Source organism: Alligator mississippiensis, chromosome 5 (assembly GCF_030867095.1).
Source record: "Alligator mississippiensis isolate rAllMis1 chromosome 5, rAllMis1, whole genome shotgun sequence".
Taxonomy (NCBI): domain Eukaryota; kingdom Metazoa; phylum Chordata; order Crocodylia; family Alligatoridae; genus Alligator; species Alligator mississippiensis.
The window spans coordinates 38,839,321-38,910,557 of record NC_081828.1 but is presented as its reverse complement, the minus strand read 5'-3'; the positions used below and the strand labels follow the sequence as shown (position 1 = coordinate 38,910,557).

The window sequence follows — 71,237 nt, the reverse complement described above, 5'->3', positions numbered from 1 at the left end:
CTCCACCAGTGGCACAGCCGGAGCAGAGCTGTGCAGTGCCCCCAGCCCCCTACTCCCTCCTAGATCTGCCCCTGCCATGCCCCATCTATGCTGTCCCACCTTAGACTTACCTTCAGGGAGCTGCTCTCCACACTGCCTGGCTATATCTCTAGCCATGTGTGTGTGTGCAGGCAGGCACACATGCATATGGCTCCCCCTGCGTTATGTTCCCAGCAGCCCTTTGTAGGCTGGATTGCTGCCAGCCTGCAAGGGGAGACCTGCAGTTTCCCAATCCCTGCACAGTGCTGTGTATCTTGGATAAATACTGTCCCAGAGTCCTGCAGCCCTGGACCAAGACTTGATGTTCTCATTCCGGGACTGTCCCACCCAATTAGGGATGGGTGATCACCCTAGCTGTGTGATTGGGTGTGAGAAGGTTGTTATGGCTGTGACTGTTTGTGGGTCATGCTTGTAGGTTGTAGGGTGTGAAGCACAAGTGTGTGAGTAAACCTGCATGTGCTTTTTACACTGGGAATATTTGTGCCTCTATCAACATGGGTGCCTGTGTAAGCAGGCATAGTAATATGAGAGTGTGTGTGTGTGTGTGTGTGCACGCATGCACACGTGGGTGTAGGGTTGTATACGTACCCATGCAACATACCCCAATGACTGTCTTCCTACCTGCTCTTCCCTTCCCCTCTCAGCTCCAGGACAGGCTCTGTGCTTATGCTGATGGCATCACCTATGCTGAACTGAACCATGAAGGTCTGAACAGGAAGGGGTGGAACCCTGCCCCCACTCCTACTGAACCCATCTTGTACACCATGGTCAAGCTGACCCAGGGGTCCTTCAGTGGCAGCCCCACCCCACCCCCACACTCCTAGCATGAACCCAGATGGATTATCCCAAGAGTGGAGGGGCAGGGATGTATCTGCCCAGCGAGGGGGTGACAGCCATTAACTTGCAATGGCAGCACCCTAGTGTGGACTCTGCTTCCAGGGAAGATTTACTGGGAACCACCCATCTGCCCTTCCCTCACTGTATCCCCCATGTCCTTGCCCCAGCACAGGCTGGTGTTGGGGAGCCAAACAGGGGATTCAGTGCAGGGGGAGAGGGGATGCCCCCAGGCAGCTCTTTACATTAACTGACATCCTGCTTCATCTCTAGATTTGTTGTCAGTGCTCAACCCCAAGCTCTGACTGGTCCCTACCCCCAAGACAGGAATGTGTGTTCACCAGGGCAATGCAGGATCACTCTGGGGTGGGGCATAGGGGGCTGCCTATACTGGGACACCTTACTCAGTGCTGAACTTCTGCTGTTGCAGTAAATAGCTTCCCAGCAGAGTGGGATGCACAGTAATTATATGAAGAACCGGTGATAGTAGAAGTCATTTGATGACAAGGAAAGTAATAAAGCCACAGTGCTGCCCTATCTGGACCCCAATGCTTTGTTCTCATCCATGGGATGTGGTGTCAGGAGGGAGGGGACTTCAACTGGGGTGTCAATGAAAAGCAAGACCATTTCTGAAGGAGAAGGAAAAAACTCCAGAAACAAAGAGGAAACAGTAATCCCGGTGCTGTGGCCCCTCTCTGAGTAGATGGGCATTGGAGGGGAGGGGGTCTATCTCTTCACCTGCCTCAGATTATATTGGGAAAACTAGGACTTTGCACTGGGAAGCAGAACAAGAGCAGCTGCACTGCTGGATGTAGCTAGCAAAGGTTTGCCATATGCTCCAGCAACCTCTGGACAAACCAGCAGCCCCTTGGAGGACCCGGGTGACCTCCTAAAAGTTTCTGGAAGCATTTTCATCCAACTCAAAATGTGTCCGTGGCAAGAGATGTCTTTTTACTGAAGTCACCTCCAAATATTACATCTATTGTGCAATTGCCTGGTTAACTGCATAATTAATTTAGACTGGCTACATGTGCAGATCAACTATGGAGCCTTTCAAAGGGCCAACCAGCACTAAGGGTGTTGCTCAAAAATGTGTAATGACTTCATAGCTGGTTTCTATCCAGCTTTAACCTGCACTTGTAGCCTATTCCCCTTATGCCTGGGAGATCCCAGTTGCTGCAATCTCCCAGCCATAAGGGTGCCTCATGGCTGCCAGGGCCAAGAGTCCCATCAGATGACAGACTCACCCCAGCTGCGCCCAACAAACAGCTGAGACTGAGATTCTGGTATCTGATGGACTCTAAGCCCTGCAAACTGTAGGGTAGTTCTGCCGCTGGGAAATCTCAACACTGTAGTGAAGCATCCTTGTAGATGGGAGCCCTATCAGCAGAGCGGGGTCCCAGCCACAAGTGCCTGCTTCTTCCTAGGATCAGTCTCCCCCTGCACAGGCAGTAAGACACAATGACATCTAATGTTCAATCCCACAGTCACAGCTCCTAATTTGCCCATGTGGCCTAGCAGTAGGCATGACTGTGTGGATCACGCATTAGATCCCATCGCACCTTTACCTGCCCATTGCCTCCGCAGATTCCCTGAGTGTAATAGGGAATCTGGGGAAGCAACAGCTGCATGCAATGCCCAGCTGTGCAAAATGGCTAACTCAAGCCATCATCCTGTCCTAACAGGCAAGTGGAGTCAGGACAGTGATAGGAATGAATGGGGAAGAAGCCTGGAGGAGAAAGCATGAAGAACCCACACGGTCTGCACCAAGCTACAGGCTTGGTCAAAGTTAGTGATCAAGCTCGCATGCAAACACACAGCATAAGAGGAGCAGCCACAGAGGGGTTCTACCAGCAGCACAGAGAAGACATGAATATATGAGAGAAAAATTACAAACAGATTTGTGCAAAAGCAACTGAGGTGCCTGCTGTGCAAAACAGCAAAAGAAAATGGTTTCTCCAGGCTCTTGTACATGTCACGATTTTTCCCTTTCTTGCATTCCAGCAGCATTACTGTTTGCACATATGGGTCTTCCTGACACTCTAAGTCTTTTTGGTGCACTAAAGTAAAACTCATCAGGACATAGCTTACTTTAGTTTACCACAAATTAAAGCATCGCGTCCATGGATTCATTACATGCAAACACAAATGCACTCAAAGCCCCTTTGTCCACCAGATGGCGTTGCAACTTTTTTGTAGTTCACCCCTTTGTCCAGCAGATATCATTCGAATTGCACTTACAAATGGATGAGGTCAGCTGCCCTGTTTTGATAACTGGGTGTAATGTGTCTTTTTGAAGGCCAGGTGTTTTGCATGACAAATGCTGCAGTCCACCCAACCCAAAATATGTTTATTGTACCTATGTTCATCTATGTACCTGTACAGACACCCACCCCTCCTCCCCACCCACCACGCACTCCCCCAGCCATGTCCTGGCCAAAGTGACAACAGCATGAGCACCCCATATCCTGCCCCTGCCCCTGTCCCTGAAAGAATGCCATTCTTTTTCCTTGGCTGTGGATGCTGCACCACTAGCAGTCAGACCCATGGCAGCAGGTAAGATGCCCTTAGATGAACTGGTGCCGCCTGCAGATAACCTATAGCCAGTCATGACTGCACTGTCTCCCCCCACAGTCAGACTCATCACCCCATTTGCTGCCCCTACCCCTGAAAGAATGCCCCTTTTTTTCCTTCCTCACTGTAGGACTCAGGACCCTGAGCCCTTCTGCTGGCCCTAACTCACAACCAGAGCACCCCCTGGACATGGTAGTGTGCCCCCTCCCCATCCCCAACCCACAGTACCCTTCCACCCCTGTGCCTCTTGTATATGTACTGCTTTTCCCAGTTTGGCAAGTTAGGGAACCCTTCCTCATGTTGTAAAAAAGGGTTCATTTGGCACAAAGGCTGGCACCCTAGCCTGATTATCTTCTGCTGGAGGTTGCCACATTGAAAGAAAAGAAGGCAGAAACATTTATTTACATAATTTATTAGCCATAATTTAAAGAAATAACTAACCATTACCGTTACTGATTCTCCAAGGTAAGCATTAGCAAGAAGCAGGCAATATGCAATGAGTTTCATTATATTAGTAATCTTTTCTACAAGCACAGGGGATGATCAATAATTATAAGCAATTATGACCACATAAGCAATACTGCCCTTCTATGTTTCCAAGCTGGAAAGCCCTTCTCTCTCCCTTTCTCACGAATACTTTCTGCCGGGTTGCCCTGGGGACAGTTGGTCACACACTCAGCGTGCCTGTCTTGCTATTTCCTGTAACCACACCGTGCAGGTACTGATGGCACTGGCAATCCTATCTGTCCAGGCATCGTTCTCAGGCTTCCTATGCAGTCTTCATTTTTCTGGCAGCCTGGCGGGGTACCTAGTGCTATTTGTCAAGGTTACTACGTTTCATTCACAGTCTTAGATCCTTTTCTTGTTAATGTGGGATATTACCCAGCCACTTCACATTTCAAGGAGAGCAATTATCACCAAGTTAGGGCAAGCTCCCTCTCTTTGTTCTCCCACTGCAGCAACAGGAGCAGCTGAGAGGGGCTTGTTTGCACTTTATCCCCTGTCTTCCCCGCTCCAACCCCACACACTGTATCTGAGGCTATCTTAGGAATGCTTGGCTTTTCTTTCTTACCACCCTCCCTCCCTCCAATCCATCTATATGCAGGCATTTTCACTCCTTCCTAATAAAGGAGACAGACAGGGGGAAATGCAGCTTTTGTCAAGTTCATCGTCAGGTTTCTGTCTTCTCCCTTGTGATATACAAAGCCATGTGGGTTTGTGCAGGGTAAATGTTAACTTTGTAATCCATGCTGGTTTTGCTTCTACTCTAGTGCAATGGGCTGTAACACCAAGCATCTTTCCATTAGCAATACTGAGTTACCTTAGCTTAGCATATGCTGCCAGTTCTCAGCCTGCCCATCCTTCAGTTTCCTGGAATATGGAAAATATCCTCACATTAGCGCCTTTTCCACTAACCTTCCACTCGGATTTCTGTAACCCTACTCTTTTTTCAACATTTTTTTTCTTGTAATAGATATTCTTTTTTGAAATATGATTGTTTGAATTAAAAGAGAAAGACTGCATATAAAAGTCTTTCTACAAAGACAGACAGTGACTGCCTGCTGTTTTCTTTTCTTTCCTGCCATGATCCCATTATCCTACTGTAACACACTTATATTAAGAGAGAACTGGGGGCAGAAGGGGAATAAAGTGAAAGGAGAGAAAAAAAGATTTTTAAAAAGTTAAAGGACTAAAATCTTGCATGCATCCGAGTGAATCGGGATTGGGTCGTAGAGGAGCGTGGGGTTAGAGGCAGCACCTGGCTGGAAGCAGGGAGCCATCCCAGCCTGGGTGGTGAGACTCTGGGACCAGAGGTCGTTTCTACATGCCACGCCATTTCCCGTTTACGCCAGCACAACTGCTTTTTTGTTTGCACAAGCAGGATTTCCCACTGCTTTAAAAGTCTTTTCACCACCGGTACTTTATATGCTTCCCCCGTGCCCATGTACTCCCCACCCATGCCCCTCACCAGCTGCGCCCACCACGGTGTTCATAACTGCAGAGCACAGCAGCATCACCCGAATGGTAAGTTTGCAACTATTTATGTGTGTTACCCCTAAGACTTCATTGAATTTTTCAAACCTTCCTATTCCTTATAATTGACATTCCCATTACAGAAACATGAAGAATAATCCAGTTAGATGTTGCCTGCCAAACCTGCCCCCCAGGATATGCAGCATCCTGGGTGACATATAGGTAATATCAGAAATGTCCCACCAACCTTGTGCGGGGTGGGGTTGGGGGGTCAAGAGAGTGATTTTTGGACTGTGGTCGAAAACCCCATCCTCTTCGTTTTTCCCCCTCCCTGCAGAAAACTTTTGCAGTTGCAAAAGAACCAAGGAGAAAAAGCATGAAAAAGAAGCCAGTTATTTAGAGTATACCATAGGCAATACATGGGAGGGGTGAGAGGGGTGCCATTGGGGGACATCCCCCTCCCCAGCTCAGCGGTCAGCCGCCAGGGGATGCTTGGCAATCAGTCACAAAATGGGAGGAGGGGGGTGGGGACAAGGGAAACGTTGGCTCCCAGGTGCTGGAAACCCATGGTATACCACTGACCACTGCCAATGCAGGTGCCCCCCCAGACTCAGGAGGCACCAGTCACCCATGGAGTATACTGTTTAGCTAAAGAGTGTGTAGATTTATAGATAGTGTATAGTGTATAGCTCGATAGATATTGTAAATAAAGGGGAGGCTGAGAAGGCCAAAGCCCAACACCTGAACAACAGTAGGCTCTCCCTAAGACCCAGGGCCGGCTCACAAGTTTTGGGGGGCCCCTGCAAGATATAGTTTTGGGGGCCCTTGATCCATCAAAAAATCAAAATTATGGTTAATTGCAGTATAAACTCACTGAAATAAAATAGTCGGGGCCAGGCTGCGCACATGTGGGCTGCGCTGTGGTGGGGAGCAGGGGATGGCACATGCTGGGGATGCCTGGGTTACCTCCCCAGGACCAAGGCTGGGGCTGGGGCTGGGGCTGGGGCTGGGGCCAGGGCGGGAGCGGAGCCAGGAACTCCTCCCCAACTCAGCCAGAAAGGAGCTCCCTGCCTGCATCAAGCCCTTTAAACATGGCACAGGTGGCAGGGGGTGAGCAGGTCACAGCTCCTTGGCTGCAGGGACCCCTGCAGCCACAGATTCTGTGGGATAGGACAGTTAGGAGCAGTTATACAGGAGCCTCCATCTGCCCTGTGTTGGCAGCAGCTACTCTACCATGGCCTTCACTTGTTATGCCCAGATTCGTTAAGTTTCTGGGATATGACCAGGAGAGAGGTAGCCTGAAGTCAGTCACAGAGCAGGTAGGTGTACACCTTTACAGACTAACAAAATAAGATATCTACAGAGAGCAGAAGCTGTTGTGAACCCAAGTTCATTTAATCAGATGCTGTGAAAGTACATCACAGAGCAGAATATGAAGTGGAGTGAGTGATTAGAATATAATAGATGGGGAGGCAGGAAGGACAGGAAGGGGGAAACAGACAGATCCATGGGTTGAATGAACCTGTTACAATGGCTTATTGGATGTGGATTGTCCATCCCACTCCCAGGCCCTGTCCCTGTGCTCCCTGGGCCAGGTGGGGCTGGCACTGTTTGAGGCTTCATTAGGCTGAGGTAGGGGATTTTCATTGTAGGCATTTTGAATGCCCCCTGCTTAGCTGGGCTGCTAGTAATGAGTCCTGCAGTCTGCATATCCACAGAGTCTACCCCTTCTTTATTTTCCCTGTCCCAGCGCTCCCCACATCTGTCAAAGCCAGTATTGATCTAGGCTTAGTCTGTTCAGTTTCTCCTGTGTAGATAGAAAGACACTGTCAGGGGTGGCTGCAAGTGGCTTGAAACAGAAACTTACTGTTTGTGTGTTTTCCCTGCAGCTCAGTGCTTCTCTCTGCTGCCATATTGGTTGGTTGGGTGCTTAGTGCCTGGGAAAGGTGTCCCTCTATATCATGTATAACACAAGAGCAGGGGCAGCCCCAGGGAACACCTTTATGATGAAGCAGGAGGGACAGGAAGCATGGAAGGATCCATGAGTGGAAGAAGACGGTTATGATGGCTGATTGGATGTGGATTGTCCATCCCACTCCCCGCACCTGTCCCTGTGCTCCCTGGGTCAGGTGGAGCTGGCACTGTTTGAGGCTGAGTCAGCTCAGTTCCCACTGTGGGGGAAAAGAGGCATCTGTTAGGCACTGGGCAGGGGATGGGGCTCCTTGCGGGAGGGAGGATGCTGGGCTGGTGTCTGCAGTTGAGGGCAGTTACACAAGAGCCCCCCATCTGCCCTGCATTGTCAGTAGCTTCTCTATCATGGCCTTGCTCTGTGCTGTGGGCAGAAAATCAGGCTGAGTCTTGTCTGGTTGTCCCTTGACAGCTACAGAGGAGCAGAAATGAGTGCCAGAGTCAGAGGGAAGGAGCTAAAATGATAATTTAGCACCTGCCAACTCAGAACTTGGCATTTATTATCCTGCCAAATCTAGGGACCTAGTGAAGCAGGTGCTTGCTCAGATCCCTGGATGCCCATTTCTCTGTGAATCAGCTCATGGGGGGCAGCCCCAGGGAGCATACTGCTGGGAAAGGCCTCTCTGTCCTGTGACCACCCCTGGGGGCAAGTATCTTCCAGGTGCCTTCTCCAGAGCTCCTGCTTGATCTGGGTAGAGAACACCCCACTCCAGCTGTGCCTCAGACACTGACATCCCCTCTGCTGGGCTCCAGAGCCTAGCTCTGAGCCTCTGCACATCAGCATGCAGCTCCTGTGAGGGCTAATCTATGGTTGAGGCATGGAGTGGGGACACTGAGCTCCTCACCTCTCACCAACAGCTCCATGGGGTCGCTGGGATATGACCGGATGCCTGGTTCCAATATCCTGTGGTAGACACAGATGTAGTTCCCTCCATCATCTTGTCTCACACAGTGAATCAAAAACACGGCCACCACCCCTGCAGGCTGTATGGGCTGCCACAGGGTTGGATATCCATCTTTGTACAGAAAGAATCTCACATTCCTGTGGTGGGTCTGACACTGGATGGTCATGTCTGCACCAAGGGTGATCTCTCTGATGGGAATCACCACCATGTTGGGTTTGGGGCACCTGGGCTCTGAAGTGGGAGGAGATAGGAAGTTAGACAAAGAACCCAGCTCCATCATGGCTGTATCTCAGTGTGTCTGTAATGGGTGGAAAGAGGGGATAAGAGGTAAAAATTCCTCTGCAGTATTTTTCCCAAAAGCAGAGAGAATCCCAAGAGCTTGGACCTAAACAGACCCAGCCCTAAGACCCAGAGTATCCAGTGGCCTCCATGCATCAAGGGGACTGCCAGATGCTACATGGAGAGCTTGGGGAGACAGCTTATCTCCCAATGAGCCTTCAAATTGCACAGAGCTGAAGTGGAGAAGGAAGGATTATCTTTCCCATTGTGCTGATGGGAAATCTGAAACACAGGGCAGTTAGTAATTTGTCCATGCTCATAATAGAGTTTGTGCTGGAGTCAGGAAGTGAATCAGGATACTCTGAGTCCTGGTTAAGTCTGTAACTGCTATGATAGATTGCACTTGGACAGGCCCCTATGCACTTGGCAGCCAAATTCACAAGGGCTGCAGCTCCCGCTGGCTATGGAACCCCCTGGGGACCAGGTCCTGTGGCTCAGAAAAGAGCTTGGATATGAATATCTAGCCCATCAGCCAAAAGCCTCCCTGACAGTTGCACTCAGGGGATGCTGGGTGCAGGGCTAGGAGCCAGACCCCTCACCTGCACAGATCTCCATGGTATCGCTGGTGTCTGACCACTAGGGCTGTGTGAAGCTTTGGTCCATGATTTGATTCGGAGAAGATTCAGCCTGATTTGGAGGCCGAATCTCCAAATCTGAATCGGGAGAAGCTTAAAACTTTCTGAATCAATTCGGAAAAGATTTGGAGATTCAGAGGTTCAGAGGTCATCTTTCAGGTAAACAGAAACTGAGATGAGGGAGAGAGAGCAGGGGGGGAAGGACTGACATCTCTAGCTGGCCAGTGATTGTGATCTCTCTCTGAGTCCCTTCCAATCACAGTTTCTGGGGGAGGGACATAGAAACAGCATATAAGCCTCTGTCTGCAGGCTTTCTGTGCCTTTTATGAGCTGTTTCTTTCTGAGTGAGCAACAGTGTCTGAAAGATAATGGACTGGCTTGGCTTCCTAATCAATCACCTGGTACTTTTTGTTCTTAGAAAGGATTGGATAAGGTATAGTTTAGTTTAGCTTACTAACTAGAATCCCTCTACTTTACTTATCCCTATCCAAATAATTTCTTAAATTTATATTTGTTATTTGTTTTTTTTCCAAAACTTTTGAAAAAGAAAGCTGTGTTTTCCCCGGCAGTGTGATCCATCACTGTGCAGGGAAGCACACATTACACACACTCACACACGTACATCATAGAAGAAGAAGTCAAACATTCATAGCGGAAGAAGAAGAGATTACATATATAGTTATTAATATTATTAGTTATAATTAGTTACATACAGACTAAAAACCACACAGAAGAAGAAATTAGATTAACACAACACAGAAGTCAGATAGTCATAGAAGAAGAAGAGAATAGATTTTTAGGTACACTACACAACACAAAACAGTAAACAAAACACAACACAGAAGAAGTCAGACACAGTCAGTCATATATCAGAGAAGAAGACGACATATATTCTCTTACTAGTTATACACACAGACACATTTTCCAGTACAGGAAAGATTAATATGAAGCATGTTGGAAAGGCAGGTGCCAAGTCATCTGGCAGGGGAGGGAGAGGGGCTAGAGGGAGTAGGGAGAGAGCTAGAGCTGAAAGTTCTGCCCCCCATCTCCCAAACATACACACATCCTCTTTCCTGTCAGCCATGAGGCTTCTCCTGCCAGTGGAAGCAAGGAGATGGGAGCAGTACCTGTACCTGCACTACCTCCCCTAACTCCAGAAATAGGCACCACCAGCAGAATAACAGTCTCCTCCACCCCAATTTCATCTCCCAGCATGAGCCTCCCACTGCCAGAGGAGGAGCTAGATCTAGAACCAGGGGACCTGAGCACCCTAGCAAGAGAAATTCTGGGGAACGAGGGGGAATCTGAGATTGTGCTCCACACGCCTCAAAGTTCCCCTTGACCCAGGTCTCCTTCTCTGGAAAGCACCTTGGAGGAAGTTGAGGTTGAGGTTGTGAAGGCTCAGGCAAGTGGCTCAGCTGAGTCAGCTCTTCCTGCTGCTGTGCGCCTGATGAGGAGGGGGATAAGGCAGGACCCCCACCCTCAACCCAGAAGTGGGGGAGTAGTGTAGTGTGGGATCATTTTGAGGTGGCAGATGATCCCAGGTTTGCTATCTGCCAGCACTGCTGAAGGCAGATCAGCTGGGGCAAGGAGGTGAAACACTTTACCACCATGGCGATGCTGCTGCATCTCAGGAGGCAGCACCCCTTTGCTTTTTTTCCTCCTCAGCCTGGCACCAGTATAACTGTGCCCAAAGGGAAGTCCCCCACTTGCTCCAAAGCCCCTGTCCCTCCAAAGCAGAGGCAGGCCACCCTAGAGTGGTGGAGGAAAGCTGCAGACAGAGGGGGTGCATTGCAAAGGTGAGCAAGATCATCCAGAGCATTGGGGAGATGCTTGCTCTAGATGGACAGCCCTTCTCATTAGTTGAGTGGCCAGAGTTCAGGCGGCTCATAGTGCTTGTGGTCCCATCTTACCAAGTGCCCACATGCACCACCTTTAGCAGGATGGTGATGCCCTCCCTGAATGAGGCATGCAGGGAGTACTTGAGGGAAGAGCTGCGCAAGGCAGGGCCACAGGTAGCCTTACACTTCACCTCTGACATCTGGAGCAGCTGGGGTGGCGATCATGCCTACCTCTCCCACACAGGGCATAGGTGCGATCAGTCAGGCCAAAGTGCTGGATGAGTTCCACATGGCAAGAGAGATCATGGTAGCTGTAGGAGGTCACTGGCACACAGCCTAAAGTCGAGCCATCTCCTTAGGGAGATGACAGTATTTCCTCCTCTGGAATAGTCGTCTGCAATGCCTTTGGTGTAATGAGAAATGAAGGTCCAAAACACCCTTAGGAGACAAAGAGTTAGGTATGGGCTCATGACATCAGCCAGTCTTTGCAGGGCTCCACCATCCCCATCCCCTGCTCACCCAGAACCAGCTCACAAAAGGCACAGCAAGCCTGCAGACAAAGCCTTTTATACTGTTTCTATGTCCCTCCCCCAGACACAGTGATTGGAAGGGCAGACAGAGACAAATCACACTCGCTGGCCCGCTAGAGATGTCAGTCCTCACCCACCCCCCACCCCCGCACTCCACCTTCCCCCCTGTGCTCCCCCTCTCTCTTCTAAGTTTCTGTTTCCTCATGAAGACTGCCCTCCAAATTGCTGAATCTTTTCTGAATCTTTTCCAAATCAATTCGGAGGCTCCAAATCAATTCAGAAAGTTTTAAGCTTCTAGCGATTCGATTGAGATTCAGAGATTCAGCCTCCAAATTGGGCTGAATCTTCTCCAAATCAAATCGTGAACTGAAGCTTCGCAGAGCCCTAATTGACAGTATCAACAATCAGCTTTTTTTGGCTGATGTGGCCGATAATGTCACCGATAGATGCCCCTGTGTATGCACGCAACCACAGCACAACACACAGGCGGCCAGGAGCTCAGCCTGGCAGCATCCAGCTGCTAAGTTGGGAAGAGGAAGGGGTGGGGGGAGGGAAGGGGCATGGGAAGGTCAGATCAAGGTCCCCTCAGTGAGGGAGTGGGGCTAGGGCTCAGGCACTGCCCAGCCAGGGTGGGGCATGGGACAGAGCCACAAGCAGCTCATCCAAGGGGCACAGGGAGGGGGGATAGCTTCCACCTCTGCACACACCCCAGGAGGGCATGGGGGGCATGTGCCCCCAGATCTGTGCATGGGGCTGGGGCAGGCTGACACTGCAGGCTGGGACCAGGGGCAGCACTGGGCTCTTCCTGGTAGGGGGCTGCACCAGAGCAGGTGGCAGCAATGCTGGGAGGGGAGGCTATGGGGAGGTTACAGCCAATTTTGGGGTGGCTGCAGCCCCTCCCATAATCCCCCCTCTCAGCACTACTGTCACCTGTCCTGAGTGCAGCCTGGCCCAGCCCCCAGCTGAGAAGAGCCTGGCACCACCCCAGCCCCAGCCCACAGTGGCAGCCCACCCTCACCCCACGCACAGATCTGGGGGCACACGCCCCCCCTCCCATGCTCTCCCGGGGTTCATGCAGTGGTGGGAGTTCCCTTCCCTCCCTGTGCCCCCTGGACGAGCGGCTCATGGCTCTGTCCCATGCCCTGCCCCAGCTGGGCAGTGCCTGCCCCAGCTCCACTCCTTCCCTCACTGCTGAGGCCTCGATCTACCACTCCCACATCCTGTCTCTCCCCCCGCCCCTTCCCCGACAACAGACTTACCAGCCAGAGACTGCTCTCCAAGCTGCCAAGCTGCATATTAGCAATCAGATCTGTATTGGCTGATTTAGCTCATTAAAATTCAGCCATCAGTATCAGCCCAAAAAATCTCTATCACAGCACCCCTAGTTTTATAGCTTATGGTAGTTCCAAAGAGGGTGGAGCTGAACTGTTCTCAGCAGTGACAGATGACAGGACAAGGAGCAATGGTCTCAAGTTGCAGCAAGGGAAGTTTAGTTTTGATATTAAGAAACAATTTCTCACGAGGAGGGTAGTAAAGCACTGGTACAGGCTACCCAGAGAGGTTGTGAAATCTCCATCCCTGGAGGTTTTTAAGACCCAGTTAGACAAAACCTTGGCACGGATGAGATAGCTGAGGCTGGGGCTGGTCCTGCTTTGAGCAGGGGGCTGGATTTTAGATGACCTCCTGAGGTCCCTTCCAACCCTAATTTTGTATGATCCTATGATACTATAAGGAGGTTAGTAGAGGGAACAGATAAGTTATAATTAGGGATCCTGGTTTTCCCTGAAAAAAACACAAATTCTCTGATTTAAAAAAATTGCAAATTCTCTCATAAAAACCCAAAAATCCACAATTAAAATGAAATGCCACTATATATAGATAGGTATCAATTGAACATAATGTTTTATTGACATACAGGTTTCCCTCACTTTATGTGGGTTCTGTATGTGTAAATTTGCTCTTATGCAATGACTCTTTATATACCAAAAATTCGTTATATGCGAGGTAAATTTACTCTTATATGATTGGTGTGGTGGAAGCCCAAAGTCAGCTGCTTTGTGCAGTGCATTGTGGGAGTGACTCACACCAAAATATAGTCTCCTGTGTGGATCTGTGCTCCTCGCTCATTGTCTGTGGCATGTGGCTCTGTAGTTTCTATCCCCGTTGTGATAGTGCCCTTTGCTTGTGTGTACTGTCTGCTGTTGGTGAGTACCAAAATTGTCTTGTAAAAGTGGTAGAAATGGGTCTGGGAGTTAGTACAGTCGAGGTCTTGGAACGTATCCCTATTTGTTACATTGTAAAGTGGGTTCCCTTTATGCAAATTCGAGTTATGCATTGTTTTCCAGGAACTCATGTACAGCATAAAGCAAGGAAAACCTGTATTTACAGTTTTAAAGCAATTTGGAAGCCTACCAGTACCTCCATCACTATCGTAAAATAAATTCTAACACCTCTGGTATTTGATTTTGGGTTTTTTATCATGGAATGTCAGAGCTCCCCCTGTCCCCTTAGCTCATCAGGACGCAGGTCCAGGTCCCTCCATTCCAAGCCACAGCCCCCCAGCTCTGCTGGTGCTCGTCGCCCCACCACCCACAGCCCCCTGCCCACCCCAGCTCTGCCAGAGGGAGCCCCAGCTGCCAGGGCTACAGGGCTAGGGACCCAGGTCTGCACCTCCCTGCAGCACGTCCCAAGCCCCAGCTGCCGCCCATGGGAGGCTGGTATGGCCCAAGCGAGGAGCCCAGTTCCCCCTCCCTCATGGGCCACACAGCTGGAGTGGAGCCCACGGTGGGGCAGGTGCAGGATGGCTGCTGTGGGCTTGGACAGGAGTGGGGCCAGCTCCCCGCCACTATGTGCGCTTCCAAGGGGTAGGGTGGGCATATGCCCCACCGATGTCTGCAGGGGCAGGCTGCCCACTACAGGCTTGCTGCTCCAAGGCAGGCAGGGGACACATCGCCAGACCAGAGCGGAGCTTGCAGCTGCAAGAAGCTTCCCTGCCCAGCCCTGCTCTGCCCTGCCACACCAGATCCCACTCACTGGGCTGCAGAGGCCCCAGGGGAGGGCAGCAGAGCAGGGAGCCCAAGTCCACAGCAAGCAGCCCGCCCCTACCCCATGCACAGATCTGGAGGCATGTGCCTGCCCTGCACCCCCAGGAGTGTGCACAGTGGTGGGGAACTGGTCTTACCCCACCCCCCGGGTGAGCCACCTGTGGCCCCACCCTTCTCTCCACTGGGGCACTGCAGCTACACATTGCGGCCCCAAGTCCCACACATCCCCCAGCTGGAGAGCAGCCCCAGCCCCAGCCCTGCTTGGCCAAACTCTCTCCCTCCATATGAGGGCTTCAACACTGCCTCCCCCCACTTGCCTCAAGACTTACCTGTGGGAGCTGCTCTCCAGGCTGCCTGGTGTCTATGTACATATACATGGACATGGTGCCCCCTGCCTGACTGTTCTCCTCTTGCTCCCCTCAGCCCCTTCCAGGCTGGAACTCTGCCAGCCTGCAGAAAGCTCTTTTCAAAAGAGAAAAATCCATGTGTTTCTCTCTTAAAATGAAAAGGCACATTTTTATCAGGTAGCAGTGATCACAAATTCAGGCTCCTGAGGGAAGGAAGGATGGAGAGCAGCAGAGTAAGGACCCTTGACTTCAGAAAAGCAGACTTCCATTCTCTCAAGGAACTCATGGACAGGATCCCCTGAGAAGCCAAACTGAGGTGGAGAGGAGTCCAGGAGAGCTGGCTGTACTTTAAATAAGACTTACTGAGAGTGCAGGAACAAATGATCCCAATGTGCAAGAAGACTAGCAAGTATGGCAGAAAACTTGACTTGGCTTAGCAGGGAATCTTCAGTAAACTATATCACAAAAAGAAAGCTTATAAGAAGTGGAAACTTGGACAAAAACTAGGGAAGAATATGAGAGCATTGTTCAGGCATGCAGGGATGAAGTCAGGAAAGCCAACGCACAGTTGGAGTTACAGCTAGCAAAGCATGTGAAGGGTAACAGGAAGGGCTTCTATAAGTATGTCAGTAGCAAGAGGAGGATCCAGGAAAGTGTGGGTCCCTTAGGCAACCTTGTGATAGAAGATGCAGAAAAGCCTAAAGGGCTCAATGCCTTCTTTGCCTCAATATTCACAGGCAAGGGCAGCTCGCAAACCATTGCACCATGCAGAACAGTTTGGGGAGAGCAGCCCTCACAGGAGAAAGAATAGGTTAAGGGCTACCTAGAAAAGCTGCATGTGTACAAATCTATGGGTCCAAATGGGATGCACCCAAGGGTGCTGAGGCAGTTGGCTAACATGATTACAGAGCCATTGGCCATCATCTTTGAAAACTCATGGTGACCAGGAGAGGTCCCAGATGACTGGAAAAGGGCAAACATAGTGCCCATGTTTAAGAAAGGGAAGGAGGAGGATCCAGGGAACTACAGACCAGTCAAGCCTTGCCTCAGTCCCTGGAAAAGTCATGGACAAGATCCTCAAGGAATTCATTTCTAAGCACTTGGAGGAGAAGAAGGTGATTAGGAATAGTGAGCATGGATTCACCAAAGGTAAGTCATGCCTGACCAACCTGATTGCCTTCTATGATGAGATGACTGCATCTGTGGATGTAGGGAGACCAGTGGATGTGGTGTACCTTGATTTTAGCAAGGCTTTTGATACGGTCTCCCACAACATTCTCACAGGCAAGCTAAGGAAGTCTGGGCTGAATGAATGGACTGTAAGGTGGATAGAAAACAGTCTGGAGCATCAGGCTCAGAGGGTAATAATCAATGTCTATTTGGCAGCCACTATCAAGCGGAGTGCCCCAGGGGTCAGTCCTGGGGCTGGTTTTGTTCAATGTCTTCATCAATGACCTGGAAGATGGCATAGAGCACACCTTCAGCAAGTTTGCAGATGACACCAAGCTGGGGGGAGTAGTAGATATGCTGGAGGGTAGGGCTAGGATTCAGAGTGACCTAGATAAATTGGAGGATTGGGCCAAAAGGAATCCCATGATGTTCAATAAGAACGAGTGCAAAGTCCTGCACCTAGGACAGAACAATCCAATGCACAAGTACAGGCTGGGAGCTGACTGGCTGGACAGCAGCTCTTCAGAAAAGGAAGTGGGGGTTACAGTGGACAATAAGCTGAATATGAACCAACAGTGTGCCGTTGTTGCCAAGAAGGCTAACAGCATTGGTAGGTGTGTTGCCAGTAGGTCAAGGGAAGTGATTATTCCCCTCTATTCAGCACTGGTGAGGCAACATCTGGAGTACTGTGTTCAGTTTTGATCCCCCCACTACAGAAAGGATGTGGACAATTGGAGAGAGCCTAGTGGAGGGCGACAAAAATGGTGAGGGAGCTGTGGCACAGGCACATGTGGCAAGTTTCATGCAAAAGCTATGAAAGCATTATGAACAGTATATTGTTACACATATTTCATAATACTAAATATTTAAAGACACACATGCTATGTATTATGCATACTAAACATAGGATGGTATACCAAAACTACCTAATACAAATGCTATAATATCCACTATAAAGTTAATAAAATTCAACTGTAAAGGAGCAATATTAAAACTTTCTTCCACAGCAATAAAATAGTCCAAATTTGCTGTAGGTAACATTAAAGTTATCATCCATGGTGTAAGTCAAGCTACATAAAATATTTTCCTAAACAATAACTGGTGTATTTTTCCACTTTTTGCCATAAGGCTGGCCAAAACTGCTTTAATTTGACAACAGTATTATTAATGCAATGAATGCAGAATGCTGTTGAATATTTTCCAAAAGGTAGAAATCCTGCATCAATTAGAATTAGTTTGCCCCATGGTAATGCCAAGCATACATTACCTTCTTCAGGTCTGGTTTTCCTTAAAGAACATGACCTTTATAGTATGGAATACTGAAACAGAAAACAGCTACCACAGCAAGATACTGGATAGCAGATATATGAACTACACAGCTGGTTTGAAAACTTTTAAAAATATATTAGGGGCATGTCCACACATGCAAGTACATGCTCTTGCAGCAGCTTGAATAGAAGAGGTGCAAATTTAAGCCAGGTCTTTTTGACTTATGCTCGGACGTGCACTTTGATGTGGGGCAGATTATGCCATTTAGGTCAAAATAATCCTGCCTCGCTCCTCCCAGATCTGCAGCCAGGGGGAGCTAGAACCCAGGGCCAGCACCTGTGCTGTCCCCAACAGTATAAAAAACGACACTGTCCTGGCCCCATCAGTACAAAAAGCTGCCCTGTCAAGTAGCTTAGAGCTACTTGCTCTCAGGAGCTTCTGGGGTCCAGCCAATTGGTACCTGGGGACACTACCTCTTGTGCCAGCTGGACTGCTGAAGCAGCCCTGAGAGTTCCCTGCACCCTTTACCCACTGCAGCAGTATGGCTGTGGGGACTGCTGCCTGGCTCTGACCTGCTGTGCACCTGCCAGACCCAGATGAGGACTGCACAGCCAGTAGAGGGATCCTACCCTCTGGGCCAGCTGCCAGTGGGCTGTGGCTGCAGAGCTGGCCTTTGTGTGGCACTACTGCCATGGGTGCCCCCTGCCCAGCCATCTGTGCAGCTATCACCCAGAAGATGTTCCCAGTGGCGTGGCGTGGCCTGCTTTGAACTGTCAAAGCATGTCTGCCTGGCCCCAGTTGGCCAGGAGGTCAGCCACCTCCAGCTGGGTCCAAGGTGCAAGCTCTGAGCAGGCTCCTCTGCCTGGGCCCTGCTACTTGCCCCCCTAGCTGGAATTCTGGTGTTTCCTATTTAAAAACTGAAAAATCCCTGCTAAAAAAATCCCAAAGTCACTCCGTAAAATACCCCAAAATCCGTGTTCCTCCACAATTCTGGCACAGCTTTACAAGCGCTCGTGGTGCTCGGAACAGGTGCCAGATGATTGGAAGATAGCCAGCGTGGTCCCCATCTTTAAAAAAAGGGAGGGGGGAGGACCTGGGCAACTATAGGCCCATCACTCTTACCTCAATCCTGGGGAAACTCTTTGAGAAGATCATCAAGGAGCACATCTGTGATGGATCAGCATCAGGGATGATGCTCAAGGGCAACCAGCACGGTTTCATTAGGGGCAGGTCATGTCAGACCAACCTGATTGCCTTTTACGATCAGGTCACAAAAACATTGGATGCAGGTGTCGCCGTGGATGTAGTCTTTCTGGATTTCAGCAAGGCCTTTGACACTGTCTCCTACCCCATCCTCATTAAAAAACTAGGTGACTGTGGCATCGATGCCTACACGGTCAGATGGATTGTGAATTGGCTGAAGGGTCGTACTCAGAGGGTGGTGGTGGATGGGTCATATTCGACCTGGGAGGAAGTGGGCAGCGGAGTCCTCCAGGGCTCGGTCCTTGGGCCTGCACTGTTCAATTTCTTTATCAGCGATTTGGACGACGGGATGAAAAGCAACCTGTTCAAATTTGCTGATGATACCAAAATTTGGGGTGAGGTGGGCACATTAGCAGGGAGGGAAAGACTGCAGCAAGACCTGGACAGGTTGCAGGGGTGGGCTAACAAAAACAGGATGTGTTTCAATACGGACAAGTGCAGGGTGCTGCACTTGGGCAGTAGTAACCAGCAGCACACTTATAAGATGGGAAACTCCCTTCTTGAGAGCACTGAGGCGGAAAGGGATCTTGGAGTCATCACTGATTCCAAGATGAACATGGGCCGACAATGTAAGGTCATGGTCGGCAGGGCTAACCGGACCTTATCGTGTATCCACAGGTGTATCTCAAGTAGGTCCAAGGAGGTGATCCTCCCCCTCTACGTGACACTGGTCAGGCCACAGCTGGAGTACTGTGTCCAGTTCTGGGCACCCCACTTCAAGAGGGATGTGGACAACATTGAGAGGGTCCAAAGGAGGGCCACCCGCATGATCCGGGGACAGCAGGGCAGACCCTACAATGAGAGGCTATGGGACCTGAACCTGTTCAGCCTTCACAAGAGAAGGCTGAGGAGGGACCTGGTGACCGTCTATAAACTCACTAGGGGGACCAGAAGAGTTTGGGGGAGACCTTGTTTCCCCTAGTGTCCCCCAGGATAACAAGGAATAACGGCCACAAGTTGTTGGAGAGTAGGTTTACATTAGACATCTGTAGGAACTACTTTACAGTTAGGGCGGCTAGGATCTGGAACTGACTTCCAAGGGAAGTGGTGCTGGCTCCTACCCTGGGGGTCTTTAAGAAGCGGCTTGATGCCTACCTGGCTGGGGTCATTTGAGCCCAGTTTTCTTCCTGCCCAGGCAGGGGGTCGGACCTGAAGATCTATAAGGTCCCTTCTGACTCTACTTCTATGATTCTATGATTCCCCCCCACACACAGATCCCAGCTACCCCAAACCCAGCATCTCTCTCAGCTCCAGTTGGCCAATTGCTCTGCGGCAAGATGTCACCATCCGCTGTGCCTGTCAGTGTCGGTGCCGGGACCTGAAGTTCTTCCTGCACAAGGCTGGAGCTCAGCAGATGCTGCAGCCTATGAAAACTATGGAGGAAGTGGCTGAGTTCTTCTTCTCCAGCGTGACCTGGGAGCACAGAGGGAGCTACATCTGCAGCTACCACCTCCCAGGGAAATCTCTATGGCTTGTTATATCCCAGCAACCCTGGGAAGATTGTGGTGACTGTTGAGAGTCCTGCCTGTTTGAGCCAGAATGTTTGAGTCAGGCTCTGCCCTGGCCCAGAGACACTGCAGAGTTGACATCTCTCCAGGGAAGAGTAACTGAGTCACAGGGAGGTCCACATCTAGAGGAAGGAGCCACAGTCCCTGCAGATTCTGGGTGGAGGGGTCAAAGGGACCCTTGTCCCAGGGAGAGCTGCAGGGTAGATATCCTTTCTCAGTGGGCTGTTCCCTGGGGCCTTCTTCTGCTCTTTGGGTATATGATATGGAGAGACACCTTCCCTAGACACTAAGCATCCATCCAGCCCTCGAAATGGCAGCAAACATAAATGCTGAGTTGCAGGGAAGGGGCACAAACACTGAGTTGCTGTTTCAAGCCACTTGCCCCCATCCCTGACAGTGTCCTTTTATCTGCACAGGAGGAACTGACCAGACTGGGCCTACAGGGATCATGGCCCTAACAGATGCAAGGAGCACTGGGACAAGTACAGTGCTGGAGGGGTGGATTCTGTGGCTCCTTACTAGCAGCCCAGCTGAGCAAGGGCCGTTCAAGGTGCCTCAATTTACAATGCCCTACCACAGCCCCACTCAGCCTCAAACAGTCCCAGCTCCACCTGGCCCAGGGAACAAAGGGACAGGGCCTAGGATTGGGATGGAAAAACTACATCCAATCTGCCATCATCAAGCTGGTTCTGCCCATGGATCTGTCTCTTCCCCATTTCCTGTCCCTCCTGCTTCTGCATCTCTTGTATTCTAATCCTTGCTTCACTTTATACTCTGCTCTGTGCTGTCCTTTCAGAGCATCTGATGTAGTGAATTTGGGTTCATGGAAGCTTCTGCACTCTGTAGATAATTTATTTTGTTAGTCTGTATAGGTGCACATCTACTAGGCCTGTGCGAATAGGGAACTATTGGATTCAGATTCGGACGATTCAGATGCCAGAGATTTGATTCGGGGATCCGAATTGTTTTTCCAATTTGATTCAGCCGAACTGCTTCAGAAGATTCGGAGCCAATTCGGAGATTTGGCCATAGAGTATAATGGGGAATCAATGAAATATCTATAACTTTGTTGTCTTTTGGCTGATTCAGATGAAACTTGCAGGGATAGTAGCCTCTGCTGAGAGCATAACACATGCCAAGTTTCAAGGAGATAGGTGCAGGGGTTTGGGGGAAACTGCACCTCAAGCTGCAGACAAGCAAAACTCGTGACATGCACTGTGGGTGCATGCCACTTTAAAGGCCAAACCAAGCAACCAGCAGGTGCTTAACTGTGGCAGCCATTTTAGATCTATGACTGCCTATATAAAACAGGGAAGTTTGCTGCTGGCAGACCAGGCATTAATATTGCCTGGCTGCAAGGCTGTTTGGAACATTCTGGAGGTAAGGGAGGAGCTGTAAGGGATGGTTTGGAGGGTCCTGGTCCTGACCTAAAACCACCTTGCTGGGAGTGGGTGGCCTGGTGGGGCTCCCAGTGGTGTGGGAGCCCTCAGGAAATGCCAAGTCAGTTACTACCCCAATGAAAGGTGAGTAAGGGGCACCTTAACCCCAGCCCCTACCTTTGGGTGAGTTATATACCAATAGAGCAGGTTAGGCCAGGTAAGTCTCTGGAGGCACCTGAGCCTGCAGGGCCAGGCACACTTCCAGGAGCACCTGATCTGGGAATGGGGAACCCCGACCCATAAGTGCAGGCAGGAGGTGGAAACCCCGCTCAAGTACTTGACTGGTCAATGCTGAGGCCAGGACCAAAGGGTCAAAGGGGCCAGGGGCCCACTGCGAGGGACACCCACGAAGAGCAAAGAAGCTCGGGTTCCCAACTGGGCCTGAGATGGAGCCAGGGCTTTTGGAAGCCAAAGGCCCTCAGGGTTGGGGGCCATAGCTAATGGGTGAAGGTGACAGCTGAGCTAACTGCCTGAGATGCCATCTGTGAGGCTTGGGCTGTGGTATAGGGGTGGGATGGAGCTGCAGATAGCCCTCCCCCCCCCCCCCCAAATATCGGGGTGTACAATGGGCAGCCTCCCGCCTTAATTAGTAACCTAACTAATAACCAACAAGGTGTGGCAGACAAGACAGGAGGGTGGAATGCCTAGAGGCTGGTGAGAAAACTAGCCCTGTGGCTAGCCAAGGACACCTACTTTGCCACACTGTGTGTATTAAGGTGCAGGCCTGATGACAGCTGGTAGCCTTTGTGGCCTCAGCAGGAGCTAAGGAGATAGGTGCAAGGGCTTCTGGGTTCTGGGGCCCTGAACCCCTAGCTGCTGACAGGCAAAAGTCATGACATGGGTGCTTGTGCAACTGTGTCTGTCTTGTGGCATGGGGGTGGGAACTACTGCAGGCCTGGCTGCTAGATCCTGCTGTGGCCAGAAAGCCTGCCAGCTGTTAAGGAGATGGGTGCAGGGGGGTTCTAGAGTCCTGCACCTCTAGAACCCCCCTCTAGAACCATGTCACGAGTTTTGCTGCTAACAGGCAAAACTCGTGACATGGGTGCTTGTGCAACTGAATGTCTCTGTCTTGGGGCAGAAGCAGTTCCTGGCTCTGTATTGATTCTTTCTTCTCCTTAGTTTGTGGTTTTGTAGGAGTTAATGAGCAAGGATTAACACATTATCCTCACTAGCTGCCATGTATTGAGCTGGTCCCCGAGTGAATCATGATTGCTTGGTAACACAGAAGCTCCGAATCAATTTGGAAAGCCTAAAGCTTCCAGCAATTCGATCCGGATTCATAGATTCGGACTCTGAATCATCTCCGAATCTGAATCGTCATCCACATTTTTGCACAGCCCTACATCTACCTGCCTTCTGACTTCAGGCTACCATGACTAACTACCTCTCTCCTGGTCATATCAACTCAGCGAAGCAAATCAAGGAAGCTGGGCATAAAAGGTGAAGGGTCAAGCTCCATATCACCAATCCCAACTTCACCCACCATGGGACCCTATAACACATTGCCATTTTTGGCGGTATTTGACAAGCCCGTGAGGGCACCCCAGCATTTCCTATTCCACCTCCTCTGAGCATAAGTTCCCCTTCACTCGCCTTCCATGTCTTGATGGTCCTTGGTTCTTGGAGGAGAGGCTGCCCCAGCGTCTCCCCAGGTATAACCTAAGCTTGCACTCACAAAGCTGAGGAGTTCTTACCTTAAGGGCCAATTGCATGCTCCAAATCTCCTTAACATGCTTATGCCTCACAGGTGTTATTTGTATGACTCTGTTGGGGGTCTCGGCCTACTTGGCTTCTACCCCCTTTCTGTTTAGCTATGTCCCCCAGCCTAAGACCCACTAGATAGGGCCTGACTTTGAGGCTCTAACTCTAATATGCTACTTATTGCAGGGCCCTTAGCTACTGCGCCCCTCTGGTGCTGGGCTTTCTAGCCCTTAGCGGCTCACACCCGTCTGGCGCTGGACTCTGGCCCAGCTGTAATTGCATCCCATGGATGCTAACGAGGTCTCTACCTCTCCTACCACCTCAACCACAAACCACCGGTTTAAACTATAACAAAAATAGTAAGCACCTGGGCTATAAAACAAAATTAAGGGTGGCACTTAGCCTTCTTACTTGATTTCTTTTCATGGGCTCCCCCTCTGTCACTACTGCTGGATGCTCTTGCTTGTAGAGAGGTTGCAGCTCTGCTTGAAACTTGCTGGAGTCTACCATCCACCTCAATCCCCTCTCTGGCTTGTTCAGACCTGGGCTTATATACTTCTGGCCCTAGGCCTTCTCACAGTCACCTGATGTTCATAGTCAGCTGGCCAGCCTAAGGGCTTGGCCCTTAACCCCTGCCCTGCTGTCAGGCTGTGCTTTGAAGAATAGCATCTTAAAGGGGCCACCCTGCCTTCTAGTAACAGGGCTTGGGTTCCCTGTTACAGACCCTCAAGGTCTCTGCTCTAGGAGCAGGTGGACCAGATGCCCAGATCCAGGCTCTGCTCTGAGCCCTGGGGACTAGGAACAAAATCACTAGAGAGCTTCCCCAGCTATCAGGAAGCAAAGCTCCTATAGTTTGAAGGCCAAGGGAAGAAAGACCACAGCACACATGGGGGCAACAGAATAGAGAGGCCTTTCTTAAAAGGCTGCCCCTGTCTTGGGGACAGAAAGAGCTGGGAGCTTTAGTACAAGGCAGGCACTGGCTCAGCAGCCCCTCACCCATGCCTCCAAGACTCAGGGAGTTCAGGTGATATCACCTGGGAAAGGCCACCATGTTCCATACATCCTACTGAGCTGGGATCCCTCTCTCATCCACCCCAGATATGAAGGTGCTGCTCTTCTGTCCTCAGAGAAAGAAAACTCTGCAACCTCTGGCATGTGGCCAGAGACATGGTGCACAGGCTGGTGCACGGAGCAGGATCTTTGGAGCCCCTGGGGCAGCTCAGGTCCTCAACCCCTGGAACAAGGCTGGGAGCTTGGTGCAGGAGGTACTGCATGGAGGGTGAGAGACCCTGGGAGCCGCTTGAGGTGGCTCTGGTCTACAGCTGCTGACACAGGGTGGCAGCTCAGTGCAGACAATGCAGCCCAGAGGGTCCAGGAACAGACAGAGCCCTGGTGCTGCACAAGGCTGTCCAGGCCCCCAACCCCTAGTACAAAGCGAAGTGTCCACTACACACAGCTGTGCCTGTGGCCCTAAGCCAGGATGGCGACAGCAGAGTCGGGCAGCAGGAAAACTTGGCAGGGACAGAGCTTGACCTGGAGAACAAGAGGCAACCCTCTGGGACTGCAGAGTAGTAGTAAGTTACCCTGGAGAAAGGGTCCCCATAGGGGAGGGTAGGAGGCCCCCCAAAGTGGGTGTGGTATGTGTATATATTATAGGGTTTATTTTTTTGTAAACTTGTACATGTGTCCTTACCCTTTAATAGTTTTGTTGTGATAAACCTGTATATAGTTAAATAATTGATTGACTGGACCTGACTCTATAGGGGATGGAGGCAGCTGCTGGGCTGTTGTGTCCCTCCACAGCACACCATCCTGCCAATAATTCCCTCAATTGGAGCGGGAAATACAAACCCATGTACACCCAGGCTACATTTACATATGTTTACACAGTGAACATTAACCAATAACCAAGGTCAAACCCTAAATAACACTATTTACAACATCACAATACAACATTTCAATCGCAAAATATAAGGCACAAACATGAACACTCTTAATAACATCTATTTCCTTTAATATAGTCCCTGACCCATGGTAAGAAATTAGTTCTTCTTCCAATGGGGTCCCTTGTGAGGGGTGTCCAGGAAGCACCAGGGGCCCCTCCCCTTAGGGCCTTGACTAGGATGGGGGCTGCTCACCCAGCCCCTTCTCTGGGTTTGCCCACCCCAAATATCTTTCCCCTGTGGGACCCAAGGGCCCAATGACTCGTGCTCCCTGAGGTGGAGGCAGTCAGGGCATAGTTAAATAGGATCTACTCTACTAGAGCCCCTCTTCAGGCCTTTCCTGCACCGCTGGGTTCCTCCCCCCCCCCCCCCCGTACCCCACTCTGGGCACTGAGGGCTCAGCTCCTCTCAGCTGCTAGCTTCTGGGTGCTGGGCCTCATGCTGCAGCACTACTATTTCCCCATGCCCTGGCTTTGGCATCGAGGGTTCTTTTAGCAGAGACTGGGCCCTTCAGGCTCCGACCTCCCACTGGATGGCTAACCCAAGCAGGCTCTACTGCTCCCTGGCTCTCAAAGCCTGGGGTCTGGGCATTGAACCGTGCACCATGATAGGCCCAAGCAGTCTCACACCGCTCCCAGGGCCGTTCCTCCAGTAGCAGCTTCAGGAGCCTTGGTCCTATTGCCCACTGAGGGAGAACACCTCAGCTCTTCTCAGCTCAGCTCTTCTTGTATCCCTCACAGCATCTGCCTCTTGTTTTGGGCCCGCAGCTCCTTTTATATGCTCCAGGGCTCCGCCTCTGAAGTCTTCCAGACCTGACAGTTTACAGTCTTCAATCAGGTCCTGCAGAGCTCTTTTCCCCCTCCCCTCAGGAAAGGGATGTGACTTTATTTGGGCTCCAACAATCAAAACAGCAGGATCTCAAGCTTGGGACTCAACCCAAGCTCTGAAAGGTGAGCCTGCTACACAGAGATATAAATTAGGTCCCCTGTGCTAACTATGACTTTCTTACTTTCCAGAGGGAAAATGCAGGATGTGGAGACAGGGGCAGATCTAGAATTCTGAAAAGGGGGGGTGCAGATGGTGTAGCACATCATCACAAATAAAGCAATGCCTAAATTTCTACAAGGGAAAGATGAACAATAATCTTTACTAATGCATTAGGGGCCAAGGCTATATTATTCAGTTGAAAATTGCAGCAAAAACAAATATAATGTCACTGGAATGAGTTGAAAACAATCTACAGTACTGTGAAATGGGAGCTTCATTATCAAGAGCATCTAACACAGCAGAATTGCAGAACAAAAAATAGCTTGATTGTTGTAGCATCAACTGTCCCTAACCAGAGGACAGTGCCTGAATTGCCAGGCAAGTGAAGATAAAATAAAATAAAAAGAATTGGTGTAAAGTCATATACATATAGTATCATGGGGGTTTGGGGGCTATGATACCTTCAGGATCAGACTCTGGGATTCATGTATAATTTTGTTCTCTGTCATGTCACAAGGGGGATGTTCTGATAAACAAGCTTTCCCAGGGGAGATGCCATAGGTTGTACATGTCTAGGAAGATGGAGAAGCCCATTCTGAGGGCAACTGATGAAAGAAGATGGTGCATATGGAGCCAGGAACACAGTCTGGATGTGGTACTGACTGCCTTCACTCTCCTTTTCTGCTTGAACAACGAATAGCAGGGAAGTAGGGAGATGGCAGGTCTGGGGGAAACAGGACAGAAGCAGATGGCAGTTTGGGTGAATGTGAAGAGGCTGGGCTGAGGGGCTGGAGGCAGAAAGGCTGTGCCCCCCCACCAAGAAGCTGGACCAGCAAATGGGGGTAAGGAGGTTACCCATCAAAGCCTCTACTCAGCAATGAGGGGAAACAAGGAAGCAGGAGGGATCTCAAAGCTGCCATTCTGTCTTCTCCCCTTCCTCCATGACTTATGTCTCCTTCCCCTTCCTCTGTTCACTCTCCCCTTTAGCATCCTCTGTCTGCCCCTGTGTGACAGAGGATATCAGGCAAGATGGACCAATCGTCTGACCCAGTGAATGGTTGTTCTTATGACTCCTGTCCTCAGTCTCCTCCTCTCAGCTCCATCACCCCTATACCCAGGACACCTAGCACGCCACCCTCCCATTCCCTCATCCTTCCTCTCTGCCCTACAGACCCACCGGCTCTCCTTCAACCCCCTATCCAGTGCTGTCCCCTGACCCCACGCACTGCTCCCAGAAGCCAGCTTTACTCAGAGGGTCCTGGCTTCAGCCTTATTGGAAATCCTGGGAGACAGCGGCCATCCTTATTGAGGGCAACCTCACCAGCATGTTACACTGCTCTGCAGTGGGAAGGGGAACCATCTTCCCTGCACATGGCAGGGCTGTGGGGGGAAGAGGCTGTAGGAGACCATGGGGTCAAATGAGGAGTACCAGCTCGAGGAGAGATGGGGCTGGGATGGAAGGATTGTGGAGGAGAAGCAGGGGCCTTGAGGACCCTGGTGGAGGAGTGTATAGGGTTGTGAGGTTAAAAGTAGAGAGGAGGTGGAGGGAACATCTGTTAAAGCTGAGGAATGAAGGCAAGATCCTTTTCCTGCCAAAACCCTTGCTGAGCCAGGGCAGTTTGGGCACTGCAGGGATGAGATGAAATGGAATGGGGCAGAGCCCCGCACAGCCATGGGATGGATTCAGCCTGAAATGCCTCCTCCCCCAGCTCTGGTGGGACGTGGGAGAGTAGGACAGACATGAGAGGACACTGGTTGGGGGATAGACAGGGGTGACAGTGGCCAAAACACACAGCAGAGTCAGGGTGAAAACAGAGTGTGGCTGTGAGGGATCAGGACGAGGCAAAGTGGGGGAGAGACAGGCAGTGTGAGGGGCCATGGGATGGGGCTGGTGAGGAGAAGGCATGATGGGGACACAGGCCAGGATACAAAAAGTTAGAGGTGGCAGGGGGTGCCCCTGGTTCCTGGCTAAAGGGTCTTGCCCCTTTGCTCAGGGTCAGAGTGATCACCATATTGAGGGTCAGGAAGGAATTATCCCCACAGTCAGATTGGTGCAGTCATGGGGTGGGGTTGTTGCCATCCTCTGTAGTGGGAGTCATAGCCCTGTACCCAGGATCTCTTGTACCCAGGATCTCTTGGGCATATATTAATAGCTTTTCATAGAAGCAGGACATTGGCAGCTGTCATTTCGCTGCTTCCCCTCTGGCAGGAGAGGGTGTTATGTGTTGTGCTGTTGCTTTATAAAGAGTTCAGATTTTGTATTTGTACAGGATGGTTTGGATAGGGCTGGTCCTGCCTCAGGCAAGGGCTTGAACTAGTCCCTTCCAGCCCTGCTTCTCTGTGATTCTGTGACTTCTGGTCCCTCCATCTCTAATCCTTATTCCCTGCTTCCCACCAAGAGCAGAGAGATGGCATTGTTGCTGGGGAAGCTGATGGCAGCTCAGTCATGCAATTAGCATAATTATACAAAACCAGAACCAAAGAGTCAGCTCAAGGGAGACTTCCCCTTTCTCTGATTCACTGACTTCCCCTTTCTCTGAACTGCTGGAAATGGCCAGCTTTTAAACTTATCCTGTTGCCATGACTGGAATCCACAATGCCCCCAGTGACGTGTCTTTCACCAAGTCCCAGATAATAACAGTTTCTGCAGTGTCACTATATGAGAATGACCTGTCCCTGGCCCTCAGCCCTTATGCTTCAGGCAGGAGCGGAGCCCAGCTGGGATCAGAAAAGAATCTCCCTTCATGGCTGGGGACGCCATGCTCATTGTGGTACAATGCGGGACTGAGGCCTCCTCAAAGCATCTGATATGCCAGGCAGCAGTTTTTCCAGGCTGCTTGGGGCCATGGCACCTAGGGCTTCTTGTATGAAGTACTGCAATTCCCCCAGTAGAGCTGGTCTCTGTACTAGCAACCTAGGTGTGTGGCTGAAGGAAACCCACTGTAACAAACCCCTGCAAGTGTCAGGCATGATCATTACAAAGTGATCAACAAGGCTAACTGCACTTTATCATGCATTAGCAGATGCATGATGAACAGGTCCAGGGAGGTGATGCTTCCCCTCTACGCGGCACTAGTCAGGCCGCAGTAGAAGTACTGCATCCAGTTTTGGGCGCCACACTTCAAGAGGGATATGGAGAATCTTGAGAGGATTCAGAGGAGGCCACTCATCTGGTCAGAGGCCTGCAGGCAAGGCCCTAAGAGGAGAGACTGAAGGACCTAGATCTCTTCAGCCTGTGCAAGAGAAGACTGAAAGGTGATCTTGTGGCTGCCTATAAATTCATCAGGGGAGGGCAGCAAGGAATAGGAAATGCTCTGTTTACTAGGGCACCCCCTGGAGTAACTAGGAACAATGGCCACAAATTAACAGAGAGCAGAGTTAGGTTGGACATTAGGAAGAACTTCCTCACAGTAAAGGTTACCAGAATCTGGAATGGGCTTCCAAGGGAGGTGGTGTTTTCCCCTACCTTGCGGGTCTTCAAGAGGAGACTGGATAAGCACCTAGCTGGGGCTGTCTGACCCTAGTGCTCTTTCCTGCCCAGGGCAGGGGGTTGAACTCAATGACCTACCAAGGTCCCTTTGGACCCTATTATCTATGAATCTATTACAGTCAAAGGGGAGGTTTCTCACTTTTATATAGAAAGTCCTAGGTATTAGGGTCACAAGCCAACAAGCCAAAGGGAAAGGACAAATACAGGTAAAGAGTCATTCAAAGTCTAACAGCAGCAAGGTTCTTCGTGTTGTGTAGTTTCCACTTCAAATGGCTATACCCTACACTCCTGAAAGTATAACAGCATACACTTAAAGAGCATGTAAACAGGTTGTGGTCAGTACCACTGGAATATATACATTCAGCACATGCAGTCCCTCCCCTCACCTCCAGTTTTCCCAGACATGTCCTCTTTTTGGACCCTCCAATCTCCATCCAGGCGTTTTTTTGAAATATGAACCAGTTACCATGATTTTGCTTCATTCTACTGGTGGGAGCAGAGAGAGGGTAATTGGAGGCAGTGAGCACCTGTGCATTTGCACAAATGCACATAGACATGGCTGGCATGCAGCCAGGCAGGGTAGAGTTAAGCAGTATCAGCACCTGGATGCAGGTAAGTCTGTGGGGGGACAGGGATTAGAGGGCCAGGGCTGTCTGGGGGGCTGTGGAGGTGGGGGGGTATATGTGCGTGCATGCATACATGCATGCATGCGTGTGTGTGTGTGTGTGTGTGTGTGTGTGTGTCTGGCAGGATATGTGGAGGGGGATGGGTGTGTGAGGCAGGGCAGGGGGCAGCTGGAGCTTGGGGAAGCTGACCTGGCGTTGGGGCTGGGGCTGGGGCTGGGGCTGGGGCAGGGCAGGGAGGACAGGGGGTAGGCCCCTGCCCCTCCAATGGGGGAAGGGGGCAAGGGGGCCTTTGAGGGAAGTGGGGAGTTCCATGGCCGAGCCAGCAGCACCAGGCCAGTGACCTTGCTCATGGGGCCAGGCAGGCCAGGAGACACTACCCAGGGGGGAGTGGCTATGGTGCTGGAGCCCTGGGCTGGCAGTACCACAAATATCCTCTCTTTCCTCCCACCCTTGCCACCAGGGCCAGACTGGCTCCACCACCGCCTACAGGAATTGGAGTCACCACACTCTGGCCCAGTTGGAACAGGGGCAGCTGGGGGCTCGCTCCAACAGGGCTGAGGGGGATGCAGGTCAGGAGTGAGAGGCACTGACAGGGCCAGGGGTTTACAAGTCAGGAGTGAGGGTTAGCAACAGGAATTGGGGGACTGCAGGTCAGGACTGAGGGGCACTAGCATAGCCTGTGGGGGTGAGGGACTATGGATCAGGAGTGAGGGGCACCAGCAGGGCCAGAGGTCTGTGGGTTGGGAGTGAGGGGCAGCAGCAAGGACGGGGGATGCAGGTGGGGAGTGAGGGGCACTGTCTGTGAGTTGGGAGTGAGGTATCCCCCTCAACAGGTGTCATCTTTTTTGAAACTGGAAATATGGTAACCCTACTACTCAGATCACATTTCCATTGCACACAATGCATTACATTACACAACACAGATGCTACGCCACAACTCCTGCTCCTCATGTGGAAGGGAAGAGACCCTGCCAATCTGCAGATGAGGATGTGGTTGGCTGGAAGTTACAGAGATCTGGATCTGCTTTGACCACAGCGGAGAGTGTAGAGAATAGCATGTGATGGGGAAGAAATGCACTGAGAGCACTGCTGGCTTCCTATGGCCACAGCCCCAACTCACTTCCTTCTTTGGGCTCTGGGATGTCACTCTCCGTGAAACTGGGGACTGGGGTGTTGATAGTAGCAACAAGGGACTGTTCAGTGCATCCAGCATGGCACCAGCTCTCACAATCCTCCTCCTGGGTGAGTTCTAGAGACATCCAGGCTACGTGCCTGTGGGACAGAGTGACATAATATCAAGGCCTGTGCCCATGTGGGAATTTGAGATGAGGGCAAGTATTCATGGTCTAAGACCAGGATCTGTGTTTATGGGTGGGGGGCAGGAACCAGGGCATGTGCCCATAGGCGGGGGGGGGGGGGGGGGGGGGGAGGAGGAAGTGTGGGTCTGAGACCAGTTTCATGTGCCCAAATGGGAGATTGTATCCCTAAGACCAGGATTTGAGTGAAAGGTGGGAACTGGAAGACAGCAATTCCTGTGGATAAGAGCCCTGGAGCCTCTTCCCTCTTAGTTAAAACAATTTGGGACTATCAAGGGGGAAACAACATACTGAGTGAAAGTGCTTTGTTTGCTGGGATCTGGTCACTAATGAGCTATTTGCTTTCCAGGTTGCTGGCTGGCTTCTCAGAGCAGGGTGTGGGGAGGTGAGTAACACTGATTCCCGACCCTACATCACACAAGAATTTCTCCCCAAAGCTCAGGCCACATCTCCTGCCTCCCCCCTGTACCCACAGGGGTTATGGAGGAATTGTAGCAGGGCCTGGTTCACAGCTTTAAGCAGCAGAGAATCCTGCTCACACTGAGCTATGTTTCCAACCAGCCATGGATAGATTCATAGATGTTAGGGTCGGAAGGGACCTCAATAGATCATCGAGTCCGACCCCCTGCATAAGCAGGAAAGAGTGCTGGGTCTAGATGACCCCAGCTAGATACTCATCTAACCTCCTCTTGAAGACCCCCAGGGTAGGGGAGAGCACCACCTCCCTTGGGAGCCCGTTCCAGACCTTGGCCACTCAAACCGTGAAGAAGTTCTTCCTAATGTCCAATCTAAATCTGCTCTCTGCTAGCTTGTGGCCATTGTTTCTTGTAACCCCCGGGGGCGCCTTGGTGAATAAATACTCACCGATTCCCTTCTGTGCCCCCGTGATGAACTTATAGGCAGCCACAAGGTCGCCTCTCAACCTTCTCTTGCGGAGGCTGAAAAGGTCCAGTTTCTCTAGACTCTCCTCGTAGGGCTTGGTCTACAGGCCCTTGACCATACGAGTTGCCCTTCTCTGGACCCTCTCCAGGTTATCCGCATCCTTTTTGAAGTGTGGTGCCCAGAATTGCACACAGTACTCCAACTGCGGTCTGACCAGCGCCCTATAGAGGGGAAGTATCACCTCCTTGGACCTATTCGTCATGCATCTGCTGATGCACGATAAAGTGCCATTGGCTTTTCTGATGGCTTTGTCACACTGCCAGCTCATGTTCATCTTGGAGTCCACTAGGACTCCAAGATCCCTTTCCACCTCTGTGCCACCCAGCAGGTCATTCCCTAGGCTGTAGGTGTGCTGGACATTTTTCCTCCCTAGGTGCAGCACTTTGCATTTCTCCTTGTTGAACTGCATCCTGTTGTTTTCTGCCCACTTGTCCAACCTATCCAGGTCTGCCTGCAGCTGTTCCCTGCCCTCCGGCATGTCCACTTCTCCCCATAGCTTTGTGTCATCTGCAGACTTGGACAGAGTACATTTGACTCCCTCGTCCAAGTCGCTGATGAAGACATTAAAGAGTATCGGTCCAAGGACCGAGCCCTGCGGGACCCCACTGCCCACACCCTTCCAGGTCGAGACCAACCCATCTACCACGACTCTTTCGGTGTGACCCTCTAGCCAATTCGCCACCCACCGGACTGTGCAGTCATTCACGTCACAGCCTCTTAACTTGTTCACCAGTATGGGGTGGGATACCGTAGCGAAGGCCTTCCTGAAGTCTAAGTATACGACATCCACCCCTCCTCCTGTGTCCAGGCGTTTCGTAACCTGGTCATAGAAAGAGACTAGGTTGGTCAGGCACGATCTGCCCGCCACAAACCCGTGCTGGTTTCCCCTCAGCATAATCTGCCCTGCCGGGCTCTCACAAATGTGAGCCTTGATAATTTTTTCAAAGACTTTACCAAGGATGGAGGTGAGACTGACTGGCCTATAGTTGCCCGGGTCCTCCTTCCTCCCTTTTTTGAAAATGGGGACCACATTAGCCCTTTTCCAGTCCTCCGGGACTTGGCCCATGCGCCACGAGCATTCGAATATTCCCGCCAGTGGCTCTGCAATGATGTCGGCCAGTGCCTTCAGCACCCTCGGATGGAGCCCATCCGGGCCTGCCAATTTAAAGGCATCCAGTTCTTCCAAGTGACTCTGCACCATCTCAGGATCTACGTATGGAAGTCTGGCGCCTTGCTGCTGCCTCTCTACAACCCCAGTGAGAGACTTGTCGTGCCCCTCACTTAGGAACACTGAGGCAAAGAACTCATTGAGGAGTTCAGCCTTGTCCCCCCTATCTGTCACCAATTGTTTCTGCCCATTTAGCAGTGGTCCTATTCCTCCCTGGGCCTTCCTTTTACTCCCAATATATCTAAAAAACAATTTCTTGTTGTCTTTTACTTGGGTTGCCATCCTCAGCTCCATGGTAGCTTTGGCCCGTCTAACTGCCTCCCTACAAGCATGAGCAGAGGAGGTATATTCATCTTTAGTGATCTCACCCTGTTTCCACTTTTTATGTGCTCCCCTTTTGGCCCTTAGGCTGCCCTGGATTTCTCTGGTCAGCCATGGAAGCCTTCTGGCCCCTTTCCCTTTTTTGCCTCGCTCAGGGATCGTCTTGCTTTGTGCCCAAAGGATCGTTTCCTTTAGACACAGCCACCCTTCTTGGGCTCCCATCCCATCAAAACTCCTACTCTGCAGTGCTTCCTTGACTAATCGCCTGAGTGCATTGAGATCAGCTTTCCTAAAGTCTAGCACTTTCACCCTACTAGTTACCTTACCCACTCGCCGTCTTATGTTGAATTCTATTATTAGGTGATCACTGTCTCCCAAATGGCTACCGATCTGGAGGTCCCCTATCATGTCATCTCCTGTTGCCAATACCAGATCCAGTATGGCATTCCCCCTAGTGGGACCATGCACCTCCTGTGTCAGGTGGAGGTCCTGTATACAGGTTAGAAACCTGCGTGAGCGATGGGACCTTGCTGTCTGCGTCTCCCAGCAGATGTCCGGGTAGTTTAGGTCCCCCATGACTACCGCCTCTTTAGCTTTTATGGTCTCCGAGAGCTGCCTCAGGAGCCCCGCATCTATTTCTTCCCCTTGGTGTGGGGGTCTGTAGCAGACCCCTACCACCAAATCCCTTTCTTCTTGCCCCCCATGTAGCCTAACCCACAATCCTTCTACTTCCTCAACCTCGGATTCTGTCTTGATGAGGGTTGATGTATATTGCTCACTGACATAAAGTGCAACCCCCCCTCCCCTTTCTTCCCCGACCTGTCCTTTCTATACAATCTATAGCCCTCAATATGTACCGCCCAGTCATGGGATGAATCCCACCAGGTCTCTGTTAGCCCCACTAAGTCATAGGTGTTTAGTGCAAGCAGGAGCGCTAATTCATCCTGCTTGTTCCCCATGCTCCTAGCATTAGTATATAGGCACTTGAGCCCTGCGACTGGTGCCTTTGCTGCCCCCCCGCTCCGAGTCCCAAGGGGCCCATTGTTTCTTACCTTCTTGTTTCTTACCTGTTCTGTAGTGCTGGCTACCCCATGGCTTTCAGGTTCCCAATGCTCTCTTTCTTCAGGCTGGGCTGTCCTTGTGGGTGCCACATGGTTTGGTGGTCCACAGCTTCCCCTGCCCTCGTACTCCCCTCCCCCCGACGAGCCTAGTTTAAAGCCCACCGGAGGAGCTCCGCCAACCTAGTAGAAAACACACGCTTACCTTTGGGGGACAGGTGAAGCCCATCCCAGCTGAGCATGTCCCTCGTCGTGACGTGCGGGTCATTGTCCAGGAAGCCGAAGCCTGCCTCGAGACACCACTGCCAAAGCCGCCAGTTGGTCTCTCGGATGCAGTTCTCCTGCCGTCTTCCTCGTCCGGTCACTGGTAGGATGGAAGAGAAAACCACCTGTGCACCGAACTCCTTCAGCACGCCACCCAGAGCACTGTAGTCCGCCATCACGTGATCGGGGGTTCTCCTGGCCGCATCATTAGTACCCACATGGACTAGGACCATGGGGTAATAATCGGTGGGCTTGATCCTGGCCTGGATTACCTCCGTCACATCCCGAATCTTTGCTCCAGGGAGGCAGCATACCTCTCGTGCCGAGGGGTCCTGGCGACAGATGGGTCCTTCCGTACCTCTCAGGATGGAGTCGCCTATGACGAGCACTCGTCGCCTCCTCCTCTGGGTCCTCGTGGATCTCTTGTTCTGTTTGGAGCGTGAAGAACGTGGTGTTTCTTCTTGCCCAAGGGTTTCCTCCTCCCCTTCCATCTCCTGCAGGGTTGCCAGGGCCTCGTACCTGTTCACCAGCCGGACTGGAGAAGCTGGTACCGGTTCGCTGCGAGCTGCTCCGGTCCTGGCTGTGACCGTCTGCCACTCTGCTGTGGAGGGTATTCCCCGGGGTGCTTCTTCCTTTGGTGCCTGGGCCTGCAGGGAAAAGAAATATCTGTCAATTTCATCCTCTACCTCCCTGATCCCCCTCAGCCTGCTAACCTCCTCCCGGAGCTCCCTCACCTGCGCCTCCAGAGCCCTAAGATGGGCACCTGCCGGACAGGTGTGGGGGCCCCCAATCTCTGCCCCCCTGGCCCTGCTGGGGATCCCCCACAGGCCAGGAGGTAGGGGGACATCAGCTCCCCCATGGGCTCGGTCTGGGTGGAGGCCTCAGACCTGCCCCAGGTAGCCTTGCCCCCCTGGGCAGAGGCCCTAGCAGCACTCCTCGTAGACACCATTCTATAAGCTGCTGTTTGTAGACCTGTGCGGTGTCTACGCCCTACCCCTACAGGAGTCCCACTCCTGGCCCTCCTGGCCCGCCCTCCGGCGCGAATGCCTGCGCAAACGCCAGCGTGCTCTTACTGGATAGGTACTGGAACCTGAGTATCCCAGTCTGTACCAGGGCTCTGGGCACCTCTGATGTAGCCTAACAATGCTCATGGTTTGTGCTGGTCTTATACCATACCTGGCATGGTCAGGGCTGGGCTTGGGCTACCAGATGCTCTTGCACTACAAATCATAGGTAACAATACTCTGCAGTGCAGCAGTTGGAGGTCACCCACCATAGAGTTGACTTCATTTGCTCATTTGCTCCAAACCCAGAGCAGCAGGGTCCTCGCAGCTTGGTTTCTCTGCTGGCTTGGCTGTGCCTGCAGAGCTGTGAGCAACCAGACAACCTCTGCAGCAGCCAGGACCTGAGATGAACCAAAACAGCCACTGGTCAGGCACAGTTCAAGGAGGGCATGGGCTGGAGTCCAAAGGAGGCAGAGATTTAGACAGAGGGCTGGAGCAGGGGAGATGGGTTAATGTCTGTCCCATGTAATTATTGTCTCTCTTTCAAAGCAGAGCAAAAATACCCCAAACCCTTCATCTCTGTGATCCCCAGCCAAGTGGTGTTTCTTGGGGGAGAAATCACCATCCTCTGTGAAGGTTTACACCATGACGTGAAGTTCTATCTGTACAAAGATGGAAGTACACCCTGGTCACAGCAGGAAGTACGTGGGAGGAACATGTCTGAATTCCCAATCACCAACATGAACCAGGAAGATGGAGGGAGCTACACCTGTGACTATCACCCCATAACAGCTAAGAACCACTGGTCGCATCTCAGTGACCCTGTGGAGCTGGTGGTAAGAGGTGAGGGGCCCAGCTCAACATCCCCAGTCTCTGCCTCACCCCTAGCCAGATCCTCAGCAGGTCTCCATGCTGAAGACTGATGCTCAGAATGTGGCTCCACCCTAAGTCCTGTAAGCCCTGGAAAGAAGATGTTCCTTGTCCAGGGCTTTCCCTGCTCCATATTTCCCTCTACACCCCAGGGGCAGGGGTCCTCCCAAGTGGGAATTACAGGGCAGGAAGAACTTTCTTAGGGCTATATATTGATTACAGAGTGAGGAGAAGATGTGTGTGGTATTATAGCACATGTATTTACTATAGGGCAGAGCTGCACAACCCTGCCCACAAGCCCACGTGGAAATCTGAACACAACCCAGGTGTCCTGACTCCCATCCTGGTGCTCAAACCAACCTACCCCATCCTGCCCAGAGCTATGAGTGGAGAACAGGAGTGCTGGAATTTGGTCTCCTTATTCTACTCTGTTTATTTAGCATAAGCAGTTTCGGTATATTGTTTCAACCACCTTAAGGCAATGTTATCACCAGTGTGAAGAGCTTGAAGGCCACCAGGTAGCATAGTAAATGGATATGAGTCAACAGTGTGGGACGTGGTTTGAACTTGTCCACAAGGGCATTTGTTGTCATTGCAAAGACCCCATTGCTATAGGTTTGAGGCACTGTGGCTCTGTCCAGTTCAAAAACGGTTGAGAAGTGCCCAATAATGACATGGCCAGTTAAATCCTGATTGACTAATTGTAGGATCAGAGATGATGTGGTGATTGGTTGGTGCTTGTGCTGACCATTCTTTGTGTGATCAAGTAAGTAAGGAAAAGTCAAATGGTTTTGAAAGGATGGATTATATTGGACATCTTGAAGGAACTAAGCTATTGGTGGGTGGAATAGGTCCCAATGCACTGGAAGCGTAGAATTACCATGAAATCTGGCTAGTAAATTTACTTAAGCATTTGTGTGACAGACATGAGGGGGAGCAATATTACTGAGGACTAGTAACCATGGGACTGGAGTGGGGCACAATGTGCCTAACACAAGACTTATTGTAACATGAAGCTGGGTGCCCACTAATTAGCTGTATGATGAACTAGCTCATGCAGGGGCACAATATTCTGCAAAAGAATAACACAGTGGGATGACAGATGAACACAGCATGGAGGTATTAGCACCCCAAATGGAGCCTGTGAGTTTGGCAAGTAGGTTCTACTCACTGAACACCAGAGACCTAAAAATACTGCCATTCTTATGCCCACTGCAGGTGTGTCTACACATGCATTTATGCCAGCTTTAATTTACTGGGAATAGGCTGGCACCTACACGTGTAGGCATTAAAGCACATTAATACTGTGCATGAACTGACTTGGGACTAAAGTTAGTCCCAAATCAGTCCACATACGCAGTGTTACTGTGCAGTAAGGTGTGTACACATGTGTTACTGTGCAGTAACTAATCAGGTGTAAATTTGATACCTGCATGATGCAGGTATCAAATTGATACTCAAGTTAGCATAAGTCACCATATTTTCTGTGCAGTATGGGAATGCACGTGTAGCTATGTGCCCGAACTGCGTAGTAATTTCAGTTACTGCACAGTAAATGCACATGTGTAGACATGCCCTGTGTGTAGCAAGTACTCAGTTCTCAACCCTATCACCAGCACAGCTGGCTCTGAGGTGTGTGTATATTCAGCAGATGGAGGTGTGAGTCATATGCAGGCAACCCAGCCTGTGCTAGATTTAGTCTGGCTAGCTCAGGTGCCTGCAGCAGTATAAGAGAGGCAGCATTGAGGTTGGTTGGGTGAGCTGCTGAAGCATGAGCCTAGGGCCCCCTTGGCTTGTGCAGCCTACACTGAAGTACCTGCCCCTGTGTCCTATCTACTACAGGTGCAGAGCAGGCTACAGTAAATCTAGAGACACTTCACCTGTCCTTACTGGGCCACTCTAATTAAAGCACCCCACCCCCAGAGCACATGTTAAAAAGCCCAACATGGCCTTCCTTGGGGTTGGGAAAGCAGAAACAGCCTAAGGAAAACACCTGGTTCAGCAAGAACTTTCATTTAACCCCATTATGTGATCACTTAACATGGGAAATGGGCATCAAATGGGGAGCACAGAGCAGTTAGAAGTAGTTCTTACAGACCAGGTAAAGGATGTCTGCTATAGTTTAAACTGATTCTGTCAAGAGAGTAGGACCACTCTGAAGAGAAGAGGGCCGTTACCACCTGAAGAGCATAAGGAGGCTGGTAGAGGGGACAGATAAGTATTAAGGAGCCAGAAAACTGTTGCCTGTGCTAAGTCCATGGTTTTTGTTGTGAAGTAAAATTCTGAATGTTTGTTCCCAGACCTGTCTTCTGAAGGTGTTGGCAGGTTTCCTTTGAATCTGAGGACTATGAAGTCAGAGATGAAGCATTTGCTCTGAGACAAGTGTTCTCCCCCTGGTATCAGGGGGGGTGTTGTCCTTTATCTTTTTTGTCTGCAGGAGTTTGTTTAGAAGTGTAGTTATGGGTTGGGTTATTTTCTCCATGTAGTGAGGGCATTTGGTGCACTGAAAGAAATGGATCATGTGTAAGAGGCACGTGCTAGGATCCCTGGTTCTGATGGTTTTGTCATCTTCTTCATTTTTGATCTGTTGACAAATTTTGCTTTTGTTGTTTAGTTGGGGTCTATTTTCATTTGTTTTTGTGTGATCAGTGGACAGATTGTTTATGGTGATGTTTGATTCTGGGGGTGTTGTTTGAGAGTGGGTGTATGGGACTGGGAATATTTCTTTCAAGGAGTGATCTTCTCCAAGTATAAATTGTAAATATGTAACAATCTTTCTCCTGGCTGGAATGAGACACAGCAACTAGGGGTGTGGTCAGTAGAGGTTCTCCTTTGGTGTAGTAGTAGGTTTGTGTGGGGTATTTGGGTGGTTCATTAAAAGCTGTGGGTGCTTCTCTAGTAAAGGGCCCTTGTTGTTTAAAGGGTAAAGGTGGCTTATAGACTGCTGAGTCAGATGTCACATGCTCTCCTTAAAGCAGATGTGGTGGTACCTGAAGGCCTGACTTTAGATTACAGCTTTTTTGGTGTGCTTGGAAGGATTAGTAATTTTGGAGTGATAAGTGGTATGGTCTGTGGTGGGGGTTTGGGTACAGTTTGTAGGATGCCATTTTGGTGTGCAGTACTGAACTTGGCATATTGTTGTAAGAGTATTCCAAAGAAAGGATGATGCCAGGGTGATAGTTTTTGAAGTTTTAGTGGAAATCGATAAACAAATCCAGGTGTTCAGGATCAATAGCAAAGATTCAGAAGTACACAGCATTTTTTTCTAAAATCTTTCTTCATAAACCACTTTCTTCAAGTTGGCATATTGGGGAGAATAGGAGGCATACTTTTTGGCCATTGTTTGGAGGAAGTGTCAACAGTTGAAGTTTCTTTGGGTAAACCTGATATCTTTTATTAGACCAACTAAAGAGTTGGAAACATTTTTCTTAGCGAGCTTTCAAGTTTAAAAACCCTTTGTCAGCATTAGGGGTCTGCGAAGCAGGTCCTATTTGATTCGGATTCAGCCCAAATCAGGGACAGTGATTCGATTCCTTCATTCAGACCACTGTCCCTGATTCAATTAGGCCGAATCTGAACCTGAAGATTCGATGCTGATTCAGAGAATCAGCGATTCAGAAACAGCTTTAAAAGTTCTTTCTACGTACCTTGAGGTAGCAAGCGCAGCTTGTGAATGCTGCAATGCTGGGGTGCATGAAGCGTCCCATAGGAGTGGGCCCCCCGCCTCCCTGGACATGCTCAGCAGCAAAACCAAAAGTGGACCAGAAGTACTTCCGGTCCATTTCCAGGTCTGCCGGGGAGCGTGCTGGGTGGGGGGGGGGGGGGCACTCGTCTCTGAGGTCCCTTCCAACCTTAATTTTATTATGCTTAAATACCCAGGACAAACCTACTACAACATAAAAAGTGTTTGCTGTCACTTTGCTGTCACATACCAGCCTAAATCACTGGAAAGACTATTAAACACCTACAACCTATACTGCAGAGAATTACACCTTAAATGACATATTCACAATCTGTTTACTCCCACTTTTCAAAAACTGCTGGAAAAAGCACTACCAAAAGCTCCTGAACCAAGAATCAACTGTGACTTATGAAACCATCAAATCCGTCCCACAGCATCCAGTAAGGGAAGCATTTGCCAGTCCACCTACCTCTCAAGAAGTCCACCAGGCAATAAAACAGATGAAGAATAACAAAACCTCTGGCCCTGATGGCATACCAACTGAGGTCTTCGAAGTTTGTGGGGAAAGTATGACCAGCAAGCTCCACACACAGTTTCTCAAAATCTGGAATGCTGCAGAAATTCCTGCTGACCTAAAGAATGCCAATATTGTCACCATTTTAAAAAGGGAAATAATTCTGACTGCTATTTCCTTCCTCTCCATGGCTGGGAAGATCCTTGCTCGAATTCTGTTGAACCAACTGCTCCTTTTTGCCAAGGAGGAAATCCTTCCTGAGTCTCCATGAAGATTCAGACCATGGAGAGGCACGATGGAGGTGATTTTTGCAGCCCAGCAGATCCAGGAAAAATGCCAAGGACAACACCAGAAATTGTACATGGCTTTTATTGATTTGACCAAAGCTTTCAGCTCTGTTAACCATGAGGCTCTATGGAAGATCTTATCAAAGTTTGGCTGCCCAAGGAAATTTATCACCATCCTAAGACTCCCTCATGACCAGATGCCTGCCTCCATCCTATGCAGTGGCTCTGCTACAAAGCCCTTTGCCATTTGAACTGGCATCAAGCAGAGCTGTGTGATTACACCAGTTTTGTTTTCCATCTTTCTTGCAGTCATCAAGATGTTCATTCATGACCATCTGCCACATGGCATCAGCATCGAGTACAGAATAGACAGGAACCTTTTCAGTCTCTCCCACCTTCATGCCAAAACCAAAGTTATTTTGGCCTCAATTGCAGAACTTCAGTATACTGATGACTGAGCCGTCATTGCACATACAGAGGAGAACCTACAAATGGCCCTTAACTGCTTCTCTCAAGCATACCAGTGCCTGGGACTGACCCTTCACATCAGAAAAACAAAAGTGCTTCACCAGCCTGCTCAGGGTTAGTCAACTCCTCTGGCAAAGATCCTCATAGATGGACAAAAGCTGGAGAATGTTGAACACTTCACATACCTTGGGCAGCTCTCTCTCAAAGAAGGCCAACATGGTTGAGGAGATCCCATATAGAAGCTGGTGTGCCAGTTCTGCCTTCAGAAGTCTGAATCATCATGTGTTCAACAATCACAACATCAGGACTCAAACAAAGCTCCTACTATATAAGGCTGTGGTAATCCCAAATCTTCTGTACATCTGTGAAGCCTGGGTGACCTATATGAACCACCTGAAAAGGCTGGAATGCCATCACCAGCACTACTTTTGGAAGATCCTTGGTATAAAGTGGGAGGATCATCACACAAATACCAGTGTCCTCACCAACGCTAATACCACCAGTATGGAAGTGCTGATTATTAATATCAGCTGCAGTGGACAGGGTACTGTGTGTGCATGCCTGATGTATGGCTACCAAAAGAACTGCTGTACTCCCAACTCAGCCAAGGACAAAGGACATGCAGGGAGAACAAGTGCTTCACAGACACCCTCAAGGCAAACATTAAGAAGTGTGGCACTGACACCACAAATTGGGAAAAACTACCCCAGGACAGGGCTACATGGTAAGAAAAGGTACATCTTACTTGGAGGAAAACCATCTTGCCCTGGAGGCAGAAAAACAACAAACAGAAGGAAGAGAAACAAGACAAAAAATCCATGGTCTGACCCTCCCTTTAACCACCACCTGTGGCATTTGACCTAGAATCTGTGGCTCTAGAATAGGCCTTCTTAGCCATCTACAGACTCATTTAGAACCCTTTACTTGACCCATGGGAATGATCATCCTCCACCATGAGGTCAACGACAACGTTGACTCCCACTTTTAATTAACATTATTGGGTTAAATGAAAGCGCATCCTAAGCTAAATACTAAGTGGAGCAAGTATCTGACTTTCCTAGACCCCAAGGAAGGGCATCCTGTAACCGAAAGTTTGTTTCACCTGTCCCCTGACTGTAAAGCTGGCATAAAACGATCTTGCTTCTTGCACATTCTCTGGACCATCCAGCTACAGCAGTATAACAGCACTTCAGACTGCAGAGAACCAGGGAACAAATGGGCTGCAGAGGCTGGACTCCTCTCTCTTCACTGGGGAGCTGAGATCTGGCCTTGCCCAGGGTGGGTTCGCTCTGTCTCTCTCATCTTAACCCTGGAAACTCTAGACCAGGTGAGCAATTATTTGGGCCCAAGGGCCACAGAGGGAGTTTTGATGAGCTGTGGTGGGCTGGGTCAGCACCCTCCCCTCCAAACAACTCACTGAAACTCCCTATGGGGCTTTGGGTGGTGGGGATGATGCATTCCCTGCCACCCTGCCCTATGGGCGGTGAATGCACATGGGGGGCTGCCTGCGAGCCAGCCAGGGGGTCGCGTGCAGCAGAGCTCGCCCCGTCGGGGCTGCCCCTGCTGCTCTCCACGTGGGGCCGAGCCCGGCCGGGATCCAGTACCCTGCTCCCACCGCACCCACCGGCCCAGCCGGTGCGCAGCTTCTGGCAGGGCTGTCCCCAGCGGGGCTGCAACCGGCCAGGCTCTCGTTGTCACCGGGAGGCGAAGGGAGCCCAGCAGCGCCCGCCGGCTATAGCCAGAACCTGTGCGCGGGCCGGGGCCGGGGCCGAGGGGGCTGTTCTGCTCCTCTTGTCTCCAGCCGCGGCTGCTGCCCCTGCCGCGCCGCTCCAGGCTGGCGGGAAGCTCCTGCCCAGCGCGTGGAGCTCCGGCTCCCAGCTGCCTTCACCCTGCTCCGCCTGCCAGGCGTGGAGCTGGGGGAAGGCGCCGGGAGCTGGAGGCTGAGCTCCACGAACTGGGCAGGAGCCACCCTGAGCAGCCGCAGCTGGAGACAAAGGGAGCAGAGCGGCAGCGGCCCCGGCCAACTCGCAGCTACTGACGGAGCTGCACCCAGCTGTGTGCTGCTGTGCTCGCCTCCAGAGGCCGCTCCTCCTCTTGCCCCTGCCCTGGGAGGAGCTTCAGCTCAGGGGCGCCGCCAGAGGGGAGCGGAGCAGCACCGGGAACAGCCCCGCTGGAAGCTGTGCGAGGCCGGGGCTGGCCGGATTGGACCCGTGGCCGTATTTTGCCCCCCTGCTGTAGCCCCTCAGGGAAGCACCCAGGGGGTTGTGCCCAGGGGCTGCCAGGACTGGGCAGGGGCTGGTCAGACAAGTGGGGACTGAGCACTGGGTCAGTGTCTCACAGCTGATTTCCTTCTCGCTGCAGAGCCCAGCCACCCAAAACCCAGCATCTCCCTGCGCCCCAGCAGACCGGTGACCCCAGGGGGAGCTGTTACCATCCGGTGCTGGGGTACACACCTACGGATGAAGTTTGCTCTGATCAGAGTGGGAAGCAGTTTCCCACCCCAGGACACCATCGGGTTTCAGGCTCAGTTTGTCATCCCCAGTGTGAGCACTGAGTACAGCGGGAGCTACAGCTGCTACTACCACAGCAAATCTGACCCGTTCACTGTGTCTGAGTCCAGCGACCCTGTGGAGCTGGTGGTGAGAGGTGAGCGGCACAATTCATCATCTGGCTCCCAGCCTCACCCATAGCCAGACCCCCTGGAGGGTGCTGGTGATGGGCGGGATGTTTCAAGCCAAGCTCTACCCTGTGGCCCAGCAGAGGGGATACCCAGTCAGGGACTGAGACACTGGGAGGGTTAGCATGTACCAGGGAGCAGCAGGTGCTGGAAGTTGAGGGAAGCTGTTTGTTCAGCCTTTGGTCAGCCCCTTTGTGCAAGTGCATTCAGGAGCCATGATCACACCCCATTTGCCCCAGTCTGTGTCCAGGGGGTGGTGAATGGGGCTGTAGGAGGAAGAAGAATGGATCTGTGATGTCAGGTGCTGGGTAGGATCCAGGAGGTCACACTGCAGTTCCTGGCTCAGTCGCAGACTGCCTGAGAGGGGAAGCAAATCACAGATTTCAGAAGTGCTCTTCAACTCTTGGGACCTCACAGTTGGGACATCTCTGATCACCTCCCTGAACTGAGGTACCTGCAGTTGGGGGAAAATGTGTGAATACTGCCTTGAGAATTAGAACTGGTTTTGCAACAGGTGTGAGCACTCAGGGCCTCACTGTGCCAGGTGCTGCATAAACACGCAGTGAACAGGTAGTCCTTGTCCCTCAGAGGCAAAGGACAGCTCATCTCCCCATGCCTGTTCTCACACTGTAGTGGGGGACCTGGGAGAGTGATTTTTCTGTGTCCATGCAGCTGGGGTTTGCTGTGCTGAGTGCCAGAAAGAGCCCCCAGGTCAGCGAGTCATTCCCTGTACAGGGAACTAAAGGAGATGGAGACCAACAATGTGCTAGTGATGATAGATAGAAATGCTGAGCAGGGGGCTGGTTTCTGCACCCCATTCCCTAGGCCATGTTCTGGGCCTCCATGGAAGTTCTGCAATCATGGAAGGAGCCTTTTCCCAGAGGACCCTGTCTTTGCCCTGTGGCTCAGCCTGGCAGGTGAGGTTGGGGCCGGATGACCGTGCAGGTCCATGTCTCACTGCCTCTCTCCCGCACACAGATTGCAGCTATCCCAGACCCAGAATTTCTCTCAGCTCCAGTTGGCCAATTGCTCTGGGTCGAGATGTCACCATCCGCTGTGCCTGTCAGTGTCAGCACCGGGACCTGAAGTTCTTCCTGCACAAGGCTGGAGCTCAGCAGATGCTGCAGCCTATGAAAACTATGGGGGAAGTGGCTGAGTTCTTCATCCCCAGCGTGACCTGGGAGCACAGAGGGAGCTACAGCTGCAGCTACCGCCCCCCAGGAGAACTATATGTCTTGTCATATTCCAGCAACCCTCTGGATATTGTAGTGACTGGTGAGGGTCCTGCCTGTCTGGGTCAGGATATTTGAGCCAGGCTCTGCCCTGAGCCCCTCCAGAGTTGACATCTCTCCAGGGAAGTGACTGAGTCACAGGGAAGTCCACATCTAGGGGAAAGAGCCACAGTCCCTGCAGATTCTGGATGGAGGGGGCAAGGGAGACCCCTGTACCCAGGGGAACTGCAGGGTAGGACTCCATTCCCAGAGGGCTGTTCCCTGGAGCTGCCCTTGCTCTTGGGGTATATGATATGAAGAGACACATTCCCAAGACACTGAGCACCCACCTAACCCCTCAAAATGACAGCAAAGAGAAGTACTGTATTGTAGGGAAAGGGGACAAACATTGAGTTGCTGCTTCAAGCCACTTGCCTCCATCCCTGACACTGTCTTTCTATCTGCTTAGGAGGAACTGATCAGACTGAGCCTAGATGGACACTGGCTCCAACAGATGAAGGGAGCACTGGGACAGGTACAGTGCTGGAGGGGTGGACTCTGTGGCTATGCAGATTACAGGACTCATTCCTAGCAGCCCAGCCAAGTGGGGCCATTCAAACCGCCTCCATTTACAATGCCATACTACAGCCCTGGGATCTAAACTTTCCTCCAGCAGGACACAAGCCAAGCTCAGAGTAGTAGGGGACTGGAAAGACACTTCACTTCACAGGGAGTAAACCCTACAGCTGCCACTGAGGGGAGCACTGGCACCTTCCTCTGAAGCAGTTGGTGTCCCAGAGTGGATATACTGGGGTAGATGGGCCTTGGACTCATCTGGCACAGTTGGTCTGTATGGTTGTACTGTGGCTCTGCTGCTCTGATCAGTTACTTAGTGATAATAAGGATGATAGAAGCTTATAGTCGAGGGGCATCAACTTTGCTGCATATGTATAGGAGAGGGGGCCAGGGCTGGACTGGCAGGGGCTGTGGGTCAGAAGAGAGGGGTACCAGCAGAGCTGCAAGAGGCAAGGACAGTGCTCAGTGCAACAGGACCCTGATCCCAGTGACACCTCGTAAGTGTTACCATTAGAAGCTGGACCAGCCAAGGCTCCAGTCCTTCAGCCCTTAATCCTGCAGCTGGCAGCTGGTGAGGTTAGGGTGAAGCAAACTGAGTCTGTCAGGTGCCCCTGGCCTTTCCCCTGCTCTCCACTACAGGCAGAGAGCTGGTATCTGCAGATCCTAGGGGAGAGGGGTGCCTCATATATGTCTGGGTTTTCACAGAGCAGTGATTCTTAACCTTTTTGGACTCATGGGACCTCTGGCTAGACTCAAGACCCCTCTTTGAAAATGCCAGCTCTTAGTTTTTACTTGTTTTTTGACTGCAGAAAAATAATAGAGCAATTCTTCTCTTGCAAAGAGCTCAGAAAAGCCACAGCACGACAAAATGTTTTCTAACACAACAGATTCCTAGTTGTAATCTGAGTTCATCTTGTGAATCATATTGGTGCACCCAATAGCACTAACAAATTTATAGCACCCTGCAGCACCCCTGAAAAGATCTCAAGGCACCCTAGGTTGCTGCAGCCACCTGGCTGAGAATCACTGGCTTAGAACCTGAAATAGCAGCTGGCAGAAGAGTAAACAGCTGTGTTTTTCCTAATAGGCATTAATACTGAAACCTAATGATGGCCATTTAAATGGCAACACTATTCACTCTCATTGGTAGGCCTATCAGGCGATGTAGTATCTCCCACAATCCCAAGCAGCCTTCCCTCCCCACACTCGCACATACTTCTCCACTGGCACACACAATGTGCCTGCCGGGTATTAACTTCAAGGGGCCAAGGAGGCTGGCTGGGGTGGTTCAACCCAACTGTGGAGATGCCTCCTTTCATGGGCAGTAATCCCTACAGCCATGGCTAAGGGGAGCCCTGACACCTTCCTCTGAAGCAACTGGCCTCCCAGAGAGGGCATACTGGGATAAACTGGCCCTTTGGACTCATCTGGCACAGCTGGTTTCTGTGGCTATTCTGTGGTTCTGCTGCTCTGATCTGTCACCTGGGGAACTCCTCATGACTCCCTGTCATTAGCAGTGACCTCTGCACATTGCTGTTATCCAGAATCCTGCCTGTACTGTTGTCTCTGGCCAGGACCCAGGGGTCTGTAGTGGGAATTGGAAGGGAGGGAAGAGGAGGGGAATGGACCAGATTCCACCAGTTACTGCCTTTCTTTAATAGACCCAGAAAGGAAGAATCCAACAGTATTGATCATCACGGGGGGCTGCACAGCTGCCTTCCTCCTCCTCCTCTTCATTTCCTTCCTCTTCTACAGAAAAATCCAAGAAAGTAAGTGCTTCTCCCTGGGAGGGAAGGATTAAATCTGCTGCTAAGCAAGGCTGAAACTGGCTTAAGTTTTGATTGGAGACTGGCAAGAAATCTACAGAAGAACTGGATGAGTACTGGGATACCCCAGTTGCCATGTCATGCCCCACCCCAAAGGCAGCTGCATCTCAGTGCTGGGTGAGGGGCCTCTGCATGCAGAGGGGTCCAGTTCAGACAGACTCCTGGAAGACTCTGCTTTATGTCTCTCTCTCTCTCTCTCTCTGCAGGGAAAAGTCAGGTGTCATCAAACCACACCAGGTACAAATCCACACTCCTAACTGTCCTTCAGCCTGCCTGCACTGAGAGCCAGAAGCTCTGGGCTTCTTCCCAGATGTGAGAGGGGAAATAAGGTCTCATGAGTTAGAGCAGGGGTGATTGGGAGCCACAGGACTCCTGTTCTAACCCAGCTTGGGAGGGTGGCAGCTGGTAAACTACAGCATGGAGTGGCAGGCAGGGGGAGTGTCTACCTGAGTGTGCAAGGAATCTCCTCATGCTTGTGGAGGCTGAGGGAGGTGGGGCTCATGGGAGCTCAGCTGGGAGACCTGGCTGCTCTGTGCATGCACCCAGGTCACTGCTGCTCCTTGCTGAATGAAATCTTCTGTTTCAGGCCTGGCATCTCGGAGGTTGCTCCAGACCCCATCTGTGAGTGACACAGAGAGAAATGGGTGCAGGGTTTCTGGGGCCCAGGGCTGACACCCTCAGTAAGGGGTAGGGCTTGTAGGGGTTTGCCTACATGGGCAGAGCCTGATTAGCAGCTCCTGTGGGCAAGAGTAGGGTGGTTATACCAGGGTCCTGGGTACCTTGTGGCCCTATTAGCTGAGCTCTTTGCCCTGTGCCAGGGGCTGCATTCAGCCATCTTCCCTCCTACCATCCTCTATGCTAGGAACCCCTGACTCCCTCCCCCCATCACCTGCCAGGGCCTCAGTGTTTTCCTCATTTTATTTTTCTGCCAGAGACACACGAGTCGGGGAAGGAGAAAGAATCAGAATCACATACTCCTGAGTCCCAGCCCCCTTGCTTTATCCCACTCTACTCTGCTCCCCTTCCAGATTTAGGACAGAACTCTGGAGTTCTGACTTAAGTCTCCTGCTGTCTAACCCATCAGACTCCATTCCTCTCCTACCTCTTCCCTCTTCCCTTGTGCCTCAGTTTACCCATCTGGATCATGGGTCTAATGACACACCCTAGCTTTAGGGAATGAGAGCAGGCTGCAAAGAGCTAGGAACTCTCAGGAAGGGAAGATGTCTGGGTCAGTTGATTCTTGTGTGAGCTGGCGTGAGGTTAGGCTGCCTAGACTCACCTGTTCTTCCTGTTCCAGACTCCTCTGTGGATGACAGAGAAGAGCAGTGCACTCTGGTATGTGACCTACCCTGCCCAGCCCCTCACCCTGACACCCCCAGCACCCCAGCTTCTGCTCTGGTAGTTGGGGTAGGGGTGGGGTGACCGTGAGCAACGCTAGGCTCCAAGGAACTGCAGCTGAGAGCCCAGACTGCTCTGTGTATGTGCATGTATGTGCATACGTAAGACGGTCACTGCTTCCTCTTCTTGGAAATAACACAACCACATGTATTTAAGAACAGGATTGCTCTGCTGAGCAGAGTGCATCAGAGCTCCTTTTGTAGATAGGTAATATGCATGGGTCACATGGGCCTCTTAGCGCGCGCACACACACACACACACACACACCCCCCCCCCCGGCCCTTTCCAACAGAGGTCCATATTACAGAGTCCAACTATATGTATGTGTGTTTTACCCACAAAATGCACTGAATCTGAGTGTGTGCACAGTATTTCAGTGTGACTAGGGGGATTTGTGACTTTGCATCAATGGGTATTGCAGTCTATGTGTAAAGTGTGACACTGCATGTGTGTGTGTGCACCCACACTGGCAGTGTGTGTTTGATATGTGGGGGTTATATGCACACATACCACACTGCAGTGACACTCTCTCCACCTGTCTCTCCCCTCCCAGCCCCAGATGGACCCTGATCCCAATGCTGATGGCATCACCTACACTGAGCTGAACCATGAGGCACTGAACAAGCAGTGGTACCCCACCCTTGCCATTGTTGAGCCCAGCCTCTATGCTGCAGTCAGTGTGAGACCAGGGGTCCATCAGTGACAGCCCTCAACTCACCAAGTGTGAGCCCAGGGAGAGACATCTCTGGAATAGAGGCACGAAGGTGTATGCCCACCAAGGTCATTCACCTATAGAGGATGCGCTGTAGCATGGACTCTGCTTACATGGAACATTTTCTGGGACCCCTCCACCCTTCCCAGACCTGCACAAGGGAGCAGGTGGGGTAGAGGGAAGGGGAGGTGGGAAGGGGATCTTCCTAAGCCTCTTTGTATATAACTTGGTAGCCTGCTTAACCTCTAGTTTTATAATAAACACAGGATCACCCAAACCCAGCTTCCCTGGGGGCCTGATACAGCCATGCCCCTATACTGGGTTGGGGATTACCCCAGCAAAGTGTACTGCAATGGGGTTTCCCTACTACATCTTTAGTACTCCACTGACAGGCATTCTCCCTGCAGTTAACTCTTACGTACCATGGCCTGGGCTCGTTTCCATGCTTCTTTCCCCACCTTGTACCCAGGCTTCCTGGCTAATTTTTGCTTCATCTTGGGGCCATACAGATTCACAACCTGGTTATGGGCTGATCTACCCCTTTGGGGGCCACAGGCACCTGGTAAGAATTTGCAGTGGCAAGCATCAGCTTCTACCTTTGCCCATTAATCCAGCACTGGTCAGATAAGCCCCCACCCTGCTCACACGGGATCCTGAGTCACCTTTCCCCATGAGCTCCCACATCTCTGCCCTCCTGAGCCCCAGGCAGCTCTGCCCCTGGATCCCAGTCAGTTCTCCTCCCCCTTGATCACAAAAGATGCCACACTGCTGAACTCATCAGGGCTGGTAGCTGTCCATTGTGAATGTGCGGTGCCCATTCTTTTACAACAGCATAAAAAAGACATCACAGCCAGGACCAGATCCAGGGGACCTGCACTGGTGCACTTGCACCCCCCTTTAATTCCTGCTCCACCCAAAGTTTAAAACCAATACTTGGCAGTTGCAGCAGCATTTCTAGTCAAGCAGCAGTGATGGAGTCAATTAACGTCATGGCTCACTATATTCCATCTAATTCCTTCTAAACTCTTCACCCCACAGGTGTTAACAACCCTCTCTCTGTTTTTAATGGTCTGAATGTTCCACTAATCAACCTATTCCTTCTTCAGCAATTCTGCCGTCTGCTAGGAGCTACATTATCAGGAGCAGATACTTCGCCCTGCAGCCTGTTTTTAACTCTAACTAAAAACATTAACTTTAGACCAGGCTTTAAACTGAGCCCCCTGGGGGATGAGGAGAGTACCACCACTGCAAGCCCACTGGGCAGTTTTTGTAAACCCAGCAGGCTAAGGCACTCAAGGGAACCCACGCCTACCCTAGCCCCAGAGCGATCTGTAGGAAAGGCAAGGGCCCCCAGTGGGTCACTTATGTGCCTGTACACCAATGCCAGGATCCTGGGGAACAAACAGAAGGAACTGGTCCTTCTGCTAAACCAGAAGAATTACGAAGTCATAGGGATAACATAAACCTGGTGGGACTCTACCTATGACTGGGCCACAGGTATAGATGGCTATACCTTGTATAGGAGAGATTGTGTGGGCAAAAGGGGCAGGGGAGGGGGTAGCTCTCTATGTCAAGGAAAGTTACACATCCCTGCAAGCTGACATTGGCACCCAGGGGGGATGATTGGAGACTCTCTGGGTCAAAATCCAAGGTAAACGAGGCATAGAGGACACAATGGTGGGGGTCTACTACAGACCTCTCCTAGCCAGGATCAAGAGCTTGACCAGGAATTTGCCACGGAACTTGCTGAGGCTGCACACTCCCAATACATGGTTGTCATGGGAGATTTCAACTACCCTGACATCTTGTGGGAAGAGCGCTCAGCCACATCCAAATGGTTGCAAAGCTTCCTCATGTGTGGATAAGCTCTATCTGACTCAAGAAGCCTACTGACCGACAAGAGGCAAATTGCTGCTCAACCTGGTACTGGCAATGGGTGATGACTTAATCAGCAACCTTAGGATCAAAGGGAAGCTGGGAGACAGCAACCATGAGCTGATCACCTTCACCATCTGCCATAAAGCAGGCAAGTCAGTCAGCAAAGCAAAAGTCCTCTACTTCAGGAAAGCTGACTTTGACAAGCTCAGGAGGCTTGTTGGTAAGGCCCTAAGGGACCGTGACCCAAAGGGGAGGGGTGTTCAGGAAGAGTGGTTGCTCCTCAAGGGAGCGATCCTGAAAGCACAAGCAATGTCTATCCTGTCTTGGAGGAAAGGTAGCAAAAGGGCACAGCAGTCCCCTTGGCTCTGCAGGGAACTAGTGGACCTCCTGCATCTAAATGGAAAGGCCTAGAATGGATGGAAGGCTGGATCCAACCCAAAGGAGGAGTACTCTGCACTGGTCCGAACCTGTAGGGAGTGAACCAGGAAAGCCAAGGCTGCTACTGAACTCCAACTGGCTACATGTATCAAGGACAATAAAAAGTCCTTTTTTAGATATGTGGGGAGCTGGAGGAAAAGCGAAGGTAACATTGGACCTCTGCTAAACCATATGGGGCAACTGACAACCAACACCCAGGAAAAAGCCAACCTGCTCAGCAGGTATTTTGCATTGGTTTTTCACCAGCCCCAAGGGACGGCCCTGCCCAATACGGTGTGGGATGGCCAGGGCGAGGGAGGCAGAAGAAGGAGAACATCAGGAACCTGCAATCCATGGGATGTCCAGCAGTACAGCACAGGTAAGCAATAAGCAGGTAAGCAATAAGGGGCCCATTGGGCAACAGAGCTGGGGGGCAACAAAAGTGCCAGTCACAAGGCTCAAGTGCCTATACACTAATGCTTGGAGCATGGGGAACAAGCGGATGAACTAGCACTCCTGCTTACAGAAAACACTTAGGACTTAGTGGGGTTGACAGAAACTTGGTGGGACTCTACCCATGACTGGGCGGTACACATTGAGGGCTATAAGCTGTACAGAAAGGATAGAGTAGGGAAGAGAGGGGGAGGGGTTGCACTCTATGTCAAGGAGCATTATACATTGACCCTTATCAAAATGGAATTGGAGGAGGAGAAAGTAGAAGGATTGTGGGTTAGGATACATGGAGGTCAAGGGGAGATGGATTTGGTGATAGGGGTCTGCTACACACTCCCACACCAAGGCAAAGAACTAGATTTGGAACTCCTGAGGCAGCTCTCAGAGACCATAAAGACTAGGGAAGTGGTAGTCATGGGGGACCTAAACTACCCTGACATCTCCGGGAGACACAGACAGCAAATTCCCACCGTTCACAAAGGTTCCTATCCTGTGTGCAAGACCTCCACCTGATGCAGGAGGTACATGGTCCCGCTAGGGGGAATGCCTTACTGGACTTGGTACTGGCAACAGGGGATGACATGGTAGGGGACCTACAGATCAGTGGTCACCTGGGGGACAGTGACCACCAAATAATAGAATTCACCATAAGGCATAGAGTGGGAAAGGTAACTAGTAGGGTGGAAGTGCTAGACTTTAGGAAGGCTGACTTCAGCGAGCTCAGGCATTTAGTCAATGACGCACTGCAGGGTAAGAGATTTGGTGAGATGGGAGGCTAGGAAGGGTGGCTGTGCCTTAAGGAAGCAATCCTTCGGGCACAGAGGGAGATGATCCCGATGTGGAGGGGAAAGGGGCCAAGAGGCTTCCTTGGCTAACCAGAGAAATCCAGAGCAACCTAAGGGCAAAAAGGGGGGCATATAAGCAGTGGAAACAGGGAGAAATTACTAAAGAGGAGTATGCCTCCTCAGCTCACAGTTGTAGGTAGGCAGTTAGAAAGGCCAAAGCTACCATGGAGTTGATGGCATCCCAAGTTAAGGATAACAAAAAATTGTTTTTCAGATATATAGGGAGCAAAAGGAAGGCCCAGGGCAGTATAGGACCACTACTGAACGGGCAAAAGCAATTGGTGACAGGGGGGACAAGGCTGAACTCCTCAATGAGTTCTTTGCCTCAGTGTTCCTAAATGAGGGGCAAGACAAGTCTCACAATTGTAGAGAGACAACAGCTGGGAGCCAGACCACCAAGCATTGACCCTGAGATAGTGCAGAGTCACTTGGAAGGACTGGATGAGTTTAAGTTGGCAGGCCTGGATGAGCTCCATCTGAGGGTACTGAAGACACTGGCTGATGTCATTGCACAGCCACTGGCACAAATATTTGAGCACTCATGGTGCACAGGCCAGGTCCCGGAGGACTGGAAAAGGGTCAATGTGGTCCCTGTTTTCAAGAAGGGGAGGAAGGAGGATCTAAGCAACTACAGGCCAGTCAGTCCCACCTCCATCCTTGGTAAAATCTTTGAAAAGATTATTAAGGTTCATATATGTGAGAGCCCAGCAGGAAAAATTATGCTGAGGGGACCAGCATAGGTTCATAGCAGGTAGATCACGGCTGACTAATCTAGTCTCTTTTTATGACCAGGTTACAAAACACCTGGATGCAGGAGTAGGGGTAGATATTGTTTACTTAGACTTCAGGAAGGCTTTCAATACGGTATCCCACCCCATACTGGTGAACAAATTAAGAGGCTGTGACTTGGATGATTACACAGTCCGGTGGGTGGCAAATTGGCTAGAGGGTCGCACCCAGAGAGTGGTGGTGGATGGGTTGGTATCAACCTGGAAGGATGTGGGCAGTGGGGTCCCGCAGGACTCAGTCCTTGGACCGATACTCTTCAATGTCTTCATCAGTGACTTGGACGAGGGAGTGAAGTGTACTCTGTCCAAGTTTGCAGATGATACAAAACTGTAGGGAGAAGTGGACACACCGGAGGGCAGGGAACAACTACAGGCAGACCTGGACAGGTTGGACAAATGGGCAGAAAACAATAGAATGCAATTTAACAAGGAGAAATGCAAAGTGCTGCACCTAGGGAGGAAAAATGTCTAGCACACCTACTGCCTAGGAAATGACCTGCTCAGCAGCATGGAAGCAGAAAGGGATCTCAGAGTCCTAACGGACTCCAAGATGAACATGAGTCGTCAGTGTGACTGAAGTCATCAGCAAAGCCAATGGCACTTTATTGTGCATCAGCAGATGCATGACAAACAAAACCAAGGAGGTGATACTTCCCCTCTACTGGGCACTGGTCAGACCGCAGTTGGAATACTGCGTCCGGTTTTGGGCGCCGCACTTCAAGAGGGATGTGGATAACCTGGAGAGGGTCCAGAGAAGGGCCACTCGTATGGTTAAGTGCTTGAAGGCCAAGCCCTATGAGGAGGGACTAGGGCACCTGGACCTCTTCAGCCTCCGCAAGAGAAGGTTGAGAGACGACCTTGTGGCTGCCTATAAATTCATCATGGGGGTGCAGAAGGGAATTGGTGAGGCTCTGCTCACCAAGGCACCCCTGGGGGTCACAAGAAATAATGGCCATAAGCTAGCAGAGAGCAGATTTAGACTAGACATTAGGAAGAACTTCTTCACAGTTAGAGTGGCCAAAATCTGGAAAGGGCTCCCAAGGCAGGTGGTGCTCTCCCCTACCCTGGGGGGTCTTCAAAAGGAGGTTAGATAGGCATCTGGCTGGGGTCATCTGAACCCAGCCCACTTTCCTGCCTATGCAGGGGGTCGGACTTGATGATCTATTGAGGTCCCTTCGAACCCTAACATCTATAAATCTATTACCCCACATCAATGTTGACCATGTGAAGGAACACCTTGAGAGGTTGGACACCTTCAAGTTAGCTGGCCCAGACAGCTTACACCCCAAGGTACTAAAGGAGCTAGCAAGCATCATAGCTCGGCCACTGGCATGGATCTTTGAGAACTCGTGGTGCTCAGGTGAAGTGCCAGAGAATTGGAAGAAGGCCAACGTGGTGCCTAACTTCAAGAAAGGGAGGAAAGTAGATCTGGGGAACTACAGGCCCATCAGCCTCACCTCCATCCCCAGGAAGATCTTGGAGAAAATCATCCAAAAGACCTTTCTTGACAAACTGGCTGAAGGCAACTTCTTGAGGGATAGCCAGCACGGGTTTGTTGCAGATAGGTCTTGCCTGACCAATCTCATCTCCTTCTACGACCAGGTGACATAGCAAGGGAAAAGAGATTGACATCATATATCTTGACTTAAAAAAGCCTTCAATTTGGTATCCCATGATCGTCTTATAGAAAAACTGTCCAACTGCAACTTCGGCTACATCACAGTCCACTGGCTAGGGAACTGGCTTTGTGGTCGGACCAAGAGAGAGGTAGCTGATGGAAGTCAATTGTTGTGGTGCACTGTGACCAGTGGGGTCCCACAAGGCTATGTCCTTGGGCCTATCTTTTTCAACGTCTTCATTAATGATGTGGACATTGGTGTCTGGAGTGGACTGGCCAAGTTCACTGATGACACCAAACTTTGGGGTAAAGTGTCCATACCCGAGGACAGGATGGTGATCCAGGCTGACCTTGACAGGCTCAGAAAATGGGAGGATGAAAACCTGATGGCCATCAACTACAAAAAATGCAAGGAACTGCACCTTGGGAAGAAAAGTCCGCAGCATGCTTATAGGCTCAGCAGTGCTACACTTGCTAGCACCACAGCTGAAAGGGACTTGGGGGTCATGATTGACCACAAGATGAATATGAGCCACCAGTGTGATGTTGCAGCCGGCAAAGCAAACAAAACTCTGGCTTGCATCCATAGATGCTTCTCTAGCAAATCCCAGGATGTCATCCTCCCACTGTACTTGGCCTTGGTGAGGCCACTGCTGGAGTACTGTATCCAGTTCTGGGCTCCACAATTTTAAAAGGATGTGGAGAAGCTTGAAAGAGTCCAGAGGAGAGCCACGCACATGATCAGAGGGCAGGAAAACAGGCTTTATGATGAGAGGTTGAGATCTACGGGACTCTTCAGCCTGGAAAAGCGTAGGCTCAGGGGGGACCTGGTGGCTGCCTATAAGTATATAAAGGGTGTACATCAGGATCTGGGGGAACACCTGTTTGCCAGATCACCCCATGGGATGACAAGGTCAAACGGTCACAAACTTCTCTAAGACCGTTTCAGGCTGGACATAAGGAAGAACTTCTTTACAGTCTGAACTCCCAAGACCTGGAGCAGACTGCCACCAGAGGTGGTGCAAGCACCTACTCTGGATTCCTTTGAGAATCAATTGGACATTTATCTTGCTGGGATCCTGTGACCCCAGCTGACTTCTTGCCCCTGGGGCAGGGGGCTGGACTCAATGATTTTCCGAGATCCCTTCCAGCCCTAATGTCTATGAAATCTATGAAAACTCAGGTGTGGAAATAACTTTCAGTGAAGTCAAGAAGTCTAGATTTTGTTTTATGAATCTGAAAAAGGAGATGTCCATTTAAATCTAATAGCTACAGGACCAAAGAAACAATAAATGTTGATTGTTTTTTGCTTCAGTGTTGTGGGATTTTTTTAAACATAATGCGTTATATGATAGAGCAAATTTGTATTTGCTTTTGATCCAATCTTAAACTGAATAATATAGCCATTGGCTAGTAGCTTATTAGTAAAGCTTCTAGTTTCTTTTTAACTTAATAAAAGCACTCACTGTGTTTTATGGAATGATGTACCACATCATCTGCACCTCCCCACCCCCTTTTCAAAAGCCTAGATCTGCCTATGGTCACAGCCACCCCAAAAGCTGGAGCTGGTGGTAACTGAAGCCAGGACTTCACGCACTGAGCTGTGTTCCTTCCTTCAGCATCCTTCCTGACTGGGAGTCATAGACTGCAACAGTAAGTGTTGGCTACTAGACCTCCAGGGAAGTGTTGGTGCTGTCTGTCTGGTATGGGCCTCTGGGTCCTGAGTCTCTTTAGGCAGCTCAGTTCATTGGTGTTGCTCTCATTCCAGCTCTGCTAGCATGTTACCCTCACCTTGAAGCACAATGTGTCAAGCTCATGCCTCACTTCTCCCAGCCCAGAGGAAAGATTAGCTCCTTCCCTGTGGGTAAGGAGTCTGCCAGGAGCTATTGTGCAGTCATGCAGGTCATTTATAAAAGCATTACAAGTAGTTGGCCCTTTTCTAAAGGCTGGTCATAGGGCCTATTTACAAAGGGACCCTCCCCTCCCCAATTCTAAGTCGCAGCCACCTTTGGTGTGGGACACATTAGGGGCTGGTGTGAGGGGATTCCTGTGTACTTGGTGCCGAGATGTAGCCACCTCTATGGTGGGGTATATTGGGGAGCTGCTTATGCAGGGCCCTCTCATCTAGCACAGATGCAGCCATCTCTGAGGCACTGCATCTCTTTTATGGCAGAAGATGATACTTGATCAGAGCAGGAGATGAAGGAGGATCCTGTCTCGGGAGGGTGCTGGGTTCATGCCCAGTCTGGGAGTGGTTCCAGAACCCCAAAATGGATTGACTCCAGGAGTTTGTGTCTCCTCCATAGAAGCAGCTGTGGCAAAGGGAGGGTTCTGTTTCCAGGATCCACTGAAGAGGTCCAGGCAGGTGTGGGGACAGCCATAATGGAGCGGGGCCTTCAGGAGAAAGTAGACACAGCAGCGCTGGCCTGTGAGTCCAATAAGCTAGGCCCTATGCTCTGCTTCCTCTCAGGTGACAAGGCCCCAGTGTGAAGAATGTGGAAATATTGCACACTCCCTTGTGCCTAGCACTATCCAAGGCGGGGGGAACAGGTGGGAGGGCACTGGAAAAGAAGGGAATCTCCACTAGCTGTGAGCAGTACCTGGGCTGTGACACAAAACAGGCCAATTCTTCCTACACACACACTGGGACAGCTCTCTCAGCTCACCAAAAAGTGGTGTTGCATTGGTTCCAATTGGTAGCATTCGTCCCAAGGGTAGACCTTTGTGTTGAGCTAGAATCCTTTTATCTTGCCTTATATTACCTGTAGTAAGCTTTTAGCTGTGTTCACTTTAAGTTAGGCCAAGTTAACATAAGTGAAAATAAGGGAAGTAACGTAAAAGGAACTCAGTGGGCACATCTACGGGAGACACTGACCACAGTAGACTCATCCTACTGTGCATTTGCAAGGCAGGCAAAACCCATGCTAACGTGCTAATGCACAAAAGATTTAGTCTATTGTGCATTAACATCACAAAAAGATCATTTGTTTGCACTAATGTGCAATAGCGCCAATTATGGCACATTAAGTTAGTACCTGTCATTACAGGGACTAAACTTAATGCGCCGTAATTATGGCACATTAATGAACAGGTAGAAGTGCCCACTGCCCAGTCACAGGAGAGAGAAACTTCATGGAAGACTAGCCAGTCTTAGGACATCTCATGTTGACCAAGGGATTAGGTTAGTGTATGCCATCTAGACCAGTGGTTTTCAACCTTTATTCATTTGCAGAGCCGTAAACATTTTTGAATGAAGGTGCAGACTCCTTTGGAAATTTTGAATAGAGTTGCGAACCCCTTTGAACTGTAAGTGTAGGTATTTACATATGTTTGATTGATCATAGTCATCTTTCACAGACCCTTTAGACATGGGTTTAGACAAGGGTCCACAGACCACAGGTTGCAAACCACTGATCTAAACTAACAGAATTACATAATGGCACCTTCTTGTTACTATATTTTTGACATTTCTATCAAGTAATGTTGTAAGCCTTTGTTCAAGGAAGGGAATCAGAAGTGGCTTAATGCTCTGAGATGTTCCTCTACTCCTGGCTGAGGTTCTTGTCTGCAGACATAATGAAGATCCAACACCTCTTAAAATTTAGTCTCTGAATTTGGGTCAGATTCACAGGCTGGACACCTGTTAGAAATTCTTAGGATTTTAAGATGTAGAGATTCTAAGTTAAAAGACTACTTATTTATGCTTGGATCATAAAAATATATCTAGATATATATTGTGTTGTTCTTTATTTTCTAGCAATAATCATAATTGAAAATTCTAATAAAATTGGTTTATGTGTTCACTCCACTGAAGGATTCATTTCGCATAAGAAAGGGGCTGTCAAAAAAACCCTCAGACCCCCAAATCTACACCAGAGACCACCGCAGGGAGCCATGACTCTTGTTCCTCCCAGCCCTATTGCCCATGGGAATGAATTTGTCCCAAATGACTTCTTCAGCCAGGGCATTCCCTCTGCTTCTGCTAGAGCTGATACCTCCTTGTGAAACCCCCTGAGACGAACGCAATAATTGCGCCTCACTCCCTTTGCCCCAATGCTGTACTGAAGCCAGCATTTTTTAAAGGGGAAAGGTCCCTGCCCTGTTCCTACCCCCTGAGCCAGCCAGTGCCTCTGCCCCATGGCCAGATCAGGCTGTCTCAAAAGCTGTTGCGACATCCAAGGAGACTGTGGGCAGGAGGAGGCCACAAGGAGGAAGATTTTACAGTTGAGAGGCTAAATCTAGCGTATCCTTCCCAAAACCAGTCACCACAGCGCCGGGTACACTCCAGCCCTGCCTGCTTCTCTGGAGTCACCAGCACCATGGGTCCCACTCCAGCCTTTCTTGTTCTTCTTGGTAAGTCAGTTACTCCCTTCTCCTTCTCCTTTGCCTGCCCGCAGTCCTTGATCTGAGCCCCACAACCTACCAAGGCCTTTTCCTGGGGGGGTTTGATGGTGACAATGTCAGCCTCTCTGTTAAGGGAGCCCCACACTGCTCTCCCCACACAGATTCTCTCTCCACACACAAAGTACTCATTTTTCACTCCCACCACACACACACACCACCCCACTTCTCATGGACACAGCCTGCAAACACATGCATAGAACTGCTGCAACTTTTACATGCATATCCACAAACTACCCTCTCTCTCTCCCTCTCCCTCTCCCTCTCTCTCTCTCTGTCACGTACACACACCCCCATTCCAAAGGCCACTGTACAATTTCCCCTTCATAGCCCCCTGTCACACAATCCCCCAACCCACACCCATGCTATACACCCTCCCTCCCTGACAGTCACTTGCTTCCCCCATGACATCCATACCACTTCACCGTCACCTTCCGCACAAACAGCCACCCCTGTCTCTCACCCCAGCACCTGGCCCTTCTCCCTCACCTCACCCTACATAGCCACCCCAGGCTTCTTCTATAGTGGTGGGATTAGATCAGTGCAAACTAGGGTCCTGAGCTGGTCTGGGCCCCCACATTGCAGCAGCTACTGAACTTTTGCATGTGAGTCCCCAGAAGCTGACACCTGACCTTGACTTCCCCCCACCCTCACCTTCCCCTCCTGCTCTTGTAGTTGGTGGTTTCCTGTTGCACAAGTAGCATCCTGCCCAAACCAGGGTGGAGGCTCACACCGTGAGGTAATTTTCCCCTTTGCTTGTGACAAGAAGGTTGCAGCTATATGCTGGGCGGATTTCTGGGCTATTGCACAACCTGGGAAATCTGCCCTGGTACTTCCCTGGAGGTGGGCACTGCATGCAACCAGGGCTGCCAACGAGCTCCATCTGGTGCTCACGTACAAAGCCACTTGGACTCTGCACTGGGAACAGCAGTCATGCAGCAGTATGATCCACAGCAGTGCAGATGAAAATCCTCCCAGCAGAGGCTCTGCACGCTGCCTGGTCTGTACATGAGGGTTAAAATTCCCCCCACGTTTCTTCCATTGTCCAGCCTTCTATATATGTGAGTCTAACTCTGCTGAATTGTGCACCTTGCTTGGGCTAGAGCAGACTATGCTTTGACACAGAGGGTGTGAAACCCTTGCTTTTCCTCTGAGCATTTACGGGGAAGGAAACAGCTACTAGTGCTAGCATTGAACTTGCCCTTGTTAGGGTTCAGAGTTAACACTTCCGGGCAGCATTCCCTTATCCACTGGTTCCAGCTGGCAAGTCATGCCTAGGATGGCTGTGACACTGGCTGGGGCATGTTTGTAGCACATTGGCTTGGATCATGCACTGTGAAAGAGGGAGAGTGTGTGCCCCACACTCTTCTTGTCACCCACGCATTCAAACTCCTGTACTTTCCATTACAGGTGCCATGTGGACCTGTCTCCTATCAGCTGCTCCTCGTGAGTTACCTGCAGACACGCTCTTACTCCAGGAAGGGAGGGTATATGATGGGGGGAAGGGCCTGAAAGCCTGTCAAATAGTGCACCCAAAATTAGTGGTTTTGTTTCCACCCTGACTGTCTCTGAGCCTCAGTTTCTCCATCTGGAAGATGCAGGTGAAGTCTGCCCTAGCTTTGCCAAGGTAGGGCATGAAGGTGATTGTGTCCCTGTGCCCATGGCCTCACTCATAGGGTGCCTCTGTGATGATGGGGCAATTGCTGAGAACCAAGCTTAGCCCTGCACCCTTGGGCCCAGCACACAGGAAGTGTGAGCAGAGAGAGAGGCTGAGTCACTAGAGGATTCCTTAGCCAGGGGTGGGCAGCAGCTTCTACAGACAGGAGTGGGAATCCTGGTCCCCAAAGGCAGCCACAGAGTACAATGGTTTCTGGGGGCAGGAAACCATCAGCTACACAAGAAGCCCAGGCAGGATTTCAAGTTCCTTCTCAGAACCAGACCAGAGAGTGATGTCCCCACTCCTATCTGAGGTTCAGTGGGGCTGCACACAGATTTTCCCCTTCCTCTTTCATGGGGCGGGGGCACTGGCTGGCTTAAGAGACAGGGATGGGGCATAGGCCTTTTTCCTCAGAGACACCAGCTCCAAGGGAGGGAACTGGGTGGCTTGCCGGGGGGGAGGGGGGGGGGGGGGAGGACCTTTCCCCTTTGGTGGTCTCCCTGGCTCATGGACCATCTCCCTCTTTCCCCAGAGGCCTTTCCAGCACCGTCCATCTCCCTGATCCCCAGTGGGAGCATCATCCCAGGAACCAACATGATCATCCGCTGCTGGGCAGACCTGTCAGGCATGCGGTTTCTACTGTATAAGGTTGGGGTGCTGGATGCCCTGAGGCATGTGGAGCCGGCTGGGAATAAGGGTGAGTTCCCCATTACCAATGCCAGGCAGGAGGACAGCGGTAACTACACCTGCCGCTACCAGACCCTAGATGAGCCACCCAAATGGTCATACCACAGCAACCCTGTGGAGCTGGTGGTGAAAGGTGAGATACTGTGTTCTCTTGAGTCAAGACATCCTAGCTCCCAGCCCCACTCCCCTTCTGGGACTGGAATAGGACCCTAGAGTCCTGACACCCAACTCCCCCTGTGGTAACCCAACCAACCCCATTCTCCCTTCCTGTACCTTCCCTCCCTGTGCCTCGATTTACCCATCCAAACCATGGATCCTGGCCCCCAGCCTCCCCATCCCTGCCCCCACCCCCTAATCTCTAATCGTTGGAGGCAAATCCTTCCCAATTATTAACTCAATTGGAGCTGAGTGTAAGGGTACAAGCAGCTCTTTGCTCTGTGCATGTACACTGCCAGGCTTAGGGGGTGCTGCCCCAGGCTGCCGCAGCATGCAATTCACTAACGGTGCTCTTCCTTCCACACTGCTGGACCGGGACCTGTGGCCACTTCTACCTGCATCACCCCTGGTGAGGAGCTGAGTCGATTCAACCCCTGTGTGCCCCCTGCACCAACTATCCAGTGTCCCACAGCCCCCTGCTCTGATCCACCAGCCTCCACATCCCTTGTAGAGCTGAGATAGAACTCAGGAGTCCTGGCTGTCCCAGTCCCCTTCTTAAACTATTCAGCCTGACTTGTCCTCCCAGAGCTGAAGATAGAACCCAGGAGTCCCATCTCCCTCCTTTAAGTACTAAACCTCACTGCCCACCCAGAGCTGAAGATAGAACCTGACTTCCATGATATAATTCTGCATTTGAAAGTCTTTGGGGGGGAGGCTGGAATCTGCTACTCTCTCTACTTTGTCTCCCTTAAACTAAGTCTCCTTTCTACACAGGCATCCCATCTGAAATTCCTACCTGTCAGGCAGTAAGTGATTCCAGCCCTATTCTTTTTCCTAATGTCATTCTATATTTTATTTATATGATCTTAAGAGTATTCAATAGAATTTAGAAACATTAAAATGTCAGTGTCATTTAGTGCTCCTTTTTCTTTCAAGATGATGACTCTTACTTTATTAGAAGGCATTATTTGTTCTGTTCTCCTAGTATGTAGGCAAGAATGTATCTTTATTTTTCTTTCGAAATGTTATCAGAATTTTACCATTTAATTTGAAAGAATGGTCCATTTTATTATTTTTTTCATGTTTGTTAGTTAATTGCATCAACAAATTATTTAAATATGCATTTCATTTCCAAAATCGTTGCATTTCCCAATAGCATTACAGTGATTGTTTATTTAAATAGCTTTCCAGTTACTTCTTGACTTTTATTAGCATATTTTTATGATATTTTGTCAAATTTTTAATATACATTTTATTTCCTTATGTTATGCATCTTATTTTTATGTTCTTGTATTATTTGTTCAATTGGAAATGGTATTGCCACATTCAAAGTTCATGCACATTGTCTTTCAAACTCTAATTTATTGTATTTATGCATTGTCCCTAGAAGTTTTATTGAAATGTTCAATTTAATTTCAAGTCAACTTCATTTTGACAGTCTAGATCAATTTTTGATAGATTTTCCTCTTATTTCATAATGGAAGAGGCTAAGCAAAAAGTGTGCTAATGAAACATTTCCAAACAACCCACATTTTTCAGGAAAGGAAAAGATGGTAAAAAAAGAGCATTTTGTGACGCCTGAAAAAAATGTTTCTTTCATAAAATATTATGACTAAGTGAGTGACCCCAGTACAGGTGGCACCAGGCAGGGAAATATGCAGAGTATCCCTGATTTGGAGTAATTAATGAGTTTATTAATAATCTAATTATTAAAGAACACCAGCTGGTGAACATCAACGTGTTAAAAATGACTGCTCTAATTCAGAGAATGGACAATGGCTGTGAAATGAGTAACAAGAGATGTGTCTCAAGCCAGATTGATTCTGGTTTCTCTCTGGCACACTGTAAGACAGGCCCTGCCACATGGGCAAATGTAAAGATGGATGGAAACCAGCTATAAAGTTGTTACACATTTTTGAGCACTAACTTTGTAAAGGTTGGCTCTTTTATAGCTGGGTGGACATTTTTATGGAGTGATAATTACTTTGCATATGTGGCCAATCTGAATGTATTGTGGGATTGATCAATTAATTGCATAATATATGTAACATCGCAGGAGCCTAAGAGTCAGTGCTCAATGTGGCACCCAAGGCAGGTCCTCTAGGGAAGCAATGCCAGCACTGGGTGTGTCACCAGCCACCAAACCCTAGGGGATGGGCAAAGGGAAAGACCCAGGTTACAACTGCCCCTAGTGAGGGGGAGGCTGGGAAGTGGGGTTTTGTATGATGTTTCAATCTCTCTCTCTCTCTCTCTCCCTCTCTCCTGGACAGAAGTCTTCCCAGCACCAACCATCTCCCTGAGCCCCAGTAGGAACATCACCCCAGGAGCCAATGTGATCATCCACTGCCAGGCAAACCTAACAGGCATGCGGTTTCTGTTGTACAAGGCTGGGGTGCTGGGTGCCCTGCGGCACACAGAGCCAGCTGGGAACAAAGGCGAGTTCCCCATCACCAATGCCCGGCGGGAGGACAGTGGTAACTACACCTGCTGCTACCAGACCCAGAATGAGCCACCCAGCTGGTCATACTACAGCAACCCCGTGGAGCTGCTGGTGAGAGGTGAGGTCCCCAGCTCTACATCCCCATTTCCAGCCTGACCCATAGCCAGACCCTCAGGGGGCTGCCTTACCAGTGGCATGGATGCTCAGAGCTAGGCTTTGCCCTGAGCCCTACACCTCTACACAGGTAACCTGTGGCTGGGGAGTGAGGAATTTTCTCAGCTCTGTGGGAAGAGGGAGCCCTACCCCAGGGGAGCTGCAGGGCCTGGGGCCTTTCCCCAGAATTGAACCCTCATTAACTCCCTGGCAGTGGCAGGTAGTCATGGAGGAAGGCATTGCTGAGTCACTGTTTCTGCCACTTCATCCTCACCACCCAGCCTGCACCTATTTCTTCCCCCCTCCACTGACAGACTCCCAACTTTTTCCCTACAGCAGGATCCAACCCATTGCAGCCTGGAACAGCAGATTGTGCCTATCTGGATGTGGGGCACAAGGATGGGGCAAACTGCCCCCTGTCTGGATGTGGGGCACAAGGATGAGGCAAAATGCCCCCTGTCTCCAGGGTGAACTGTAGAGCAAAGGGTGGGGGACCCAGCCATGGCTGTTATGGAGATCTGGCTCATTAGCCCTGCAAGGGATTGGTGGTGACAGCCTCCCTCCCACCCCACTCCAGCACAATGCCTTCATCTCCTCCCTCTCTCCTTTTTAGGGGTTCCTCCGAAGCTAGATTACACCCTGGGCAACATCATCCGCCTGGGCCTGGGCGCCGGGGTCCTGCTCTTCCTAGCACTGATCATAGCTGAGACCATGTGCAGGTGGAGGAGGGGAGGGCTCTGTGCTCCATGAGCATGGGACTCCCCCCTGTTTTCCCAAGGATTCCTTTTATCTGAGACCCCCAAGGATTGACATGGCCCCTCATCTGATTTGGTATCAAGTGAACTCTATTTAGTAACCCCTAGGCTCATTACAAGTATTCTTCCTTGAAATAGGACCTGGCAAGAGGTTCCTTAGACATTACAGCAGCAACCTTTGGTGTTACCAGCCTCAGATCCTCTGCTGGTGTGTGGGATGTTAGTTCCTGGGTTCCTTGTTACTCAAAGCAAGAATCCCAAGGCTGCTCCCAACTCCACAGGGTGACAACACATGCACACACTGTCTCTGTTTGTCCACTGCTTTTGTAACTTTCTCATCTCAAGCTTTCTAGTCCTCAAGTTTCCTATCTCAACTTTTTAGATAAGGTACTCCAATCCTATTCCATTTTTGGTTTCCTTTCCTTTTAGGGAAACTACTGTACCTGGTTAGCCCATTGTACCAATCATAGCATTCACTTTTCCCAGTGCTTCATAAGGCGCTCTGTACAATTTAATTGCTTAGTTTTGGGAAGGCCTAAAGTTATGCTCAGGCACTTAACATAAATCAGTTTGCCCGCTACACCCCCCAGATGCCCCCACGTGCCCCACCACCACCCCTGTGTTTGGGACACGACACCCCACTCCTCTCTTGGATGGAGCACTGAAAATTCATTGGGGACTTGGGCCAGTGGGCAAGGGAATGAGGTTGAGATCAAGGGTCAAATGGGGATCTGGCCCTAACCATGGGCCTGGGCTTTAATGGGGTTTTCCTGGTCTCTGTGGGATTGTAGCAAGAAACCCTTTTTTTGCTTCCTCCCCCCCCCCAATGTGAAGCTCCTCCATATGGCAAAAGCCCCTCTTTCACTATTTGCCCCCTTTTGGGGATGCTTTCTCTTTTCTACCTTTTCTTCCTTCCTCTCTCTTTTTCTTTTATTATTTTATTATTATTTTTATATAAGGTGTATTTGCAGTGAAAATAGAGCTTGTAGATGCTTTTACAAATGTACTTCTAAGTTTAAAAGTCAGTTGTACTATGTAACAATGCTAGCAACAGCATGAATCTCTGTATGGACCAGGTCCCTGAATGAATAGTGGTTGATTGTGTAACACAGTAGCAAATCTGAATAAACAATTTAATGAGCGGCAGTTAACACCTACAAAATTACAGACCAAGAAGAGGAAAGAATCAATAAAGAGCCAGGAATTCCCGGAAACTTCATTGTTAAAGGTACAGAAGCCCCCATTTGAACTAATCAACACTGGAAACAGACCCTTCGGGCTGAAATACCCCCTGATCAACCACTTCCAGAGCTCCATTCATTACGGCAGTGAATCAATCAAAATTCATCAATAGACTCCTGAGACTGCACGTACGTGTGGACATGGCCCCTGGGGTTGACAGCTGCTATCCAGCAACTACCAAGAGGGACGTCCCTTGAGGTCAACGACCCTTGGATTGGGTAAGCCCGAGAATTGGGGAGTCACCAAAATCTGCCAGAGAGGGATAAAAGGCAGCAAAGACTGACCCCCAATGGTGCCCTCTTTGACCAGACCAGCACCCTGCCTGTCCAGCCAGAAGGACCAGCTGGCGACCCCCTTCTGCAGCAACATCACACTGAAAGAAGCCTCGAGTGGCCATCAACAGCAGACTCCAGCACTTGTGGATAGGTATATCTTGACACCAGTCCTTAGTGTTCAGAACTAGCTACTGTGAGTGTGTGCATGTATGTGAGTGTTTGAGGGGACTGGCACCAAAATTTATGGTCTGACTTTTGCATCCATCCAATAAACTAGAATTTTATGATGATCCTGTGAGTTGGTCCTTTGTAGCCAACAGGATCAGACACAGAGTGGCAGCCTGATCTCTCTGTCACAGCAACAGGCTGGTCTCCATTGCATGATCTTCCTCATCCTCCATAGCAATGGGCCTGGTCTCTGTGTGCAGTAGGCCTGGTCTCCATGGCAAGGGGCAGAGTTTCTGGAGCCCTGGCCTCTGAAGCAATGGGTCTGGTCCACACAAAACAAGCCTCCAAGGTGTCCACATGATGGATGTGGTCTCTGCTGCTCTAGCCTCCATGGTGGCTAGGCCTAGTCTGCATAACTGGTCTCTATGGTCTCTCTGGCAATGGACCTGGTTTCTGGAACGCCAACATCCACAGTGACAGGCCTGGTCTTGAGTGGGAATGGGCTTTATCTCCATAGCAACAGCCATAGTCCCTTGGCTCTGGCCTCCATAGCAGCAGGCCAGTGTGAATAGCACAGGCCTCCATACCAATAGTCTGTGGAGCATGGGTCTCCACAGTGATGGGCCTGTTCTCCATAGCACCAGCTTCTACAGCACTAGGGCCCTTAGTGTCATCCCTCTGTGCCTCCTAAACACTGTGTATCCCCTGCTCCTCGGGAGCTGGTGAAACTCCCAGTCCCCACACCAGGGTCAACCCCAGTATGAGCAGGGCCAACTTCAGTATGGGGTCAGGTAGCAAGGACACAGCCCTTGGAGGTGGTCAGCCTGTGGGGGAACACTGGGAGTTCACAGGAGGGGTTGGGTGAGTCACCAGAAGGGCAGGGGGTGAAGATAAGACACCAGACCTCTGTGGGCACCAGGATAGTCACCATCTGGGGGGCCATGGGGGCTGTGAGACCCATGGGCCCACCCAGGCTGGTATACCACCCTATTCCTGTTGTCCTGGGTCACACCTACAGGCCCAGCTAAGTAAAATAACCCCCTGCCACTATGACTGTCATGGAAAGGATCTCACCACACCAGTATGGGACACCAGGCAGCACCCGCTGTGAAAACATGTTGCTTTCTACCATCACATACATGTGGCCCATTGATCTCCCTAGACACATCTATATAAGACGCTTACTGCACAGTAGTCTAGTAACACTGCTCAGTAGCACACCAGTCAAAAACCATTCTAATAAGCCACTGTGCAGTGTTATTAGGCTGCTGCGCAGTAACCATCATGAAAAAATTGTGTGCCAGCACTACTGTGCAGTAACTATAGTTACTGCACATTTAGTTAGTACAGGTTTCCCTTGATTGATGCAGTACATGCGTTCCTGGACAACAGTGCATAAATCGAAATCGCATAAAGCGAACGCAATTTACAATGTTACAAATAGGGATAGGTTCCCATGGTGGTGAGGGAGGGAGGGACAGTGGGATGGAGGCTGGGACTAGGGAAGGAGCAGGGGGTGCAGTTCCACTCCTGGGGCTGCACAAGGCAACAAAGCAAAGGGAACAGAGCAACACTCGCCTCCTACCGTCCTGCAACAGCCCCAGGGGAGGCCAATGCTAGCTGCCTGTAGCCTCTGGACTACACCGTGCCCTGGTGCAGGCAGCTGGTATCAGCTGCTCCCAGGGCCACTCCAACATGGGCTGAGGTGAGTGCCGTGCCGCCCGGGGCTCCACTTGTCCGCGCTTACCCCACCCCATGCTGGAGCGGCCCTGGGAGCAGCCGACACCAGCTGCCTGCACCAGGATACGGTGCAGCCCAAGAGCAGAGGTAAATGCAGACAAGCAGAGCCCAGGTGTGGGGGTGACAGGCAGAGCACGGTGCACCCCAGCGGCTCCAGGCAGCTGGTGCAGGCCGCTCCCGGGGCCACTGCAGCCGAGGCTTGGGTGAGTGGGGCCACGGCCCTTTCCCCTCCCCCCACAGACTCACCTGCTTGGGGTGGGGGTGGGGCATCTATGCTGATTGCATAAGAGTGAATTTTTATATAAAGAACTCACATAAATTGAGGGAAATCAGTACTTCAATAAGCGAGTACTCAACTAAATGCACAGTAACTACCACACATAAATGAATGTGTAGATGTGTCCCCTATGTCATACCAGCCTCCTTCCTTCTCCATAATAAACAGCAGTAATAAGGCTCCCCCTCTTCCCAATCGTCGTTCCTGAACTGCTTCAGCAAGAAGCTCCAGCCAGATATCCCCTGTGCAAGGGCCCTATTTGCCAGATTGGGAAACTGAGGCACAGTGGGGGAAGGGACATGCCAAGGCTGCCCAGTAGGTCAGTGGCAGAGATGGGACTAGATTTCAGTTCTGCTGCTTCCCCAGTGCTCTGGCCACTGAGCCACACTGCTGAGAAGTGGCTGATTCAGGCTTGTAGTATCTAATAGGTTACAGTACAAGGCTGGGAGCCAGGACTCCTGGGTCCTGTCCCAGCTCTGGGAGGATACTGGGGCCTGGTAGTTAGAGCAGGTGTGTGGACAGCTGCTGCTGGCTCTGGGCTCAAAGCAGACAGCTTGGCCTTATCACTAGTCTTTGTGGGTGGAGTTGAGTAACGCTTCTTTTCCTCAGAGGCTCTGATTCAGGAAG

General features: G+C 50.6%; 1 protein-coding gene and 1 long non-coding RNA gene across 2 annotated transcripts; both read left to right on the top strand.

The window, feature by feature from the left end:
- The first annotated feature begins 37,155 nt into the window (after positions 1-37,155).
- On the top strand, positions 37,156-68,715 carry LOC102575945 (immunoglobulin superfamily member 1). Its single transcript, XM_059727651.1, has 11 exons — positions 37,156-37,275; positions 44,591-44,906; positions 45,916-46,212; positions 46,618-46,683; positions 48,386-48,493; positions 48,757-48,864; positions 49,848-49,885; positions 50,502-50,627; positions 63,252-63,537; positions 65,831-66,118; positions 66,767-68,715. Exons 1-11 carry the CDS (start codon positions 37,156-37,158, stop codon positions 66,901-66,903), a joined length of 1,890 nt encoding a protein of 629 aa, XP_059583634.1. The 3' UTR covers positions 66,904-68,715.
- Positions 49,134-52,189, top strand: LOC132250777 (uncharacterized). Its single transcript, XR_009462393.1, has 3 exons — positions 49,134-49,171; positions 49,848-49,885; positions 50,502-52,189. It is a non-coding gene; the product is annotated as an uncharacterized LOC132250777 (long non-coding RNA).
- Positions 68,716-71,237: the final 2,522 nt, after the last annotated feature.

Bases quoted from the DNA above. Each gene is read 5' to 3' on its own strand.
- LOC102575945 (XM_059727651.1), top strand. From the start codon at position 37,156: ATGTCTGAATTCCCAATCACCAACATGAACCAGGAAGATGGAGGGAGC. The intron at 46,213-46,617 runs GTGAGGGTCCTG...CTATCTGCTTAG, and splicing joins TCTGGATATTGTAGTGACTG to GAGGAACTGATCAGACTGAG. The intron at 48,865-49,847 runs GAGAGGGGAAAT...TTCCTGTTCCAG, and splicing joins CTGGGCTTCTTCCCAGATGT to ACTCCTCTGTGGATGACAGA.